This window comes from Salarias fasciatus, chromosome 16, assembly GCF_902148845.1.
Source record: "Salarias fasciatus chromosome 16, fSalaFa1.1, whole genome shotgun sequence".
Lineage (NCBI taxonomy): Eukaryota > Metazoa > Chordata > Actinopteri > Blenniiformes > Blenniidae > Salarias > Salarias fasciatus.
In genome coordinates, this window is record NC_043760.1 from 13,135,023 (window position 1) to 13,207,111 (window position 72,089).

Sequence of the window (72,089 nt, forward strand, 5' to 3'; positions counted from 1 at the left end):
GTGAACGTTATGGTAGAGATGTGTATATTAGATTAGATTTTCATTTGTTACAAACACATATGGCTGTAAAATGCGACTGTTCTCCAGGCTACTCACACGAAAATGTCAAAATAGGTACAAAAACCCCCAAAACTATTGAAAAAATAAAAATAGGTAAAACTACAGTATACAATCAGGCAGAATTGACACACACATGCACGCATGCACACTCTGGAACTCATCAAGCTTCACAAGAGTACGTAATATTGTGGCAGTCGTTTATTTTGTCTCGTATCTTTGCCAGCAATGTCCCAATTTGTTCTTTCAAGTATTTTCTGCTCAGACTGGGGAGTGTTGCTTGAACATTTTTCCTATTTCTGTCCTGCCTCCTTCATATGTACCTGTCAGTCTCCCAGCTGCCTGACTGACACTCCCTGAAGCTCGCCCCCCCCCACTACCTTGCTGAGAAGTCAGGGATGTTTATGAGCTGCCAACGTGAGTCCGATTCAGGCTCTCCGCAATAATCCACATGTGTAACCGCGGGTGGGCTGAGCTGGGCGTTCTGTTCTCTCCTCGGCAGGGGCCGATAAGAAACGTAGCTGCTAATTAATGACTGATATAATGGCGGTGCCGAAGCTGTCCTCGCACAGCCTGCCCGCAGCTATTGTCAGTGCTGTGGAAGATGCAGATCATGCAAGCGTGTGTGCTCGGACAGCTTGATGGAAAGTTTGTGGGAGAGCACGTTTCATCACGGGAGCCTCTGTTGAGCGAGCTGCGTTTGTCTGTCGACCAAGTACATGTGGAGAGAGCTCCTGGTGATGAGGGGAAAAGCAGCGAAAAATAATGTCACCCCTACAGATACTTGCACTGTATGAGCTGTGAATAGTGTGAAAGAAGATATGGAAATTAATGTAGATTGACTGCAGTTTCACTGATGTCACTATCAACCAGCAGGAGGGACCTTCCTACTGACAGGATCTGTTAGCGCCTCTATTCATCTGCTGCCTCTGATTAACTAGTTCTTGTTGGCATCGGTGGTTGGGTTGCTATGGTTAAGGCATGCTAAAGGTGGAAAAAGCACCTGAAGTCTCTTTCAACGACTTCAGCGTCGCACGTGAAATCACAGCGTTTGACTAAGTGCTGCGGCGAGAGAGCTGACAGGAACTAGCAGGAGGGATCACATCACTCCAACATTAACTTCTCTTCACTGACTTCCTGTTACATCAAGAATAGAATTTAAAATCCTTCTTTCAACTTTTAAAGCTCTTAGCAAACAGGCTCCATCATATCTTATATGACCGTCAAACATTGTTAAATTAACCATGTAGAAAGGATATTCTCATTAGAAAATATTAATGTTTTTTTCAAGAAATAAGAAGTGCTATCTGTCTGGTTTGCCAGTATTAGCTGCTTTTATTGATTGATTTGATTCTAACTTGAGGGGAAATGATTAATTTGTGTCTTTGAAAATGTAGCAAAGCAAAAATTTTGCTTTTGCTGCAAAAATCTGTTTGACTTTGTCACTTTGAAAGTAGGGGTAGATTTTGTTCTGGGGGATTGTAAGATCAAAAACTGCTTGATCAGCATGAATTACCAGAGCTCTCAGGTTGCACACGGATCAGCGCATTGACATCTGCGACCGACATTGAGTGGTAATCCTTCGGCTGTATAAGGAAGTCTGACATTTCAAATGAGATATTTTGAATTAAAGACATTGCAACTTTTGTTACCCATCCAAGCAGAAGTGTGTGCTGATGTAAACTGCAGTGTCAGTGTGTATGTAGTGTTTTTAATGGTCCTGATACATTCATGGCTCTACACTAAAGCTGATCTTGTATTTTTCCTTGGTTGCAGTTCAATAATTTAAAGCAAAAAATGCAGCACCCTGGACAGTTCTCCACTCTGTCATGACACATGCTGGAGTTGTCAAGCCAAGAAACTACATTCTTTTATTTAAGTTTTGCATTTGTGAGATCAAACAGCTGGATGACAGACCCTTAGGAAGATGTTCTTCATTGCAAATGAGACCATCTTTCAAAAGTGTTTCTTTTTTACACATCATTTGGCAAAGTTTGACAGGGCAACAGAAAGGGTTCTCGAGCCATGGTTATAGGGCGATGAAGAAAATCTGAACACTCTTACTCTTCAATAGATTCCACACAATTTGGTCCAACCTCTTGTCTACACTTTTAGCTCTTTCACCTAGTTATTCACCACATGAAAGACAGTTGCTCCACTTTGTGACATTAACATGAATAGTCTGAAGATCTGCTCACAATAGGGTCAGACACCCTCATCTAAAATCTGCCTATTTTGTATGCTTTGGGTCTCTTGATGAATTTGTGGACTCCTCAGAATTCGCATTCCCTCTGTGTTGCACTGCTCACTCTGAATTCTATGAAAGACATCTCAACTTCATTTGTGTACCATCTTTCTTTGCATCATCCTTGAGTCCTGTGAATTCCCGCCAGAATTTCTTCAACATTGAGGAGCTGCCTTACTTCACATGTGAATTCAGCGCTATGTTCTGCTGAATGACACGGCAAACAAACGTTTCAGTGTCCCTTGACTTGGCCCTACTGGAATTATAACTGATGTGGCTTGGACATCATCAGACACTCAATCGTAGGTTGCTGAGAGGCATAAGATAATGGCCGCACGATGTTGTGATTTAGTGCGACTAACACTCCAACACATTTTTCTGCACTGCCTCTGAAACTGGACATGCGACATGCCAGATAAGGCCTGTGTGTGTGTGAAGGCAGAAGCAGGGGTGGGAGGATCGTATTGATGTCTTTATTACCTGCCCTTCACATAGCAATTTACTAGGAACTGAATAATCACAGAGGAGCTCCTGTGTGGCAACAGATTGACTTACTGGATTTCTGTCCTTCAAAGATGACTTTGAGATTATGTTTCATGAAAATCTACAGGTGACAGATCAGGAGTCAGACAAGAAGCACAAAGATGGCTTGACACTGTTATCTGACAGGCAGACAGGACATGAAATAAAACTCACCTATATTGATGCAGACAATGTCTTTGCTTCAGTTTGCATTCATGAGTAGCTGTGGAGTGGGAAATGTCCGAATACATCCAAATGCCTTTTGACTGGGAAAAGTGATCTTTCTGAGAGCTCCCAGAAGCATTAAAGGCATTTGCGCATCAAAATGGGGAATAGTATTTCCAAACATGCACGAAAATTACTACAATCTCAACATAACGCTGGTGCAAAATACAGTGAAATGTCCAGAAAACTTCCCCTATCACTGTTGCATTATGCATGTTTTTACAAAGTTACTCTGACAGCATGGTTTTGAAGCTAATGCCAGTTTGTTTTCTCTTGACTTCTCAGTTTGTTTCTCGGTGTTGTGTTCTATCCGTTACTCTGTTTGCCCCCGCTGCTGTAGACCCTCTGTATTTGCTCTCCTCATTACGATGGATGTAATTAAGACACTAGCATAATTTCAAACAATATGTCCGGTAAGATAAAACAAACCTTTCCAAAAGCTTTCCACTTTTCTTTGACCTCAAAAACACTTTTCCGCCCCCTGTAAACCCCTTCTTGCCCTTCTGTGGACTTTGCTCTCGAAACTGGTTATTTATCGTGTATTAAAAGTTAGACACCAGTGAGCACATTCAGAATTCTGCAGCATCTTTCACAGGTCCTGACCTCCAATCAAGCCTGCTCCTGAATCCTGTCCAGCAGTTGACACATTAGGACTGACCTCTGGTGGAGCGCCCTCGCAGCCGGAGAGAGAACAAGGCAGTGGGAGTCTTTCAAAGGTACGGCTGTACATGTAAATCAAGCTCACGCTCAGGGTATAGAAACCTTCAACGTGAAAGCCGACAAAACATAATCCGACTTGTTCTGGTGTTATAGGCTCATGAGAGAGTTTGAAAATACAGCTGAAGCTCATGAATACTGAACATTATCAAGACTTTTTACAGTTTCCAAAGCAACCGAGACGAGGTAAGAAAAACTACTCACTTTGTGTAATTATCAGGATTTTCAGTGTGGAATTGCAGAGTTTGGTGTGCCATAAGTAAATCTGTTTTTGTGTGATGGGAGTTCAGGCAGAAAATATCTTAAAATATACCACGAGAATGAGTATAATGAGGTTAATTTGTCTCTGTATATACGTGTCCAGATTTATTAGTTATGTTGACTATAGCCCCCCCCCCCCCCCCCCCCCCCCCCCCCTTTCCCCATTTGATGATTTTTGATGATTTATTTATAGATGTATAGATGTTTATTATTGGAATTAAAAGGTCTTATGTCACTACTCACCTGCTTTCACTGCTTTCAGCAATTCTAGGGCGATACTCATCTCCGCCAGTAGGAGTCAGTATTGGCGTTATCTATGAAAACTGGTGTCAATCTCTAACAAATGAAGAAGTTAGCCCAGAGACGGACTCCAGAATATTCAGCATTTCTTTTGTTTGTTTTGTATTTGCAGGTGAGTCAACTACAGAAGTGCCATATATTTGCTTTGGTGACATCTATCCTTGTTTCTCAGTGCCGTGTTTTGTGTTTGCAATGTGTTGAGACGCCAGAATGAAGCTAACGCTATCGCTAACATCGAATGCAGCTGCCTGATGTCCTAGTAGTGATTTTCGTTTATGCTGTGTGTTTGTAAGTATATCTAAGTACATATAAGTCACATGTGAGGTGTTACAGTTTATACTTTGGGTTCAATGACTCGTTTGGGAGTGCAAATTTCCATGTTTTGTTATGTTATTAATGTTTAATAATAACATTTTACTGTGCCCCCACAGAGGTGTACCTTAAAGTTAAAAAAAAGTATAATTAGCAATGACTAAATCAAATCGTTGCATTAGCAAAATTAATATGATAAAATTGAAATGAATTAAAAGCCAAATTAAAACACACATTGGCTGTTTACCTGAATCATGTTTAGCTTGTGTTACATCAGATAATTGAAGGATGATGCACTTTAATGTGAATGTTCAGAATTTTTTAAAAAGAAAAATAGATTTATCAACTACGACTTGCTCGAAAAGAAGAATACAAAATACTGATGACCAAACTAAGAGCAAAATGAACTCAATTGAACAATCAACAGTAGTTTCTTATCTGGATTTAGTATGTTGACATTAGGTCTGGAATTTACCACAAGGAAGGGGTTGATGAAATATTCCATTCACCACTAACCTTTGTTACAGGTTTTCGCAATGGAAATATTGCAGCATCCGCAGAAAGTATTAGGTCCAATGATTTTGTAGCTTATTCCCCTAACAAGAGAAAGAAATGTTGGACTGATTAAAAACTGTAAAATGAGAACCTTTGCTCATACAAATCCTGATTGGTCAACAATTAGCATTAAATCATTAAGCCATTGCAAGTTCTAAGAGTTAATGAGTGATACTATTAAGTAGCTTTGCTCTAGTGTGAAGCTCTTATTTGTTTTTCACTGTGTTCACTGAGTGTGAGATCTAACATCCAACCCAGGATTTCTGTCTTTTCTCCAGCTGTGATCTGAGACGAATGCAATTAATCTTGAATCGATCAAGCCTTCATTCAGCCGAGGCTGGGTAGTTTGTAATATTTGTGCCTTTCCATGTTCTCATTTGTGCAGTCAATTCATTTTTGATCAATATGCTATTACAGGCCTCGTTCCTGAGGCAGAACCTGGGTCTTTTTCGGAGGCGGGGCAGCTCAGGATGACTGACGTGAGGCTCGAAAGAAAATGAGTTCGCATTCAGGTAAACAAGTGTGGCACAAAGCGCCACGTGTCAGGTTGAAATCATCGATTCTTGTTATGCCTGTCTACCTGGTGGTCTTTTTCTACATGGACGGTGAAAAATGAGTCACCCTGAGGTGAGAGTGGTCTCCTCACAGGTTCAGCAACTGATGAAGATTGATGCCAAGTAAAATGCCGTGAGTGAGAAACAATTTATTTGCCTAAAGAGAGAGCATTATCCCCTCAGGCTGGACACAAATTTGTATGGAATTAGAAAAATGGATCCGGCTCCACTTCCTCATTTCCTATCTGCATGCTTTATGCTAATAACCCTTTTCATCCAAAGCAGTCAGACGGGGCCGGACTCAAAATAGAAACCCCTCTCCAAATTACACACTTCTATTCAGTTTCAACTCTAATATTACAATAATAATAAATCAGTCATGGTCTCATTCATCAACCATTTACATTAGCGTTGATCAATTATTAAGATCTTGAGAATATGTTTCCTAAAAGAACGCGTAATACCAGCTGATGATTAATTTTCATTCCGAGGGTCCTGTGATTGTAGCCGGGTCAACACCGTGAAGCTCTGGGATCATTATAGAGACAACACAATGCTTAATTTATCTCTTTAGGTTAAGGGGTTCTTTGTTAGTTCAATTGAAAGCACACGTGTAAGGTTATCAGCAGCAGCAGCTACACCCTGTATAGTGTCCGACAGCATTGAGGGGAGCAAGGTTGCCAGATCGGAATGATATTTTCTCTAAAAATCTTTGTCAGAATCAAAAAATCATTACTTGTGGTGAAGACAACCAAACAGCCAAACCACATCGCAATTTCCGATCATGGCGTCCAAACAACCAACATAAAAAAACAAGATAAAATGTGTGGATTTATAAAATGAAAGGACTTGATGGGGGTTTCATTCTACCGACTAACTGTTTTTGTTCCTCTTAGCTTAGAAAAAATGATTTGTCATTAACAGACATTAACAGATTATTATCCTGACGATAAATTGCTATTAACTGCATATTTCACAATTAAACAAAAGTACCCCAATTTAAAAAAATAAAATTACAATTTTAACTAATTTAAATGTTGAACAGAACAGAGAAGGATACTGAAATTGATGAAGTAGCTTAAACTATTTCAATTAAAAGTGAATTTACTTATAATTTGTGTGGAAACTGATTCCTAATTGTGGGGTGGGTCGCAATCATGATAAAAGTTTATAATAGTAATGATAATGATGATAATGATGATGATGATGATGATGATGAAGGTAAGAAGTAAAAGGAGACAAAGCACAAATCCTCTTTTACCAAATACTATAGGAATGTGAATTGCCTGGAGATACATAAGAAAATGTCTGTCAGCTCAGATGTACCTACTGTAACACTGTTTACTGTGTATGCTGTTTTATGTTCTAAGTGTTTGTTCTTAATTAAAAAAAAAGTTTAAAATGACCACAGTTTGAAATTAGTAAAAGAAAATATGTGACAACATTGAAAAAACAAAACGAGACAAAAAGGTTGGGAAGTGGGGCAGGGTGTAATCTTAAATATTAACACTTTAATTTCAACTGATCCCAGTCTTGGTTTGATTTGTTTTCAATAACCAAAGTTCACTTACTTAAACAAGGTAAAACTTTATAAGATAAATATGGTAAACTGTGATCATCTGAAAGCTACGTCTTTGTGTAAACCTGCACATAACCAGAGCTCCTCCTGCGTGCTTTAGGGCTCTCCCAGCTGCAACACACCTGATTGTAATGAAAGCTCGTTACAGCTCGTTACTATCAGGCTTGAAGAAGAGGTCAGATCAGATCGAAGCAGGGAGAGAGATGAAGCATTGTGGACACCTGGAGGACCAGGATTGAGAAGCCCCGACAAATAACAACCCTAAACAGGTGAGTAATTATAACAAATAAAGTTGCTACAAGAACAAATATAAAGGGTCAAGTTAGTTGTATTAAGAAGAAGAAGAAGCAAAAATGAAGTATTTTTGATTTAGATACTTAAAAAACTGAAGACAAATTCTGAAAAGCAAAATTCTGTGGTAATAAAATAAAAATTAGTAGAAGTTTCTAATTTTTCACTCTGAATTTAAGATATTTCTAACCCATTTTATTTGTTCTTGAAAATATCCACTAGCTTTCCCCTTTATTTTTGATGTTTGGCTTCGTGATGCTCTCAGCTCTGCCTCGCTACTTCAGTTCTCAAAGCCAAACTTAAAGTCAAGGTTGCACTTGTATATGAATTTCTCCTCTGAGGAGGGGATGGCTTCACTTTCATCTTCTCATTTTAAAAGCGTTTCAGCAAATGGCGTCTAGAACTGTACATGTAAATCTCATTTCTATAGGATGTACACATGAAATGATGCTTTAAACTGCATCAAACAAAAAAGAAGTCCAAATCATTAAAGAAAAATATATGTGAAGTTTAACTTGCACCAAAGGTAATATGCTCACTGAAAGAATACATCTACACATTCATCTATTTTCTATACCAATTTTATCCACAGACAGCAGATTTTAAAAATAAATAGGATTATTACCTGCTACACTGTGTGACATGAATTATTTTCTGTGCAGACGACATGACGCAAGTCGACCAAATGGAGTGCATCAATCCAAGAAATTCTCACAAGACAAGGTGAGCACAGATCAGCTCTTCATGTCACATTTGACAGTGGATTGTGTTCACTTTTAAATCCAATGTTACATCATAAAAAGCAGCAGAAAAGCCATGGAAATACAACCAAATAATGTCAAAGTCAACCACTGCTCTGCTTCTGAGACACTGTGATGAAACTAAATCCTGTGTGCAGCACCAATCCAGCGCTCATAAGAAGCTTCACAAGCTCACTCCCACAGGATGGATTTTTGTATTATTATCCCAACAACGAGACAGCCTTTGGTTAAAAGTGTCATTACAGTTGACTCACGATAGACAAGTTAGAAATAGTAGTGATTTTTGGAGAAATGGAGCGGAAGTTTCTCTCTTTGTGATTCCATCCAGATTAAACTGGCATGTTGGATCTATGTTTTGCATTCTCAATCTATTTTGATTGTTAAAGTTATTAAAATTCAGGCAGACTGCAAGCCAACCACTGTATCACTGCTCCACCATCAGTCAAACTGGCACAATATACTCAATTAAATTCATTTTCTCACTGGGATGCCAAATGCAAACATGAACAACATGCTCGTCAAATAAGGTTTATCATCTGTGCACTACTGTGTTTTTACATTTTTGACTATTTCTCCATTTAAAAAAAAACATTAAAGCCTACAGTATTGATTCTTTTAACACTTTCATTCAATCTTTCACTGCAAAATTTTCTATATGGGAAAAAAAAAGACAATGAAATGATGATCTGTTTGTGCAGACTACCTAGTCTGATAGCATGTTCTTTTAGTCAGTCTCCTCCATTTGCCCTCCTACACAAAAAGGGTCTGCCTCATCATTTTAGGGGAAATGCAGGTTTTCTGGAGCGCTCCGGTGGTCAGCGGCTACATTTTCCAGGGGAGACAGTCAATGTGATTGAGGTGTCAGCAGCTGGCATCTTTGGATTACAGAGATTGTAGGAGCAGCAGGTGGTGCCGCAGTCGGTAATGGAAGTCTCATTTTCCTTGATGTAGAAAGGCGAGACCCCAGTCTGATAGCCCTCAGCTTGAAAAGACCAGCACTGCTGTTTAGGGAATCAACAAGGAACTGAAATATTCAGCCCTGACCCAGGTAACATGCTTACAAACCCTGAAAACATCTGAAAGAGCAGTAGTCACTGTAAGTTCAGATGACACCTTGATGTACACATGGAATTGTCTAACTGGTGTCTCTAAAGTCTCCCTCCACCTTAAATCATGCTTACTATAGGCCGTACAAGAGCATATATACTTTACCTTGGGTACATCTTCCAGGTAGTGTTTAGAAAGTCAGTCTTGAACAATACGCAGGGAATATGTTTGTAATGAAAGAAGAATGAGGTTCCTTTTCACAGCAGTCAAACAATAGTCATTGTTTCCAAATCATTTGGTAATAATAAAACCTTTTTCAGCAATTTAACTGAGTTTAAAGGCTAAAATATGCAGGCAGAAATAGACGAAGATTTTTATCCATCATCTGTGTTCATTACGTGTGGAATCATGACTTATTTGACTTTTTGCATATCATCAGTCCAACAGTATAACTGCCTTTGTTGTTTTTGAGAAAACTAATGGTGGGATTGTTTTGGTCTTTTATATATCTGTAAACCACATAACTTTCTCTTCGTTCTCTGGCTTCACACTTTAGCTTTTGCTCATTGTATACTTGGTCCCTCATGCCGAGTCTCTCCTTATCTGCAGCCTGATTCACTTTTTAGCATGTCAGACAGCACAGTGTAACCTCACAGTTGTCAGATATGTTCTCATGTAATTTGTTTTGTTTCTTTAAGAGAGAGGAAGGGATGTGAGGTTGGGTTTGCCCGTTCAAGATCAGACATGCATTCTGGGAAACTGGATGCAGCATGTTGTTCAAACTGAACACGGCTAAGAAGGAGAGGTGGAAAGATCCAGTTTCTTACCTCTCCATCTGGTCGAGCCCAGTGAAGCAGAGGGATGAAACACTCATTTGTCCCAGCAGTCATGGAGCTGCCGAGGGCCCAGTGAGCATTAACTGCCTGACCGCGTTTCTGTAGAGTTTGATATGCTTCCTCTTCAACTGAGCTTGAGGAGAAGTGGTTTTGGAATTAAGAGTTGTGAAGCAACACTTATATAAAGTGTCGAACTAATTAATTTAACTTTAGTGTAACAATTTGAGTCACTTACATCAAACACCACAAACATAGAGTCAGATTTTAATTATCCTAACACATTGTGTCCAGGGATGTGCTGCATTGAATCAAATAGAATTTTAATAATAACATGTTAGAGAGTAAAGCTGCACTTTAGTGCCACTGTATTTCAGCCAGTAATCCACAAGTAATTATTTCTATCGATGGTGGGTTTGACAAAGATGTGCGAGAAAAAATGGGCTGAACTATTTTGTTTTCTGGAGATTTAGAAATGTAATCCTGAAGACCAAGTTGAAGATCTTCTATCCTCTTTTCCATCGAACTAGTTCGGAGCCAGCTTAGCGAGCACCAACTCTTTGCTGGGCCACAGCGATGCACGGAACTGCCATTTTTAAAAATAGTGTCGAGCATATAGATACATTTTTTTTCCCCCCTTTCACAACATAGATGATAAAGCAGCAGTGTTTTCTGCCGTCGTGATCTGCAAGTGAGAGGCAAAATGAGTTTAAGGGAGCCTCTCAGATCAAACCTGTGTTCGAAGGTTCTCTGTAAACCTGTCTGACTCTATGTTGCTGAGACCTGGAGGATAACCAAAACCACCACAGACAGGGTCCCAGATGTTTGGTAACCAGTCCCTGTGATCAAAACTTGGGAATTTGTTAATTTGGACTGAGACTATCAACCAGGAAAGAATGGAATACCAGATACGCAGAAGAAAGTGGGGATGGATCAGGCATGTCCTCAGGAAGCCCCGGAACTGTTTGACATGACAAAATTATCTTGGATCCTGCAGGGCAATGGAAAAGGGGACCGACCCAAACGGAATATAATCAGCAGAACTGGAACTCCGTCAAATTGCATAGAATTGCCAGATTACATCATTTTAGATGATGCCCGATGCTTGTCTTGGAAGTGATGGGGTTAAAAAAGCATGAAGCTAGTTACTGATTCGTAAATGTTACATTTCTCCTAAATGACAACATTGGAAGTATGAATTTCTCTGTTACTTGCTCATGAGCTCATGGATAGCTGAATAAACAATTATTATTTCTCTAAGCTCCTGTGTACTGAAGGAGCATCTCATTAATCCCAAACCAACACAATCGATGTGACAGTAATACGTATGATAGACTTCTTAAAGTAACTAGCACAGGATTTCCTCCACCGTTTAGATGAACTACAAATTGAACCGAAGTGCTAATTTATTGCTCAACAATCATATGTTTCCTTTGCGACTGTAAAATGGTTAAATTTGTTTTTTTCCATCAAGTGTGAACCACTTTGTCAAACCTTTTCATGCTTTTTAAAGTTGTTTAAAGGAATTATTTCTGCAAAGTGTTTTTGATTATTTTTGTACCCCCCCCATAAGTTTGGTGTGTGTGTGTGTGTCTGTATGTGTGTACATGTCTGTGAGAGTGAGTACACAGGCTTGAGTTTTCACACTGGAGGTGCCAATTAGCTCTTGGAGATGACAAGAGAGCACGAGTTGGCTCAGCAGTAACGAGCAGCTCCAGCACAGAAAAAGCCCCTCTCTTCCTCCTTCTCACTTTGTCTCGCCTCTCTTCTCCTCCCTCCTCAGACTCTTCCCCCATTTTTCTCTCACCTCGCTGCTTTCCTCCCCTCCTATTCCCTGTGCTCCTCTCATTCTTTCCCACTCTTTCATTTTGTTGCCCACCTTTTCCACTCCTGCCCCCCTCTTGCCTCAGCTCTTGCTTTGTCATTTCGTGTGGGCACCCAACTGTCTTATTATAGCACTGAGCTTCCAGCAGACTTCTTATTCCCTCTACACTTTACCCTTGTGCTCTCTCTCACCCTTCTGTATTCATTCAGCTTTATTTACCACCTCTTCTCTGCTTCCCTTGTTTCTTTAAGCAAATTTCAACAATGATTAAAAATCATCTCCTTTCACTTGTAGCCAAAGATTTTTCCTCATACCCAAGAGAAACCTTCTACTGAAAAAAAGAAGAAAAAAAAATCGTTTTCATTCAGTGAATTCACCCGCATGTAGATGAATAACAGGACATCAGTGGCACAGTCTTCATCTGAGGGTGAAAGTGACCTCTGAGCATTAACTTTTGCTCCAGTCTTATTTCATGACTTTAACTGTATTAATTTTCTTGACGTTCTCTCCTCCTGTCACGTCACGAATGGCTGGGCAGCCTGCTAAGATTCCCACCTGGGCGGCTGTCCAGTAAATCAATCAGGCTCTTCTAAATCTGGCATATCTTGTCCTCTGGAAACGGTCGCTCTCAGAAAGTGGAGGTCCTTGGGAGATTTTCCCTCAACTAAAATGACATATGGAGGAGGGAGAGTTTGACATTGTCATATGGTGCTGGCTGTATGTGGGGTTCGCACATCGGCGAGGGATAGTACCACTCAGATTCTTACAAACTTGAGTAAATACCCTAAAACTGCAAAGAGAATATGGACTGTAAGTCAAGACACTCTCCAGGCAACAACTCTTGTTGTCCGTTAACTCACACATGTGCAGAAGAACTTTATGCTACGACTGTGGTGTGAGTACTGTTGTGTAGTGGCAATGTTTCTGAAAAAGCGCATTTCCTCTTCTATGGAGACGGAGCATTTTCAAAAAGTTAAATTTTACCCCATTTCCACGGGGACACAGAGCATTTTCGAGTCGTGTTCTCAGTGGTTCCGAGCACTCTTGCAATGTAAATAGAACCCAAAATATGACGAAAGATTTCCATTTTCTCTTGAAAACATTGCTGTATTGACGGAGTCTCAGATTGCACTGCGCGCCACTGTAGTCATCACTTTCTACATCTTTCCCAGGTGGGCGGCATGATGTTAGGGGAACATGTGATTTCTAGTTATGTCTTTAAGTATTATGATAACTATATAATTTGCATAGATAGAGATGACATTAATGTATTTGTGCTTAGAAAAATTGAAAAAAAAATTCAATTTCATTTTATATACACATAGAACAAACTATATGTTGCAGATTTTGTGATTATTGAATTTGACTTGTGTGACTAGCTGATTAAAAAATATTGAAATGTTGAAACAAATATTGAAAACACAAACACATTAACTTCTGCAACAGTGTTTCAGTTTACCACAAAGCATACCGTCATCGCATTACCAAACATTATATGCCCATAAAATAATAATCTATAATTTGTCAGTCCTGAAATTAAGAGAGAAAACACCTTTATTTTAAGCTGAAGCAAATCCTAATTTTCAATAGCTGCCTTTAGCAGACTCTAATACTGCTGTAGACAAGTGACATCCAATCACAAAGTTAACAAATCTGTAATATTATTGCTATTGCATTATTTTTCATCGACATTTGAAGTATGCGGTTAATGTTGTGGGTGATGCGATACGGTGCATAAGCTCCCCACTGCTAGTTTCAATAGCTTCACATGTAGGAGGTTTCACCTCATTCATCAGTGTCAGAGTCATTATGATGACACATAAAAGTAAAGCACAGGATGTTGGAAGATCTACATTTTTTCATATACTTGCTGCCCTCGGGGCTCACAGTGCGTAGGCATGTTGATGGATTTCTTAATGTATGTCTTGATAAACACGTTACAAAAAAGTATTGAAACTAAACTGCACCAAAAACGCACTGGACGAAATCAATCCAATGACTGAAGACCTCATCTAATTATTATAGCTCCCAGTTGCTTCCGCAGCACGGACGGCCTCCTTTCATAGAATGCCAGATAAGAAGAGGCTGAAAAATTAGATGTTATTTCTGATTCGTCCTTTGATGCTCAGGCCACTGAAGCTGTGCACTCGTGCTTTGATGTGCTAAAGCAGGTAAACTGAGACTTATGAAAGGTCATCCATTATGTTATCTCTCACAGACGTGGCTGTTTATCCTTCACCTTTTTCTTCTTGTATCAATAGGCGAAACTCCTAAAGATAGTGTTTGATACAAAACACAGGCTGAAAGGCTTTTCAACCCGAACAAAGTGCAGAACCCGCATCGCACTGATCTTTACTGCCCACCTGAGAGTCTCAGAAAATTATTTTAGGATTGCATAGCTTGTTTATGAAGCTTGAGATGATCTTGCTGTTTCATTTCCCATGCTTTCTGCATCTCAAATACTTTTGAGGACTTTGAAATTTGGAAGTGAAAGAATTTCCAGTATTTCTCACCATTCATGTGGACATTTTTCCAAGATCTTTTTTTGTGTTTGTGAATTGTGAGAAGGATTTGGTGAAAGTGAAAGTAATATCCTCTCCACATTTTTATCAGTGAATTTGCTGTTTGTGTGAAGGAGATTAAGCGAATATGCTCCAAAAAACATGAGTATAACAACCGTAGCAGACTATGTGTGAATACTAGATATATAAAACCCTGTTTACAATCTTGCACTTTTTGAGAAGTCCTGTGTTGAGGACAGAAAACATTTTTTGAAGAAATGCAAAGCAACATGAGACTGACCTGACTGAGTCTGACCTTTCATCACGGTGAGGTCAATGTTTTTTACATGTGAAGCTTCATTTTAGGTAGAAATGTTTTTGAGATACCTTAACAATTCCAGTTTCTACATTTACTTTCATCACCGGCATTCATGTCTAAATCTTCTGGTAGCTCATTGTGTTGCTAATTTTGATATTGTTGTGTTGCGTTGTGGTTTGAAATCTTCCACCTCAGAGTCCTTGTAGGCTGGAGCCAGGCTGGAAAACATGGCACTGTGGCATATTTTGTTACTGTGCTGAATTTCTGGCCCGTCAGAAATAGGACAGAACTTCAGAGTTTTATATAAACAGGTTTAGTCACCTTTCATGTTGTTTGGAAAAAGGTTTTAATGAGTCAGATTTTGAGATTGGGGAGGAGTCTCTCAAACTTCACGACTTTAGACTAACAGTTACTTGGCTTGATGCATTTTAAAAAGATCTGACATGTCAAGTTAAAGAAGCAGAGCAGGGTATGGGCACTATAGGAGCTGACTGACCAACAGTAGTGACTTGTTTGATTGATATGATTATTGTTTAATGGGAAAGTCGAGGGTCAAACACATCAAACCAATGAAGGAACTAAACAAACTGTGATGGTTTCACCGAGTTTGTCTGGATAGATTTAAGCTGTTTCAGCTTTGAAGAGGAAAAGTAGAGGTGAAAATAGATGGATGAACTTTCACTGTTGTTTGTTGGCCCGAGGATAAAATGCATTCAGACACTCTGGATTATTTTGTAGCATCTTTTATTGGCAAAGAGTTCACAGCATAACATTTTTTTTGTGGAGGAGACTTTTTTCTCTCTTTTTTTTTTCTTTCGCCTGAGCCAGAAAATTAGTTTTGAGAGCATGAAACCTCAGAAATTGGCGAAGTAATCACCGAGGTGTTGGTATTGATTTACAAACCCACACAGATTTATTGTGGACATTTTGAACCGTGGTCCATTAAAGCTACACTGACAGGAGTGGAGAGCATTGTGGTGAAGGCCTAGTGAGTCACACTATATCAAACTACTTCAGTAAAAGTCTTTTTTTCCGAAAGAAAAATGTGATTTATTTTGAGCTGATGAAGAGAATTTGTACATTTTATGAACATTTTGGACAGTGGTGATGAAATCCAGATACTGTAATAATAACAGGTAGTCTAACTCCATATAACAAAACCAATGAAGCTGTCATATTTGCATGCATATTTCAGAATTTTGGCATTTTGTGTTTATATTGGTTATCGTCTCGTAAACCAAACCACAAACTCAAATATTTCACATTTTCCAGGTGTTTCAGCTGCAGTCTTTAAAACCCCAAGTCTCTTTTTTTTTTAATTCCAAAATGTTCTATTGTTTTATCCTCAGTCTTGACAACCATGAGATGATTTTATATTATTTTTTTCATGGGTCTAACAACCAAACAAAATCTCGCTGGAGGTTAATTTGTTCCCTCTGGAGCTTAAGAGCAGACTCTTTCATGTCTCTATCTTTGCACTAGTATCAGTGACTTTCCTTATTTATGATTGTCTACTTTCTGAGAGATAATCTGCAGTAAACAAACATTTTCTTCGGTCTTGGCTCAGCAACACAATGGCTGGTCACTCTTTTCTTTCATGGTATCGTTTCTTTCACCTTCCTGACAGCAAATGTGTAGCATTAATCTGTCTTTTCAACAACTTAATGTGACAGAAATCCTAAGGACTCAGTTCCAGAGATGGTTGCTGAATATAAAAGTTGTGAGTCTCAACCACTTGTGGACAATACTGGTCCTTAAGAACCACATTCCTGCCTGCATTCCTGTCATTCTGCCCTTACTTCAGCACACCTGATCCTAATGATTGCCTCACTATCAGACTTTCTGCAGAGCTTTGCCGTGATAGCCATTCAGTTCAGGTGTGTTGGAGCAGGTTAGTGTTGACAAATGCGTGACTCGAAGTCTTGTATAGTTGGTGCTTTGCTGTAGATGGTGGTTACACTATGAGTTTGAACTGAAACATGGCGAGGCCTCTTTTCAATTCTAAAGCCTCCAACTTTGTATCAATTTACATAAGTTCATGGTTTTTAAACCAAACCACGCCTCCATCCATCGTCTATAAAGCTTAATCTTATTCAGTGTTGCGGGGTTGATCCAGTCTCAACTAACTGTGGGTGAGGGGCAGGAAACACCTGCACAGGCCGCCAGTTCATCACAGGGCAAACACAGACAGACAGAACACTGACACACTCACATTCACTCCTGTAGGGCAATTTAGAGTCACCAATTGACCCCATGTGCATGATGAAGAAAAGAAAGAACAACTTTATGAGGATAGAGATAATAAAATAAGTAAAATATATTGTTTATTGAGAAGTCTGAGCAGTCTTTAGTCTTGTTGGGTCATAAATCCTTTCCATTCTTTTTCAGATGATAATGACCAGATTTTTCTTGCCTTAATGTAGTTGTTGAAGAGTCAGTTGCTTTTCCCTAATGTTTTTTATTTGTCTTTGGCTCCTTGTGCATCACACATTCTGATGTGAATGGGCTCTATGCACAACTCAACCACTTCCTGAACTTCAGGAGGCTCCTTGTTTCCTGTCTTTCATGATAAGACGAGCTGATTAATGCAGGTGTGTCTGACTATTACTGTTGTGGTTACAGAGGTCAGACACACCTGGATTAATCAGCTCGTCCTATCATGAAAGACAGGAAACAAGGAGCCTCCTGAAGTTCAGGAAGTGGTTGAGTTGTGCATAGAGTCCATCGTGTAGCTGCAGGGTTTTCACTGTTGTCTCTTTACATAATGCGCTTTTCTGCAATTAGGGCTGGACGGTGTAACCTAAAATTCATATCACGGTATAAATTAAATCCCTTCACGGTAACGGTATAAATATTGCGGTGCAAAACCTATAATGGAAGTGTTTCTGAGTGGGCTTTGTAGTTGTTTAATTCACCTGCCTTTGCACTTCAAGCCACTAGGTGTGCTGTTGGCATGTTCAACCTTATTTTCACACAGACACCACAGAAGGATGGCCCTGTTGATGTTTTTAGAAAAAGAGTGTTTAGTCAGCTATTTGTGCACCGGAATAAGCTGTAACATGTTGAATGATGCAATGCACCGTTTTTCAGTAAAAGAGAAGGATTGAACCATCGTTTCAGCACATTTTATTTACGTAGTAGTGGCAGTTAAACTGTATCAGGTGAGATGACGGTATAGCGGTAGAGTGCAAATCTCTACCTTGGCCCAAATTCATATAGTTTCTACCGTCATACCGTCATACCGTGTATACCGCGCAGCCCTGTCTGCAATGCATTTTTTCATGCATCTGAAGTGCTCAAAAGTAAGAATTTATTGAATGATTAATAATCACAGCTTTACAAAGCTAAAGCTCCCCTTTAAAGTTTGAGATTTGTATGCTGTTGTTAAGCTTTCAACCCAAAAGATTTCAATAAACTCCCCATGTTGTTTTATTCATCCTGATCGCGCAACACTGGTCCAGGTCAAGGACTACAGAATCTGGTGTCTGCTTTTTACAGATGATGTTATCGTGTTTATCAGAAGTGGGGAAAGGATGGAATGTAAGATTGACAGGGAGATCAGTGCAGTGTCTGCAGTGATGCGGTCATATCAGTCCGTCGTGTTGAAGAGGGAGCTGAGCTGAAAGGTGAAGCTCTTCATTTACTGGTCAGTCTACGTTCCTACCCTCACCTATGGTCATGAACTTTGGGTCATGACCAAAAGAACAAGATCTTGAACACAAGCAGCCAAAATGAGCGTCCTCCGTAGGGAGGCTGGGCGCTCTCTTAGAGATAGGGTGAAGAGCTCAATTTAAACTGGAAGAAAACTTCAACAGAATCCAATTTAACGGTTCATGCCGTGTGCCCCAACAGGTTAGCATAAAAGCAGGACCAAATGAACAACAGACAGGAAGCTAATCATCCTAATCTATAGAGCTAATGTCATCAGGATGCTGCTCTGCATTACATCTGACATACAGATACTGCCCCCATCATTACTCATAGTCAGGTTCACAACAAATGATTTAGGAATAACATTAAAGTAACAAACATTCATCACTTTGCTCAATATGAACCGATGAAAGGGTCTGTCTGCTCTCCCTTGAAAGATGAAAATCACACAGAGCTGGTCTCCATGCTAAAAGCACATCAGCCTGATCACTGTCAAAAAAAGGGAAAGATCTTTTTACATTATTAACATAATTAGACAGTTAAAAAATAGACGGCGAAAACGGGAGCAGTAGTTTATCCAGTGAAACATAAAATGAATGGACTTGTGAAATCATTGATGTAATTATCCGAAAGGTTGTTCTAATTTCCTACATCTACATATTAATTTATTAAAATCCGAACTGTTCAGCATTAACAGCTGCTGCCAGCAGCTCATTTAAATCGTTTTTCTCTCTACATTTGGATGGGCACTCAGACTTCACATACATTGACAGTACGGCAGCTTGAAGTCGTTCTGTTTGGTCTCTCCTCACGGTAACCTTAATCCCCAATGTCATACAACCTATGAGACCAGAAGGCAAAGTCAAACCTCCAGGGACTCCGCAGGCCTGATAAAAAAGAAAAAGGCCAATCTAATAACTGTTGTCGTGGTTACTCCTGAATTTGATCTGGGCTGGTCCGAGCAGCTGCAGGCTCGTGGGAAATAATTTAATTGCAACCTGTGTTTGTGAGTCTATACAGATCTGCTGCTACATGTACTCCTGGGATGACCCCAGAAAATGTGAAAATAACAATGAAATTTCAAACTGCAATAAAGGTAACTAGGCTCCGTGATATTAAGAAAATATGCAATATGCTACAGTATAATGCTGTCTGATGTTGCAATCAGAACAGTATCCCCGGCTGACAGCCCTGTTTGAACTTTTAAAAAGGTGGCTTCAGGGGTTTGGTGAGGTTTTTTTTTTTGCTCTTTTCCCATCCAAAATACTGTGCACAGAAGAGAAATGTTCACTCACTGGGGGTCACTTTCTAATCAAAGAAACTTTTTTATGTGTGTATCAATCAAAAATCTCAACAAACAGATCCAGTTTGTTGTGTTTTGGTCCTGTCTCTCCTGCAACCTGTACCTGTTATGACAGATTGGACATTAATATATTCCATTAGTCACTTTGTGCGGAGTTCTCTCTCTTACCCAGGAAGTAGTTGTATCGTGTCCAGAGAACAGTTTGCTGGTGGGGTTAGACTGGGTGCAGCCAGGAGCCACATGTGGGTCTTCTGAAAAATATAAAACTGCCAAAATGTGTAAAAGGTTAAGGTTACCATGTGTACTGTGACTCACACTGCAATTAAAGTGATGTGTTTCATGGTCTATTTTCTCTCTGATATGAAGTAAACCTGTCGATCCCTTTAAAAAAACAGTGTGTTAATATTTGTCTACATTGCAATTTTATACTGAGTAAAAGTGATGGAAATGGGATTCAAAGCCAAGTAAAACATATCTCGGATTGATGGGTTTTTTTAGATTTCTGTGGGGTTTTATTTTCTTTCCTCACATTTTGGCCATCGATCCTGTATTTTTGTTGCTCTTTTGGTCTTTTCTTATGTTTTCATTCACTTGGTTTCAAAAAAAGTTTTGTTCTGAGTCAATAAGTCAAGCCGATGCCTAGCATGCAGAATTTTTGATTGTGACTGACATTGTTACAAATTTGACAGGTCATCAAGTTAAGTCACAAATGTTGGTAACTTGACCAACAGAAGGGAAAAGAGCAGTTTTGAAATGTCATCTGAGCCTCAAGGCAAAAAAAAAAAAAAACCCTGACATATTGCTTTAAGTGAGGGGCAGTTGCTGTGTTTGAGTGCCACATGGCAATGGAGAGAATCGGCACAATCTTATCTTTGCTATGCTCTGTGACTGATTCCCAAGTGGTATACAGAGTGTATAATGAAGCTGGACCGTGAAAACCCACAGATGTTATGGTGAGCCACATTGCCAGCGGTTGGCAGAACAGCCTGCTGCTTGAATTGTCCTACTGTGTGTGTGTGTGTGTGTGGTGTGTGTGTGTGTGTGTGTGTGTGTGTGTGTGTGTGTGTGTGTGTGTGTGTGTGTGTGTGTGTGTGTGTGTGTGTGTGTGTGTGTGTGTGTGTGTGTGTGTGTGTGTGTGTGTGTGTGTGTGTGTGTGTGTGTGTTTGTTGGGATGTGTGGGTGTGGGTATGAAAGAGTGAAAGAAACAAAGCAGCAGAGGGAACCTACTGGTTTCAATGCGCTCTGCCATGTGTTGGTGGAAGTGGGGGAGCGTTTGTTGATGAAGTGTTTTCGACAGGTTCCTCCAACTGCACGTCAGGATGCTCACAACCTGTGTGACACCTTTCTTTGTACTTTCCTCCCACTTCCTGCATGAACTCTGCTGTAGTCACTCCACCATGCAACGCCGAAAGAAAAAAAAAAAGTTTACTCTGTATATTTACCATGAAACGTTTCTACAAGTCAAAGTACAGTTTAAATGCTGGATCACTGTGTTGTTTTCTCCAGTGAGTAACTCTAAATTGGATCAACGTGGGATGGTTTAATTATACTGATATTTAGGTTGTCACTTACATTATTAGCGGTCTACCCTTGTAGTAAAAAGACCCTGGTCTTTGTTACTGTCAGGCATGATGTTTTTGTAATCCAAATTAAGTGGCGACTGTAGGTTTTCTGTTGGTGTGAATGTGCGCTGGTCCACATCTCTGTGTTTGCCTCGTGATGGACTGATGTCTGGAGCAGGCATCTCCAACATGCCGCTCGTGAGCTACCTGTAGCTCGCGGTGCCTTCACCAATAGATTGTGAAAGGATGATACATTATTTTGCCTCTGAGTAAAAATGGCGAACGGGTCAGCATTTTCAACCAGTCAAAATCACAGGCGGTAAGACGTCTGAGCAACTTTTGGCCAGCCGATTTGTTTATTAACTGTCACACATTTGTGCCATGCTGCTATTTGTCATTGGAGTGGAGGGGGCAGGCCGGGGTGGGGGCAGGTGGATGACAGCTTCCCATGTAGCCAACTGTTAGCATGCTACCATAGCAACAATGGCAGCATTAGGGAGCGGGCTGGCCAGTGAAAAACAAAAAGCATATTCTTTCCACGAGGAGTGGGAAACGGGCTTCTGTTTTACCAACATGAACGGCAAGTGTGTGTCTGATCTGTGGCACGAGCCTGGTAGTCTTTAAAAAATGCAATGTCGAGCGTCATTTCACTAAAGTTCACAGCAACTTCTCCCAGGACATTCCATCGGGAAGCAGCCTCCGTAAAGACAAGGTAGAGCAATTATAAAAGAACAACAGTCTGTTCACTAAATCAAAGAAGAAAGCCAATGGAAAAAGCCCTTCAATGATGGCGGGATTATTGAGGAGGCGACGACTTCAGTGGCAGAATCATTTGCGGACCACAAAAATAAAACGGCAATTCTTTCTGCTGTTGCCGACGTCCAGCTTGGTGCGAACACTGTGTCATGGAGGATGAGCGCGCGGATGTGATGAGACAGCTGGAGTCGGACCTGAACAGGTGCTCCTGGTTCTCGCTGCAGTGTGATGAGTCTGTGGACGCCAGTGACACAGCACAGCTGGCCGTTTTCATACGGATGGCATTCAGTGATTTCTCTACAAAAGAGGAGTTTCTGATGCTGCTTCCACTGAAAACCACCACAAAGGGAGTGGATATTTACAACGCAGTGAGACAATACTTCATTGGAAAAAAGCTCCCATTAAAAAGCAGGAGGCCGTGATGACTGATGGAGCTCCAGCCATGACAGGACATCACTCTGGATTTGTTGCTCTCTGTGAAGCAGACCTGGACTTTCCTAAATTTCTGAATTATACCAACAAGCAATTTGCACAGAAGTCCTGGGATTTGATCATGTTATCTGTCTTGTTGTTCAGATAACTTACATTCACACGAAGACCAAGCAACACCGGAATGTTCTGCAGAATCCGGTGACCTCCTCCTTCACACTGAAGTCAGATGGTTGAGCAGAGGTAAGATACTCGAGTGCTTTATTTCCTTGCTTGATGAGATCAAGGCTTTCATGGAGATGAGCGGAAAGGATGCTACCTTGTTAAATGATGCAGAGTGATTGTTAGATCTGGCTTTGTTGGCAGATGTGACTGAAAAAAATAAACTACTTGAACCAGCTGTTGCAAGGTAAAGACAAAAATGTAACTGATATGATCAGTTCTGGGCGTTCAGAGTCTTTTTACATTCAGAAAATGGAAATCAAAAGATTTGAGCACTTACCCGCTGTTGCAAAGATGCTGTAGAGCCATTCTGGAGTGGGAAATTTGTTTAAGGAACAGGGATATAGTGACCTGTTGTCCAAGCTGGGGTGTGGAGTTTTCAGACCGATTCTGTGACTTTGACAAACTGAAACCTTGGGTGACATGTATTGCCAACCCTTTCCTGGATGTACCCGTCGGTGAACTGTCAGGAGAGTTGGCTGAACCATTCTGTGTTGTTCCTGTGGAGATGGAGATGGAGGTCATGAAGTCTCCAAAGTGATGTCCGGCTAAAATCCCAGCAGCATTCACAGCATTTCTGGAGTTTGGTTGAACCAAACAATTACAAAAATTTCACCAGGCTGCACTGAAAATGGCAGCTTTGTTGGGTCAACATATTTGTGTGAATCAGCCTTTTCAGACACGAATGCAATAAAATCAAAGTTCAGAAGCAGACTGACAGATGAGCATTTCAATGACTGCCTCAGAGTCAACCTGAGCAGATACACTCCTGCTTCCAGCTCTCTAGTTGCATCAATGCAGTGCCAGTCACTCACTGACTCAAACTGTACAACAAATGGGTGTGACCATATGATGATATGATGTTTTGATTGCATATTTTAATGTGCAAAAGATGAGCATAGTCACATATTTAGCGTGCTGCTTACTTTTCTTTGATTATAATATAGAGGGATCACTTGTTTACCAACACGGCGGAAGCACGCACAACTTGACTACAAGAAGAGCTGCTTCACTGATTGCGTTGGTAGCTAGCGATGTTGTCTACATTCTCCAACAGTTTATCACCGAGTGATAAAATAAGTTATGCTGTTACATTACCATTGGTGAATAGGATACGCTCTAATTACGCATATATGTCCATCCATCCATCCATTTTCTGCCGCTGGTCCCTTTCGGGGTCGCGGGTGGCTGGAGCTGATCCCAGCTGCTGTGGGCGAAGGCGGGGTATGCCCTGGACAGGTCGCCAGTCTGTCGCAGGGCTGACATATATATACATACACAGACATACAACCATTCACTCACACATTCATACCTAGGGGCAATTTTTTTTTTTTTTTTTTTTTTTTTCGAGTGACCAATTAACCTGACGTGCATGTTTTTGGACCGTGGGAGGAAGCCGGAGTACCCGGAGGGAACCCACGCACACACGGGGAGAACATGCAAACTCCACACAGAAAGGCCCTGAGCCCCGGCCGGTATTTGAACCCCAGACCTTCTTGCTGTGAGGCACAAGCGCTAACCACTGCACAACCGTGTGGCCCGCATATATGTTAGATGCCAAAATCATTCCTACCATAGCCTCCAGGCCACTCCTTATTGTGGCCGTTCCGGAGAAATAACCCCCCCCCCCCCCCCCCCCCCCCCCCCGCCACACACACACACACCCCCAAGAAAACAATGCAAAATCCTACCAAACACCCTCAATCACTAAGTTTCAGATTTAGGCTGGACTACTATTATATACTACTGTTCATTCTACTACTAGTATATGGTGAAAGCGGTATCACATCGCTACTGTTGAGCAGTTAACTTAACAAACATCCTTACATTCTTACATTCTTGATAGATTCATGGGTGAACCTAAAACGCCCATGGGTTTGGATATGTCTTTAATGTGCTCTCGTTTACCTGCTGTTGGCAAGATTAAGATCCTGAAACTAGTTGGATAAATCAATGTAGAGGCCGGCATAGAGGCCGGGTGGATGGAGGTTTAATTGTTGTGGTTGAAAAAAGCCACCTCCATGACCAATAAGCCACCCATCCCTTTAACTAACCCTAACTGTACACCTAATCCACATCTGAGATCTGTGTCAACCAATGATAAGCAAACAGCATGGAACTCCAAAGACATGATTTCAGCCTTTAACATGACCATGAGACACAATCGTATTCAGATAAATGAGAAGTATCCTTTTACTTTGCAGAATGATTTGAGTTCTGAGGCGGGCGAGGAGCATTTGTACTGTGTGGGAACAGTGTTACAAATGTTATCGACATGTTGTCCAGGGAACAGCAGTGAACTTGCTACATGTTATTTATCAAAGAATCATGTGGTCTTCAACCGCTAATGTACTTCAGATTCTCTGAGGCCTTTACTGTTTTACCCCGTTTTCTATGCTAGAGATTTAGACCACATTTACATCACAACTCCTCACGTCGAAACACATCGTTTTTTGTTTTCAGAAATGTTTACTGTGGCTGTGTATGTACAGTAGTAACATTTGATAAAGTCCCATTTTCCTTGTTTTCACTCAGATGGACTTGGAGCATTTTTGAAGTGTTTTTCAAATATTCCGCTTTCAGTGACTTTGAGCACCATTGTCACATAAAAGGACATTCAAAACACAACTAAGGTTTCCCGTATTCACTTGATTATGTTGTCATGTAAACATACACCTGAACACGGCCTTTGTGCTTTTGCAATCAGCTGTTATCTGGTGGATGCATCACTGTTGTGGGTTCTTCTCCTGGGTTGTCTTATTATGGATTTGATCAACTCACTTATCTTTTTGTATTTACATTTATCAACTGCTCACACATTACAACACCCACCACATCATTAGGCATTTAAAGGTTATTTTAGTACTACTAGTGGGAAATGTCTTTTTTTTTTTTTTGGGGTTGTTGCCGTTATTTGAATCATCCAGACCTGTGCAGCCGTCCCTGATCCATCAGAACTTGGTCACAGTTCATTACAGGACTTTTGACATCTACCTAGAAATGTATTTGCATGATCATATTCATTCCTTCAGCCCTGTGGACTGATTTTATTTAATATTCAGTCTGTTTTAGGCATCCACATTTTTTGATTTGTCTATTTGCCTTGTTTTCAAGGATAAACTGTTAAAATTGGTTGGTCCTCTCACGTTAAGATGCTTTCAATTTTGTCACTGTTCAAAAATTAACCGGTGAGATTGAGGTGGTGGAGGTTTTGGCTCCTCTTGACCTCACAGAGCACAAGCAAAGTCAAAACTCATTAAAGACTTTGACTCTAACTACACATGAATTTCTAAAGTGTTATTGAGGATGACTTTGATTCCCCCCCGAGTCACAAAGCTGTGTGATTAAAAAAAAAAAAAAAAGCATGTTTTCTTTTCAAAATGAATCACTGAGGACATCAATATGATGGTAATTTCTTTTTCCTCAGCTTGATCTGATACCTTTTTAATAAATTTTGTAATTTCCTTCACTACATTCAAGTGTTTGGCTTACATGTCAACTTCACCATCACTCTGTGGAGGAATGACACCATGCAACACCATCCTCAGTTCATTTTGATTTAAATGTATTATTTTTTTTTCCAATAATGACTGCATACAACAACACATTATGTTAATTATTATCAGGCAGCATCTGCTGCAGACAGCATGCATCAGAATGCAGGACGGTGCAGGAGTCATCTACAGTGGGCCTGAGCCTGCAGTGGCAAGTCTGTGGCGCCTAAAGCATGAATTCTAATAATCCCAGAATTTCCTCTTATTTTGTTTTATAACCAAAGGCCATGCAAAGCTAATGACATTCCCATCTGCTTCAGCTGGACGTCGTGTTAAGCTTATTAGCAAATATCAGCAGGCTGGCACACTTTAACTAACACGACGAACACAGTCAACATTATATCTGCTAAACATCAGCGTGTTCCCAGCACTCTCATGTTGCCCAAAGCTTGGCTCAGCCCCATTTATCAGTAAACAGTTGCCTCTTTCTCCCTTTTATTTTTTTATTAAGAGAATATCTCTCGTGTGCACGCTGTGGATCATGCGTGATATTTAAGCAAATGTTTATTCATTGGCTCATAGCAAATTACAAGATTTTTTTTTCACAATACGGTAATTCAACCTACTGTGCATATCATCCATTCATGCTCTAAGTCAAAGCAACTTACAGTATTCATACAGTGAAGTTTTTTCACTTTGTCGCATTACAACCATAAATTTATTTTATTGGGATTTTATGAGATCTGCCAACTCAACGTGTTGCATAATTGTTAAGTAGAATGTAAAATATTTTTTTTTTTTTGTTTTTTTTTTTGTTTTTCTTTTTTTTAACAAATGGAGTGGAAAGAGTGTGGTGCAAAAGTCTTCATCCCCACTGAGTCAACACTTTGGAGCCACCTTTGCTGCAGTCTCCACCAGGCTTGCACATCTGGAGAGTGATGTTTTTACCCTTTTTTTCTGTAGAAAAAATAGCTCCAGCTCAGTCAGACCAGTTGGAGAGCATCTGCGAGGAACAATTTTCAAGTCATGCCAAAGATTTTCAATGGGCTGAAGGTGGTACACACTGTAAAACGTTTGACAATCACTGCTCTTTCCCTTGTAGCTCTGGCTGTATGCTTTGGGTGGTTGTCCCGCTGGAAAGTGAACCTCAGTTCTATTGCCAATGTCTTTTAAAAACGCTAACAGGTTTCCTCTAAAGACTTGAGACTGGGGCAGAGAGTCAATGGAAAGGTTTAGATCAAAGCATATGCATGTGTTAGAAAGACCATTTCAAAGTTCCAACCGCAAATCTATGACTTGACTTAAAAATTACTGTTCACAGACACTCTGCAACCAGTTTGACTGAGCTGGAGCTATTTTTCAAACAATAATGGGCAAAAAATACAGTCTCTACATGTACAAAACCTGTTGTATATACTTGGAAATACAAAACTACCAATGTCTGTCATGTGGAGTATAAGCTGATGACAGCTGTATTAAAAAAAAAAAAAAAAAACTGGTCTGGGCTGTAAAACCTAGAAGACAGTAAAATGTCAAATATATTTGAGAGGACCTGCACAAGTGATTAATCGTTTCATCTCTGTTTTGTAGTTCTTGTGACCCCGATCACAGATGCAGTAATCTAATCCCTTGTTATTATAACTATTGATTTTAGCCCCTTTAACAGCTACACTATTTTTTTTTTTTTTTTTTTTTTGTGCAATCATGTACGACCTTTTGCTGAAGGACAACAGCAGTCTGAATGAGGTGAATCACCCCGTGCACACACAATACACACTCACTGCTGGTGCCAACGTGCTTTAGATATGAATAGATAATCATACGTGGCACTCTTGTCATTGTCAGGTGGATGAATGGGAGAATCAAGCCAGTATTCTGAAAAAAGGTTCCCACTCTGAGCAATATATGATGGTAGTGACAACGAATATGTTGTTGATATTGTGATATAGTCACAGTTCTCCTAGCTTTAAGCACAAAAGTAACCGAGTCAGGTTTTGCTAGACTGCTTCTTTAAAAGGAAGTGATGTCGACTGCTTCTTCTTTAAAAATAAGTGATCTACATCACAATGCTATTTAAAGACGGCTGAGATCAATCAAAAACTACATTTCCCAGAATGCCTTGCGCCTACTGGGCATGCACAGTTTGAGCCCCGCATCCACGAGTCTTCTCAAACGTAAACAAAGCTTGACTGCTCATAAAGTGAATATGAACTCTCATCTTTGAAGCGCAACACTTGAAAGTAGATCGACACCATGCACCACGCCGCTGCCAATGTGGTAAGTCACCGAGCAATAACAACAAACAGGTTCGGGCCGCCATTAGCACCGCTAGCCGAATGCTAACGCTGCTAGCCGAACCGTTGAACGCCTACAACTCCCAGGTTTCTTACCCCACTACGTGCTGCAACGCTCAAGCAACAATCAACACTGGCCCGGCGAGGCGCACATCGAAGCACATAAATAACATTATGCATGCGGCACGCGCATGCCGCACAGGCACCCTGTCGGCAGGCTTGCCCAACTATGTGAAAGACTGCCCTATCGCTAAATGATAAAGAATCCTTTAAAAAATTCCTCGATCCAGACAGTGATCCGGATCATCACCAAAATTTAATGGATTCTAAGTTAGCCCAAGACCCACCTTTCCACAAAGTTTCAGTGCAATCCGTCCATAACTTTTTCTGTAATCTTGCTAAAGAACCAACAAACCAACAAACCGACGTGATTCCATAACCTCCTTGGCGGAGGTAATAACTTTGCTTAAATTGTCTGTATGCCTTTTTTCTCATGGCTCTGCTGCCTGGTTTGTGAAGCCTTTCAGCTTTTGCAACAGTGCGATTAGAGTACAACAACATAAAAAGTGAGGATTGTTTTAGACCTCATTTATGCCACATTTTCAAGTGAAAATGAAAAACACTTGTTGCATACTCAGAGCCACTGAAAAGACAACTTTAAGAAAATGGCTGCCAAGGTGAAACTTTTTGAAATGCACTGAATCCTTAAAACTTTCTGACTCTTGTATTTTTTGAGTTTTTGTATGTATGCATAGGGTTTTTGTGTGGACTTGTTTTTGCATCTGTGTTGCTCTTACATTCATGTTGTGGCTGTAGCATTCATGTTGTACTTTTTTTTTTTTTTTTTTGCGCTGTGGTAACCTTTCTGAGCCATTGCACATGACAAGTATGACTTTGCACAGTGGGTGGCTTCCAGAAACAAACAGACGTGACAGACACGTTAACACTTACAATGCATGTACACCCCCTCTGAGCAGAGCTCACCGATTCTCTCACACACACACACACACACGCCGTCTCGCCACTATTGTGCCTCTGTTACCATCTCTGAAGCATGCACAGGGGCGCAACAGCGGTGGAACAAACTGATTCCTCCCTTTGTGCCACTCAAACAAACCGTCGGATGGAGAAAAGGGAAAGACGGTGGAGCAGCCACCATCTGAACTGGCTGTGAGATGAGGGATTTATAGTGAAGTCACTTTTAACTAGTGTACATAAAGCCTTTGTATGAACAGATTATAACGGTATATCACCTTTCATTTCATCAATAAATACAGTACTGAAGGGCATTTTTTTCTCCTTACTGTGGTTTTTGTAGTTGCAGTAAACTATTTTCCCATTATCTTACGTGAAATGACTGTTGGCGAATAAAGTGTTAAAAAAAAAACGCATCTGTGGGACGATCTGTGGTGAAGGAGAGAAGAGGGTGGGATGGCGGGGGTGTGGATAATTTTTCCCATCTGCACTCATACAATCAAAACTTTGGAGCATCTTTTTAATTGGGTGTTTTGAGCCATTCGTGAGGCGAGACGTCGGATGAGCTCGCCCGTCTATCCCGAGATGAGCTGCAATATGTTTCAGCCAGGCGCTCACAGCTTGTTACCCAATCAGTTTCCATCTAATCTCACGGCTCACCTCTTATCCGTGTGAAATCTCTCTGTATTTAATTCTCATACTTGACCAAATTTCCAGCAAGCGATGGCACATCACTGTGCAACACACATTAATGAAGGATTTTCTTTCCGCCTTACTCTAAAAGAAAGTTGAAATTTAGCGTGACTCCTGTTAACTGAGGGCCCCAAAATTTGATTGCATTGCATCTAATTGTTGTGATATTCCATTTATAGCAGCAGCTGTCAATCACTCTGCTCACACCAAGCTCCTCTCCTGTCCTTTGATTTTTTTCGGTGGCGTGATTTACTTCCACATCTAAATTATGCCTTTTTAGATCGAACTGATTTGCTGTCTCTTTTATCTTCTTGTTTCTCCCCGATTGAAAAGCTCTTCCCTACTTGTCCTTTTCCCTTTGATGAACTTTGTGCAGTTACTTTAAATAGAGACAAATTGCTGGTTATTGTCTCACAAAACTGGAAGAGTTTTAGTGTCTAGACAGAATTTCTTATGTGCCCCGTTAAATCAGCTTCAAAGCCAGCGATCAAAGCCAAGACGGAGAGACTGGACATTACTCTGAGTCAATCATGGAGGTTCACAGAGTCCATTCACATTCCGGTTTATCACAGCGTCCGTGGTCCAAGGAGCAAATACTATTTGAAAGCACCCTGTGTCTTTGCCCATATACAGAGATGATCCATAATACATAAAAATGGACAAACTCATGAATTTGAATTACTTTGTCAAGACCATGATAAACTGCAGTCTCTCTCAGTCACCTGCAGTTTTTGTGGGATGTTTCTGCTTCCAGTGGTCAGTATCTGCCTAAAGTCACCCAAGGAAGGAAAGGAAGTAAATCGGCAATAAGATCATGAGCACTCAAGGTTCACCGATGCCCTTCAACACTTATTAAGGTCTCACCTCAACACCCAGAGGACTTATTAACGGAAGTTCCCAGGTTTGAGTCACACTGCTGACAGGTCACCAGTGCTCCTGGCAGGTATGGCTAAAGGTAACTATGAACTGGATGGGTTAAATGCAAAGAAGCTATTTCCCCAAGGGGATTAGAAAAGTTTGCTTTCTTTTCCTTTCTCTTTTTTTTTTCCCCCCCGAGGAGTCCATTCCTTGATTGGTCAGTTCTGTTTTGACTACAGATGAAGGGCTTACACAGTTTTAGGCAGATGGTCATGATGTTATTTCTGATCTGGATTTTTTTCAATGCAGAAACGGTTTCCCTGCTTTCTGAAGCCACTTTTTTGATGCTTACTTTCTAATTTCTGCTATACAATTGCTCATTTTTAGTTTAAGTTCAGCAGCATAGACCCTGCCAATCAAACGTAGTTGTCATGGAGGCCTTTGGGGTCTTTTTTTTTTTTTTTAAGGTCTTCTTGTAGTTCTGCTTTTCGCCAAGGACAACTGTGTCAAACATAAAGCCAGTGGACCATAATTGGCCAACAAGAGACTTCAATCCGGCTGGCCAAGCCAAGCAAATTAAAAAAAAATTCAAATTCATCTTTGTTGAACAACATTTTCATCATTAAAATTAGCCTTATGTTAATCATTGTTAGTAGTAATTGTTTGGTTTTATGAAAACGTAGACATTTCAATCATGTATACTCTGTGGCACAGTAAAGATAAACTTTCAATTTATAGGTTATTGAAGCAACGTTTTACTGGACTGGACCTCTGAAGATGAAATTGTGCTCTACGTTGCCCCTGAACTAAGATGTGTTTGACAAAATCTATTGAAATATATTTTTTATATTATATATATTTTTAGATATTAACATGATTATTTATATTCACTATCATGATTTTTAACTGTGATTATGATGATCATACCATTTTTTTCAATGATAACTTGATGTAACATGAAAGAAAAGCCAAATATGCTGTTTTTGGCAGCTTTTGCCTTGAATTCGGCTTTTCTTCCACAAAGCTGTTCCTATGAAAATGCTCTATGTGCAAATGAGCTTAAAACCTCGGGGCTAAAGCATCACTGTTAAGTGAGTTGAGCAGACAACCACAACTCATATGTTATTTATTCATACTTTATTTACCCACAAAATGTTCACTGTCATGTTCCCTTTTTTTTATTTGATGTGATTTCAGTTGATTATTCATGAAATTACAGCAGATAGAGGGATTAGCGCTTGGTAAGTAATAACAAATGTCAGACAGCTGAAAATGCCTCAGGTTCAGATTGCAGAACGTGTCTTTTATGTGGATTTTTTTTGGGGGGCCAAAACACTAATTACTTCTTAGGGTGATTAGCTTAATAACGACACTATATCCGGAAGAGGTTAATAACAGTCTTGATGAAATCATAACCGCGGCTTTAGCTCTCTGTCCTCGGCCTTAAAGAAGCATATGTGGGCTGATGTACAAGGAAATGCTGCAAGCCCATATTACATCTGATCCGCGCTCCGCCATCACGTTCGTTCAGTTTTTCCAAGCGTTTTGACCTTCTGTTCAAAGATTTAACAAACGGCTCAGCAGAGCTCACAGCCTGACAGCGAGCGAGTGCCCAATGAACCGTGATGCATATTTAACGGGATCCACCAGGCTGCAACATCTCCGCTATAAAACCGCACTCCACCCGAGCAGGCACTCGCTCCCAGTCTCAGGTCTGAGTGTGCAGACAGCCTCGATTATACGCACCATTGGACAATCCGCCGCACATCAGACACTGCTGCTAATGATAATGAAGGATTGTTCCTGTCTCACTTTCCTTTCAAGCACTTCTGCCAAATTCTCTTTAACAGGCAGCGTTCTGGCAACAGCGTATTTGTCCGGATCAACCCAGGAGGTTCTGAGGGTGATCATTCACTCTGGAGTCCTTCGCTCGCCCTGCGCAGGCTTTTTGATTGAGTAATTAATGAGAGTTAGTGAATTGAGCAACCAAGGGCTTTCCTCCGGAGGAATCAAGAAGACACTCGACAAAATTGACGGTTTACTTGGGGGCACCGTTACATGTTGGACCAATTAAAAATATGCTAAGCGCAGGCTTTATAGGAGTCCTACTCAGATTTCTCTCGGGGAATCAGTGGGATTTCATCATCACCTGTGGTAATCAGTGATTTGAAGCCAGCAGTGTGGGTCATTTTTCTGCCCACATCTCAGTTATAATTACAGTCACAGTCATTCTGTCCTTGTGTTTTAAAGTGGGTGTCTGGGCTTTTTCCACCAGAATGCCTGCTTTTCACAACTTCATTTTCTATAAGCTTAACAATAAGTGACTTACATATGTTAAAGGTGGTATGAATGTTTGTACTGACTCTATGCAACAATTTGTTCATACTGGGTTTCACACCTACAGTAAAGCATACGTTTATCGTTCTAATTTTGACTATAAACTCACCAACCCACACCAGTGCAAACAAGTTGAATCAAAGAAGGCCTTTTTCTGAATAAGTTGTTAAATCTGCCCATTTTTAAACCAAGGGTAAGCTGTCACCATCAGTGTGTGAATGAGCATATGGATGTGAATGATTGTGGAAACTGTTTTAAGGCTGTTAATGCAGAAAAAGTGAAGTCTGTTTACCACTTGGTACATACTCCAGTATCATTAAATGAAGACAGCGAACTGCCCACTCCCACCGCCCTGCTTTAATGTTTATCTCATCCAAATAAGGATTACATTGAGCGGCGTTAATGATTTCCCATTATGCCATGATGTGTTGTGCTGCTGTGTAATCTTGATTTAACAGTGAATCTGTCATGACTGGAAGAAGTCATGAAGGAAACTAGTGATTACGAACGTCTGGCAAAAATAACAAAAATTTGAATCAAGTTGCTGACTTTACCCATAGATTTTTTTGCATCGAGTGTCCCATTCATCAGACATCCACAGTACGTTTCCCTCTGTGCTGAAGCAAAAACAAACATTCCAAATAAAGAGTTAAGAAATATCTGAAATGTCTCAGAATAAAACTCAACACTGCAAGCAACACAACCTGTCTGACAAGCGCTGTTTGATGTAACACTTTGATGAGAGCCACATCTTTATCCCATCTTTCTGCTTACGGATTAAACAACAGATAATATCTAATGCGTAAGATTACAGTGTATCTGGGGTTTGGCAGGGATTACAGTTGTCACTCTGGAGATACGACATGCACCGACAAAGTAAAAGTCTTGGCATTTCCATATTTTTTTCCCTCCGTTGACCAGGCTTGTTTATTTTTATATTTCTGTGAAACAGTTTGTACTTTTTTTCCCCTTTTCAGCACTAAATGATCACCTTTGACGAGTTGTGGAAATCAGTTACAGTACATAGATTTGTTGCTTCAGTTATAGAAAGGTTAAAAACCGAAATAAGGAAACTGTTTCCATTACATTTGAAATAATCTAAGATCAGTGCCAAGTCCATCAGACTCATCTGTTGTCAACCTAATTGAATGGATTTTTATCAGATCAATAGACATACGCCCACTGGAGCTAAATGATCAGAGCAGAGGTGTCGAACTCGTTTCACTTCAATAACCCATAGCAACCATTGTGTTTAACTTTAAAGTTTCTATATTTCCGCAAAACCAATTATTATCAAAAATTATTACAATGTCAACATAAAGTCAATATTAAAGATACTTTCTGGTCCAAAATACAGTGAATTGTGAAGAAAACTTCTCCTATAGCTGTTACCTCTCGTTTTCATGGAAGTTTTTACCATTTTCTTGGTGATTTGGAGGACTGGAGTGGAGCCTCTTGTGGGCCGGTTTTGGTCCATGGGCCTTCTGTGATTATTTCCTAGATGACGTGTGGTCGCCATTTTTTTTTTTTAAACAATGTTAAAGCACTTTGAAGCACTTTCAGCCACCTCTATGCCATCTCACAGCAGTGACGACAGAGGCACTAGCTTGAGCATCACACCCAAGGACGCTACTACAGATGAGCAGGCACAACCGGGGCTCAAACGACCAACCTTGCAATTAAAAGACAGGCCACTCCACCATCCAAGCTATAGCTGCCTTTAGTGTCTTTTGTAACCCTGATTGAAGGATGGAGGAAGGCAGGAGAAAATTACTCAGCAGTATGGATTCAGTGACAGAGGACGGGATGAAACCGATGTTCTGTCAAGATGTATCGAGTCTGGCAGTCGTCGATTTACCACTAGGTGTGATATCTCAGTTTTTCTACTCATGTTAATATTTAGGTGTTCACATTCTGAACCTGACTCGGTAACGGTCAGTTTTCATTCGTGAGCCAACACGTCTCCACCATCTTAATATTTAACTTCATTTCTTATTCTTTACCATCACGGTTAATGTCTTGACAGTTTGCTGTGCGAGAGCATCGTAGGACTTCTCTTGTCTCCTGCTCCACACAGACACTGCCACAGTAACTCAATTCAATTTCAGTTCAATTCAAAACACACCCATCTCAATGCACATCAGTGGGGAAAAACCTGTCAATTCTGTCTGAACAAGCAGATAAGGTGGTGGAAAAGAGAAACTCATTTTTAACAGGAAGAAACCAGCAGAACCAGGTTCAGAGGAGGAGGCTTTCTGCAGAACCAGACTTAGAGGTGGAGACTGTCAGCAAAACCTGACTTGAGGGCAGAAACTTTCTGTACAGACAGGGAAAAAGTGTTGATTACATGTAACGTTGAAGTATGACTGTATGGGCAGTGAAATAGGAGAGAAGCTTAGTGTAGAGTATATTTCCCAGCAGTCTGAACCTACAGCAACCTCACTAGAAAAGGGTGAGTTTGATTAAATAGAAAAGCCCTAAGCCTAGCCTTAAATGTGTGACATGCTAGTTATTATCATAACCATGGAGAGTTAGTTTTTTTTTTTTTTTTGCTCACTCACTGGTACTCCATTTACATGACAAGATTTCAAGTGACCACAAGTTTTGCATTTAAATCCTGATTCATCCATCAGCTTGCACAACATGCACAAAAGAATTGTTGACCACGGCAGTTGTACGCAACCGCAGTAGCAGCGTTTCTGCCATCAAATGGAGATGGAGCCCAAGAGTTCTCAAAAACCTTCACCTTGGGAACCATTTTTTTTTTAAATGATGCATTTTCAGTGGCTTCAACCACACATGCCATATGCAGTACATGGCCCCCCAAAAGGAAACAAACATTTTGCGTTTCCACTTGGAAAAAACATGGCCTGAGTCATCTAAAGGGAGAGGTGATCCTGTTTATCCACTTATTAATGAGACATTTAAGAAGTGAAAATCATCCATAGTAATCAAAACAGGTGGATGAAGATGACACGAAGAAGCACTTTCTGTCTGTTCTGTCTAGTTCTGTCTTTTTAAAGTGGTACATTATGGATATCTTGCCTGAAAGAGTAATTTCTAAAATGAAGCTGTTTGTCATCCCCTCCAGATATCCAGCTTTGACAAGAAATCTTTGCTTCCTTTATCTGGTTGGGAGTTTGTATATTAATCTGAAAACATAGCAGCGGTTTGGTCATTTTTCATTTCACATTTCATTATTATACTTAATATACCGACAGATATCAGTATTGACTCCATGGTGTACTCATTAGTCAAGTTCTTTTTTGAGTATTGGGAAGAAAAACATTTTTTTTTTTTTTTTTGGGGTGAGTAATTTGTTGCACTGCGATAGTGACAAATGCAATTGTTTTGTTTTTTTTCCAAGTGTATCAAATCGTTTGTATAAACCGTCCAGGAGTGATCGATATGAATCAGCCTGCAGCTTGATGATCCACCTCAAAGCACACACTCTCAAATAACTATAGCTGCCCAGCTTTGTGAAAATAATTAGCTGGGCATGCTAGCACAATTGTCTCATCAGCTCAGAGTTCGTCCAAACACGTTTTGTATTAATTCTGTCAATCCAAAGCAATCTCACAGAGAGTTTATTCTATTGTGTTTCAGCCACTGAAGTGGAAAACTCCATGGGGGGTGGCGTGCGCATGGACAGGACATCAATTATAGAAAAGACGGATACAGTCTAGCTGGTGGCACCCGTGACAGATGTAATAACGTGTAAAAAGTTGCTCTCAGCAACCACCTGGAGGTGAAAGGACCCTGTCAGTGCAGCGTAATGGGGGACCTGCTGTTATTGCCCGTCTGTACTGGCACTGACCCTGAGCACACAAAGCCCCGTGGACTGATCCACTTCAATTAGCTAATTGCTGTTGAAGGCTAATTCACTCCGCCGTGCCACACGAGAAGCACATCATCTTGATATGGTTAAGTGACTGGGCCAAGCCAATTAAAACTTTGAATGGGACAATGTGACAATATGTGATTGCATTGTTGTGAGGCTGTAATAACCCATCTCAGCACGGTGTGGGCAGAAATTCGTAGGTTAAAGGATGGAGTGGATTATGTGGAGGCTGAGGTCTTATGGCAGCAAGTGTGAAATTTTAATCCAACCTAGAAATGCAGTGTTTTCTTCAAATGCATCCACTGTATTCCAACTGATTGTGAACACATAAGCTTGAGTGGTGAATGATTATGTGCAATCACACGTATTTTGGAAAATACCACACCGTGCAGCAGACTTGAATTCAGGGTAATTATGACATTCAGTAGGTGAAGGGAATTTTGCACATCATACTGAGTTTTGATCAAGGTTGGTACCCGATTTAGAGCTCGGAAAGCTACAGACATTCTACATTTTTTAGGTTGAACAGTTTTTACATCCCCTTATACAACTCTTTTGAAAAGTTGAATCATAAATCCTTCAAAGAAAACTAAATGAAAGCTTTGCATAGTCCGAGTGCAGTCACCTCGTAAAGTCTCTTCCAAACCATCTGAAGCTGCATGTTATTAACATTCTGTGCTCAGAATGTCACTGAGGAATCAACATGGAGAAATTGGATGCCATCTACCCTGTGTGCACTCTCACCTGAAGACCATTACCCATCATGGGATTAGCCTTCCTGATTATTTCCTGTCGTACAGATCTGTTTGCGTACATTGTTGAACTCCTGCAATCTTACCAATAGGATGTTGACCTGTTCAGATTCTACCCTGCCTTTCACCCACTGTTAGCTGTGATTGACCGCAGTACCTCTCAATCATTACTAGGGGGTGTACTTCTGTGTGGAGCTTGTGTGTTGTCTTTGAGCAAGCATGGTTTTTCTCCCACAGTACAAAAACCTATGTGGAGCATTAATTGTTGACCCTAAATTACCGATAGGTGATGGACTGGCAGCCCCTCCAGAGTGTACCCTGATTCCACTACTGTTTGCTGGGACTGGCTCCAGTGCACCACTGCATCGTATGTTACAAAGCCTTGTAGTATTTTTGACTAGTTTTATAAATTGTTAGGCACAAGCCCTGTTTCTGACACTTGTCAGTGCATGGAGGAGCTCTTAGAGAGCTGGATGATCCGACCAAGGCCCTTATGCTCAAGTGTCCATCAAAATCTACATTTTACTGAGTTTCCCTCTTGTTCCTGCAATAACACCAACTTTGCAACTTCTGCAGGCTTAAGTGGAACTTTTTAATAAGGTGCTAAACAAATCTGTTGAAGTCACCTTGTGACACGTAAACACCGAGTGGGGAAAAAGAAGGAGCCTCTTCATACACCCCTTTGCTTTCCTCTTCCTCCATGCTCTTTTATCCATGTGGTGTTGTGGCAAGCCACCTCTGCTGCATGAACTGCTTCTTTTCAACCCTCGGCAGCCTTTCATCTCTCCTGGAAAAGTGAGTGCCTCCCGTGTTTATCCCTGATTCAAGCGGCACGAGGAGTCGGGGTACGGCGGAGGGGTATAAGGGGAGGAGGATGCACAGCGGCAGACAAAGAGTTGGGTAGATCTGAAGGCAGTCTTTAACTGACAAAGGCCTCAGCTTACTGCATATCTGTGACATTAAGGATTAGCGGCTGAGAGACAGAGCTCTGCCTGCACTTGTTAATCTCTCCCCTCCCTACATCACTCACTCAACCTCATTCTCTCCGTCTCCCACTTTCCTCGCCAGACGCCGCTTCTGCCCCAACTTTAATTAGTTTTAGCGCGGATTGAAGGAAAAGTTGGCGCTTTCTTCAGGTGATAAAACAGTAACTGCCACTGAGCTTAGTCAGGGTTAACAGAGTTGAGGTCAAGTGTGGACTCCTGGGAGTTTTGATCAGACAGCAGCACTGAAGAGCAGACTGGAGGCAGAAGGAAAAGTGGATTAAAAGAGACTGAAATTGGCTGTCTCACCTTTATGTCTTTATCATTGTGTTTCAAGTCACAAAATGCACCTTTCACATTTCCATCACTCATAATTGCAGCAGAAAAGTTTTTCTTACTCCATCTAAAAATGTACATTTTCTCGTGAAACCGAGCTTGAAATTCACCTGCTAATATATTCAACTTAGTTCTTCACTTTGAAGGTCCAGCTCAACGAGATGAGTAATAGTTTTGTGATGAAATAGCCATCTGGACATGGCTGCCTACTCATTAATTATGCAAAGGGGTGCTAATCAGAAATAATGGGCTTCTTAATTATCGTCCTAACAACAAAGCTATAGAACAGGTGACCAGCGGCAGCTTAGCACCTGGACGTTCGACCACATACAGTTTGCACCAGCAAACCGCAAACTGACATAATGAGGTTGACAAACTGTCAGCGATTAATGAATGGTGCTGAAAATTGAGTTAATTGTCTCACAGGTGTCCTGGAGGTGCTGCGTTTCATCTTATCAGTGTGTCACTTTCTGAGAAAACCCAGCTTTGCTCAGCGACTCTGATTTAGGTACCTCACGCAGTGCAGGCACATCTTTCTGTATCAGATTCATTATTTTGTTATTTCATGTGCTCAGCGAAACAAGATGTGCTTACCATGAGGTTGATTTTTGTTTCTTTGAGAGTATTGCTTTAAAAGAGCTTATTAAAGTACTAAGACATACCAAGAGCACATGGTGTGCTACTGCTTCTCAAAGTCATTATTGAGAAACTACAAAGTCTATAGTGAGACCAGTAGGTACTTCATTGTTACTGAGAAAGTAAGGATTCATGTCAACAAGTGGAAGTTACAACAACTTGGACGACAGCTTTTATGTGTTTGTTAAACGCTCACAGGGTAACGTTTTCCAAATAATGTCCATTGACATAGAAACAACAGAAATGCTGAAAACGATGTAGTTAGTATGCCAGGCCAGGCTCACGTTCTTTCTTTTTTGCAATGAAACCACACACACACACACACACACACACACACACGTGCACAGAAAACCACACTCAATAACTATTAATAGCAAAAAGTTGCATCTTCATTAGCTCTGAACACCGCTGTCGTGCAAATGGTATCAAAAATGCAACAAAGCTTTTACATTTTCGTGGTCCTTCGCTCTCCTCAGCAGCACTGCTCAGCCGTGAGCCTCCATTCTCTGTGACACAGCTTGGAAAACTTTCTCATTCTGAACGACATCGTCCAGCTCTCGCTGAATCAATCGGCACCTCATCAGAAGAACATGCGTGCTGAAATAAAAAGCAATAAATAAATAATAAGATAACTGAACAACCACTGTGCAAAGTGGCACAACAACAGAGGGTTTATGATGAGCAGTTTAGACATAGCTGGGTTTGGCAAGAGTGACGATCGTCTCTAGCAGGGTTGTAGCTCCTCCTTATGAAACTCCTACCAGTGTGCTGGAAACCGCAATGGAGGAGCGACAAAAAATGGTCAACAAGCCCATACCGTACCGTAACAGCACATAATGCTCAGTGGAAATGAGAAATTTGATTCCCTGAAATGGTTTCCTTGTCAGGTAGGCAGGCGAGTAGTAAGTAGCTAAGGCGGTAGGTAGGTGTGTGAAAATGGCTCTTCAGATCTCTTTCTTGATCCAATATTAAGCTCCGTCAGAACATAAAGCTGTTTGAAGCCCCATGGGTCCAGTGCAAACTCCCAGTGTTTAGTCTTGTATTATAATTAACAATTAAATAAACAGCAATCATATTGCATTAATGTCACCAAATGTGCGTAATAGTGAATGTCATATCAAGAGAAAATGTAACCTAAAGTGACAGTGAGTGTCGGGTCTTAAGAAAGGACAGTTCACTGAGACACACTACAAACACCTGAGGTACAATTAAGTCTCATTTTTTAATTTGTAACCTTTGAACAAGCACAGAAAAATGTTTTTCTGTTGGTATTAGAGCAATTACACCAGTAGCCACACTTAGCGTTTCCCCCTCCGGAGGCCTGGGCAGCCAAGTGCTACTGTCTAATGGAGTGAGCAAATTAATCCTTCAAATACTGGCTGAAGACAAACCTAGGTGGACTTGAATTCACAGCGGACCTGAGAAAAGTTCACTCGAACAGACACGCAAACACTCTCCCCAGGGACTTCGACAAGCAGTTAAACACAGTATCAAAACATTATGTTTCCAGAAATGTCAAATTAAAGTAAATAAGACTCAGACAGAAAAAAACACGCACACACCCTTTCCTTCTTTTAATGATATGGGGTATCTTTGCACATAAATGCACTGAGTTATATTACACAAAACAGAAACGTGAATAGAACTGACATTTCTGACATCAGAATTAATGCAACTCAAGGTTCACTGGCTTCAAAGAGAATCCTTGTACATGATTGACTGAGCCAAAAACATGTGAAATTGCTGGCCTGAATGTGTGTGGTGGGGTTTTGGTTAGGATTTCCTCGTTTGTAGCATTCACAGGACAATACCGAACAAGCAGCACATCGGCCTCCGGCACTGCTGCTTTATTGCTGCTGTCAGAGTCCAAAAAGAGACGAGCGAACTCAGTTCCCACAATTTATGTTCACACTGCATCTATACGAGTGTGCTCTTCACATTGGTGTAGTGGTCCTTAAAGAAGTGAGTATACGCTTGATTTTTTTTGTCATCTTTAAAAGCAGTCCAAAAAATGCCATGATGTGGAGGCTTTGCCAGGCTGTGGAGACAGTGGTGGGTGTGGTCCTGGACAAAAAGCTGGACTGGTGTGCAAACACAGGCACCATCGTTAAAGAGGGACAGAGTTCCCTCTTCTCTCTCTGGAGGATCTGCCTTTGTTTGCATTGACTTCTTTTACATGTTCTACCACACTGTGGTGGCTCGTTCTGTCATGGCTCCCAGTCCGTATTCCCCTGGGACTTGGTGCTTTTATTGTTGAGTTACCCACAATAGCAATCTAACTTCATCTGTCCATACGAATGTCCGTGCACTCACCATTGTTACTGTTTATAGCATATTGTTTTCTGTGTGCATGTGTGTGGTTTCATGGCCAAAACAAACACCTGCAGTTTCAAAAGGTGAATCTTTTCTGAAAGAAGAAGTGTTTTCACTTGAAATGTTATCAAATACACAGGGTCTTAGTCTGAAGTGGAACTTTATCCTCCTAAAAGTTACTCAGGACTGCACCATAATTCATTTTTAACATTGTCAACATCGATTAACTGTTTTCTGTTGGATTTGTTTTTATCTTAATACTTAAATGTTTTTATTTGACTTTCTCATAGCTTTTGTTCCAGTACTTATTTTTATTGCTAAAGTACTTTGCTGGTGAAGTATACTTTACAGTATACTTTAAAGTGAAGTTATCTCACCTTGCCCTTTTAATGTAACATTTCAAACATTGTATCTATACACTAAAAATCACTGAAGGAATTTTAAATTTTTTCGTTTGCTTTCACATTGTTTTCTCTCTTGAATGCTTTGTTGTTTCTGTAATGATTTTGCAGACAGTGTATAGCTAAATATTGAAATGTACTGAATCATTATCCTCGTATTGACATGCATTGTATCACGCACATCTGATGTGATTATATAAGGTCAAACTCAGTTGTTCACTGCTCTACAGAAGCATCCCAGATTCATATTGTAATTATTCTCTTCATTACACTGTTTTAGCTTCTGCACTAAACAACAATTTAATAATTGAAACACTTCTCAGTGCTTTTTCAAGTAAATTCACCATCATCGATTTAATATTTTATGCCTGAAGGAGACAGATATAGCATGGGATTCTCTCCCGACGATTTCAGACTGGTTATTTGTGCATTCGGGGACAAAGCCATCCTATCAATCTGCCTCCTTGTGCCACTGCACAGCTAATTGAGTGTCACTTTGAATATCACAGCTTGCTATCTGCTTATAGGAAAACTCGGAGACGAGGGGGGAGTGTAGGACGGGGTGTCGGCGCACTCCCGAGTCGTCCACATCATCAATCTTGATTTCAGAGCCTAAAGCAGGATGAAGGGAGACACTGAGAGCGCTGATGATGATTTCTTGTGTTTTGGTTCACCTGCTTGTCCTCGCTGACGAGTCCGACTTGGAGGTAAATAACTCCCATCTTTATTTCTTGTTTGTGTGATATGCAGCGAATCCCCGGTGGACCTCCAGAGGTCTGAAGTGATTAGACAAAATCCAGACTCATTCCGTGCCACATCTCTTTATCTCCATAGTTCAGTCCGACTGACTTTGTTGCTTCTCTGCAGCTACATTAACACGCTTTTGTCCCCGGGGCGATCGCATTAACATTCACACACTGCTCTCACATGGCGGTTGATTTCTCAGCAGATTAAGCATCTTTATATCCTCGCAGTGTGTCCCTGAATCGGTGACTTCTGGAGCAGTTTTAAAAGCTTTAAAACCTGCGAAGGCCGAATTTTTCTTCGGAGCCAGAATAATGGGAGGGCCATGACGGTATTTATCTTCATGTTTACTAGTTTGGAAATCTGCTACCAAGTAGAGAATACACACTTCCAAGAGTCCAATATCCTGCATAACATTTCCAAATTATTTACCCAAACAATAGTATAAACAAAATTATAGTTTTTACAGATGGTGTTTTGTTCAAGATTAGCAATTAATTCTCTTTTGTGAGCTTGGTGCGTGATTCATCAAAACAAACCACTTAGTGACGCATCCAGTGGAAGCAGTAAATGATGAATAAGAGCAAGTGGATCTTTCAGAATTTGTCTCCCAACGTAATACTTTCAGAAATAGAAACTATTTCAATTCTAGTAATTATGTATGAGTGGCAAATTTTTTTTCTGTTAATTACTTTTTCTAGTAGTGTTTTCCAAGTAGCACTGGGACACACAAACTTATTTGCTTGAAAAACACAACAAATAACACTCTAAATGAAGATAGATTAATACAACTTGAATCGTTTAATGAGCTGGCTGTCCTTGATCCTAAGTTTCAATCATTAAAATACCCTCTTTTATTCAGAGTCAACACACTTATTTGACGCTCATTTCTACATAAAAGGAATTTTTGTTTGTATTTATAATGGTGTTTAATACTGAATTATTAGACATAGAAGAAGAAAAAAATCTCTTTTCTGCTGAGGCAAGGCATTTTGTTTCTTTTTGCTTCTCAGTTCCCTGTTTGCTTGAGACAGAAACGCATAAAAATATGTATTTTACAGCATCTTCATACTTGCACATATTCATAAGTGCACACTTATAGTTGTGATTGAATATAAATACATATCTACTAGGAGTGTAACGGTATTTGTATTCGTCCCGTACCGTCACGGTACGGGGGTCACGGTTCGGCACACACAATCACACGACGAATACACCAGTGAGTAAAAAAAAACAAAAATTCCAACCTTAGATGGCGGTAATGAGCCTAAAAGCTGCCGGCAACCACCATTATCACAGAAGAAGAAGAAGTAGAACAAGCAGGTCTAAACATGAACAAATGAAGAAGAAAGTACAAGCGGAATGAGAGCTGCAGCGTGTGGCGGAGCGGATTAAACGGGAGAGTATTTGTTCCGCGTGCGTTCCCTCATACGGAGTGACGTGTGATGTGCCAGTAAACGGGAAGCAGCACAGTCAAAAAACCAGCAGAGAACGCCACGGTGGTGGAAAAACACTTTTTAATACAAAACCCCGAAATAAAAAACATTGGAGAGGCGAGATGGAACCAAATCGCGCAACAGCGAGTTGTATAAAGAGCTCAATAGCAGAATACGAGCGATCGCCGGCTGGTGTTATGGATTAACTGGTTCCCGTGTTAACGAATGACAGCGGAGGTCTGTGTAAACACATTTTGATTACAGCAGTTGTTAAAGTAAGACTCACAAAAGACTTTAAACGTATACACTCACTGTAACTGTCGATAGCCGAGGTTCGCTAGAACGACTAGATGTTTCAGTCATTATTGGTCACAAGTTAACACGGGCACCAGTTAATTCGAAACATCGGCATGCGGCGCAGAGCTCACACCGAGACGTGCTGCTCCGCACGGCGGTGCTGCGGTCAGGGGAGCAGCCGCTCCTTTAGCAGCGTATCATGGAGATTTTGGGACATTATTTGAGCAGATATCAGCAGATAAAAACTCTCTGCTTGGCGCTGAGGACTGCTGCTGCAGAGAGGAAGACCTGCAAGTTTCTCGTGAGATTTTGTGCGCATGTCACAGGGTCCTTGTAAACAAGGATTCATCATGGATGCTTTGTATGCTGTACATGAATACACTCGCGTTTAATACTATTGTTTACAATCGGATTGAAAAAACACCACGTAAACTGGGCCAATAATGTGTCGCATGGGAAAGCTTGGGAAAAATGTTCTGGTACATTTGTGAGATATTTTTACTTTTTCCCCACTGTACCGAAAAACGTACCGAACCGTGACCCTTACACCGAGGTACGTACCGTACCGTGGCTTTTGTGTACCGTTACACCCCTAATATCTACTAGGGATGAGCCGAATACTCGTTTTAAACGAGTACTCGTTACGGATAAAGCATTTTTTCCGAATCCGAGTACAGCCCGAGCGTTGTCAGTCATTATTCGTCCTCGTGCTGATGGGAGATCCTCATTGGTCCTTCATTCTGCTCCGTGCTCCACCAAGACGACAGGATCCTTGTGAGAGAAGCCAATCGGAGCTGATAAATCAAAAATGCGGTATTTTATTTCTTTGTAGCGTGCATTGTGCCTGAGGAAAACCTTATAAGGTTGAAACGTCGGGCGATTGTGCATGCTCAGGGTTTTTTTTTTTCGGGGGTTTTTAAGTTTCGTTTTCCCTCGCGTTTTTTTTTTTTTTTTTTTTTTTCCTTTTTTCTCATCTTTTTCATAGTAATTTGGGCTTGTGATCCAATGGGAGGCTGTGATCTGTGGGAGAGAGATGATAACTGGACCGAGGTCCACGTCCTGGTCATGTCCGTGGCACTGCAGCCGCTGACATGACCAGGAAGCTCAGCAGGGGCGTATGAGAGGTTTCCCTGGACGCCGGGGAGATTCCGGTGGGGATCATGGGGGGAGGCATTCATACAATTAAAATATTCATGTTCTGACTCAATAAAAAAATACTTGTTGTGTAAATAGTTCCTTTACTATTGTGACCAAAAATATTCAAATTTTATGTCTGAGGCTTTTGTGTGAATAAATAATCATTTATATATAACTTTAAAAATATTCATGTTCTGACTAAAATTAAAAAAAAAACCCAAAATCTGTACATTGTATCACTGAGACTGTTCTGTAAATAGTTTTCAAATGAAGAATCAATATAGCAACTTCTGAGCAATCCAAATCAATTTCAGACTTAAAATAGTGTACTAATTTCTGCCCCAGCCCGTTTCCAGTTAAACCACGCCCACTTCCGGTTCAGACCACGCCCCCTCCGAGTACAGATACGGATACAGATAATTTGGATGGGTAAACAGATACAGATACAGATAGTAGTGTACTCGCTCATCCCTAACATCTACCACAGGTGGAGCAGCTGATTTTGAGCAGGAATCCAGTGAACGTGGAGCAAAGTATCGTGTTTTGCCTCAGTCATCTCTCACTGCTCTGGTGAAGGAATCAGGTGTGTGTGTGAGTGTGTGCTTCTCGGCTTCTCTGAAGTCCACTTCCCATTATCACAGTGACAAATTAAGGTCTAGTTTTGACTTGTTCCTGATCCGTGGCATCTGATGGGCTTAAAAGTACTTGAGCACAAACTGAAGAACGAAACATATCGATTATCTTTTTTTTTTTTTTTTTTAATGGGAAAATTCTTTATTTCCAAAAACGAAATGAAACCAAAATGTTTCTCTACAACAAGAAATCCAACTAGTAGTGAAACATGAAGATTAACATGTAATAAGATGTAATATTTAGTCGTAAAATGTAATCTGATGTACTTCTAAGTCACTTTGAAGTCAGTCAAGCACAGAAAAACAAAGTGTTACTGCACTGTGCTTCAGTCTGTATTGAAAACACAAAGTTGTCGTGGGAAAGCAACACACAATCCTTTGAATTTAAAAAGAGATTAACGTTAACGTCATGAACAGCCGTCTTGAAGCCTCTCCACCGCGTCTCCACTGGATTCAGGTCTGGACTCACTGGCTCTCACCAAACAGCTGAATTTCTGTTTCTTGAGACATTTTGTTGGAGATTGAAGGTGATGTTTTGGGTCTGTGTCCTGCTGCAACACTAAACTGCTACTGTGCAATGATCCCAAACTGTCCAAGCCCAGAGGCAGCAATGCAGCCTCAAACAAAGATGTTCCCTCCACCGTACTTAAACCATTGGTAGGATGGTTTTATGTCAAAAAAAGTGGTTCAAGCGGTGGATGTTCTTCTCTTTCTGAGTTTCATCACTCAACACATTTCCCTGTAACACTGTTACGTGTCAAGAACGTTTAAGGAAACTAAAATCTGTAGAGATTCTCTTTTGTTTTGTTATTCCACCATTGACATTGTTTATTCAATGCTATTCATGAGGCAGAGTCCAAAATGATTGTTGTTGTCTTTTTTTTTATTGTACCAGTTTCAGTGAAAAACCTTTAGTGGTTTCTTTTTTTGGTTTTATTTGCTGGGAGGTTTTATTTGCGACCATCCGATGTTGTCAACTTCACTGGTGTCCTTTTTTCGGGAGAGTATCCGCAGCACTAAATCATCTCAAGCTGTGGGCAGATGAAAACCTTTGAAAGGCTTTGTGATGCCTTTGTTGTTGTTTTTTTCTTTTTGTTAATTACACTGTCATTAATTGTTAAATCTTTATTGGTTAACAACTTGGTCCTACCTAGTTTTAACAACCGGATTCCAAATTTATGAACTCACCAATTAGTATTCTTGCTCATTGGCATAGTTGTTCAGTTTTGATGGATATGCTCAAAGAAGGCATGAAATATTCTAATTGTTTGTGTGATTTAGAGTAAATGCTGTGTATCTGTACATAACATCAAATTGGATGTGGTTTGATCACATTTTTGCGACAGTTAATGCAGGAAACTAGGATATTTTCTTGCTTGTCTGTCTTGGAAGGAAATAAGGATCAATTGTACTGGAACTATCAGGCGGGCTTTTAATCGATAAAGGAAAACGCACAAGATCCTTCATCTCATCTTCTGCTTTCAATCTTTAATGGTAATATAATTACGATGTCATACTTCTGACTTTTCATAAATTCATATTTCATATTTCTGGCTTCATTGGGAACAACAACCCAATCATCCCCATATGAAGGACGATTGCCTTTACAACATGTACAGTTCATGCAGCCATTGTAATCGCTCCAACCTTTTTCTCTCATACATTTGAATAGTTTGACTGTAGATAATATATGGCAAGTAACATGATTTCAAGACGCAATGAATGTATTGGACTGTTCAGATGGTCGGCCTAAAAAGAAGGAGAAGAAGAAAGTGTGCCCCACACTATTTCTCATTTCAGCAAGGCTGTAATTTTCTTTCAAAAAGCCCAATTTTAGATCCGAACCAAAGTGGGGAAGTTGGAATGTACTGAATCGAAGTGCTGTGTTAGATGACAGCATGTTCCTGCACTGAACATCATTTTCAAACTGGACAATCCTTCAAGCACTGCTGGCCACCTCTGGCACAAATAACATGTGCTGATGGCGATTTGCGGCACTCACATCACAGATTTCGTGTTTATATCTTTATATCCTCCCAAAAAAAATCTTTGAAATCATATATACTTGAAGACTGCAAGGTGCCCAGGAGACGTAGCTTGATTGAACCACATTATTTTTGTGAATACGAAATGCAGCAACCAGTAGGTGGATTCATATGCGCCATTAGAAGGATTTCAAATGATTACCAACAGTTATTCAATTAGACAGCAAAGAGGGAGAGTCCTTGAGCTTAAAACACACACAATCTGTAAGCAACATGCCAGCAGTAACATTTAGTGGACATTTTGGATTATGGATTTTAGAGAAAAAGAGGTAAAAACAGACATGCGATCCAATGAATCTCTCATTGCTTCAACTAGTTGCTCTTTTAATAATATGCAGCTTGCTGCGTTGAAGTTGCATCGGTCAGTTTAAAGGTTTGTGGAGGTGCACACACTTCATTTCGGTCTGTTTTTATTTATTCACAATATTTTCACCGGCGAACACTTGACTACAATCCTCCCTTGGAGGAGAAAGGCGTTTAACACCTGAAACAACTTCAAACAACTGTATAAACTAATGTCGAAGACAAGAAGCAGCACGTAAATGAATTGCATGAAGCACCACCATTTAAAGTTAAATGGCGTTAAATACATTTCTGTAAATAGATTTATGCTACTTAAGAGCATCGCACAAACCACATGCAGTCTAATCACATCTTGAGTGGGCTGGATCAGTAAAATAGTCCCATTAGCTTTTAAATTTAAACTAATTTTTTTTTCTTTGAGGCAATGTTTTCTTTGAAAGTTGAACAATTTGTGGGCCAGTGTTGGTCCACAGTCTTTACATTTGACACCCCTTTCCAGATGATTCCTCCTGTGCTGTATTTGTGAGCGTCTAGCCTAATAGAAAAATAAACATCTCTTTTTACAAAGACGATGATCTCTCAGAGCAGCTTTCTATTTATTTTTCAGGATCGGTCGCACAAGTGATCTGAAAAATGGTGTCAGTGAAAAGTGTGAAAGAACCACTGAAGCGTTCAGGTCTCCTCCTTTAATTTGACGTCTGGCCGTCTGTTTTCATGAATATATTCATCGCAGAGAAAGATGGCACTCCAAGAAACTTCATTAACTAATAGTGAACATATGTACGTGTACTCTATAGACGTGCGACTTGTGACATAATGCAAATTAAAACTTTATCTCCGAAGTGATCACTCACATTGTCATGGCGATGAGTGACCTTCATCAGTCAAACCCACGTCAACACACATACAGACACACACACACACACACACACACAATTGATAGCATCTGATTAGCTTAAAAGTGCCTCCCACTTTGCCCGTAATTAATTCAACAGCACTTGGAGGAGAAGTAGTCCTGTTAAAGCCAAATCTTCTGCACCATTTAACCGGATAATGGCAGAGATTTTTATGATGTTTTTATTAAAGGGCGACCTTGGCTTTCAAGGTGCTGGCACGAGATGTACTTAGCTGAGAGAGGGAGTGACCAAAAAGTGGGTAGTGTCAACTTCATTCTGATGAGGCTGATGATTCAGAAAATGTGGTGTCACCTCACTTCATTAAGTCCGAGTCGGACAAAACTACACATGCGTCAGAACGGTTTCGCTCCACCTCGTGGGATGCACAGCAGAGAGGATTACCAACATTTTGAAGGAGTCCACTTTGAACAAGAGGCACGGAGGGGACACATGATGAAAGATTTTGCCCTGAGCTGAACACATGAAACAGCTTTGAAAGGGATGAATCATTGGAGTCCGGGTACTGTTGGATCATCTGTAACACTTTATTGAAGTGCTACAAGACCGTTTGGCCCTGATTCTGCTTGTCCTTTGAAGCGTCTCAGACAAAAGATGAAATCATGTAGAGGGAAAGCTTTTGATTTACCTTCACCAACATCCATCGCTGTTGGCTGAAAGGACATTGTGACTTTATCCCGTGAAAGAATCCCAGAGCTGCTTGTAGAAAAGGGGACGTCATTTCCCAGTCATACAAGGCAGGTAGCCAGTTTACATGAGAGGACGTGAAAATGTTTCATTTTAGCATTTTTCATTTCAGAAAAATATTGCATTTACAGTGAAACTGCAGAAACATTGAAAAAGACGCAGCCAGCATGAGATGGCGCTGTTAATCGTTTTTGGAATAAAACCACACACACACACGCACGCAGAGAACAATACACCATAGACATTAGCAATAGTGAGCACATGGACATTTGTGTGGAAAAAGTTGGACTGCTATTGTGAATTCAACTCTAAAACTACCAAGTCTCAGGAGAAAATGGGCTGGGAGTCATGGCAGTCTGAGGAAAACATTTGTTTATCAGAAGCAACTTCTCAGAAAAGTTGCTTCCCCCCCATTTCTACGGAAACAGTCGAATGATTTCAAAACATTTTTAAACCCTTTTCTATGAAGATGCAGTTGAAACGTTTTCAAAAAGTTGCGTTATCCAAAGAGACAGAGTTGGGGAACTGCAGAACTATTATTCATGTTATTAAAAGTTCACTTGTTCCTTTTGATTTATTGTTAAAAAGGAAGCAAGGCAGGCAGAGCACACGCTGAGTATGCACTAAAAATGTGAGCTTTAGGAAAACAGTGTAAATATCATGGTCCATGTTTACATGTGAGTTTTAAAGGTGCATTAAGGAGTTTTACAACCTTAAAAATACTTATTTTCCACCATAAATATGTTACACGTTTTTAATGGTGTGTACAATGTGCCCTGACATATTCATTACAAGTACCTCTAACAGCGCTAAATTGTCACTTGAAAGTCACAGTGCCTGTCCGGCACCAGAATTTTTTGGGGGAGAATTTGAAAGTAATGACGTAATGCGCGCTCCGGCTTGTTCAGTTTCGCTTTGTCCGCCATTACTCCGCCAGATGCTTAGTGAGCAACAACTGAGCAGGAGCTTCCAGAAATTAAGAACAGACTGGCTTCTAGCACTGCCACAGCTCCAGCACAGACTCCACCAGGTAAAAGAAACTTAAATCTTACTTGAGCGCTTCTAAACGAGCGAAGATGGAGTCCCCCTCTTCCGTGCACGCGAGCCACAGGGACGAGTTTTTCACTAAGCTGCATTACGCCCAAGGCCTGCAGGGGGCGCTGTTTCGCATAAAACGTGCAAACTCCTTAAGGCACCTTTAATTCCCATTTAATTCCAAATAAAAGTTAATTCTGCTTTAAAATGACCATGGAAACAACTAAGCCTGAATGAAAATGGTTATTCCACTTTAATTCCGGTCGTTCTGTGCATGCTCCTTCCAGACGACTTGCTTGAACAGAGATGATTCATTTATTTATTTATTTTGAGCCTTATAACAGTGGTTCTCAAATGGGGGTACACGTACTCCTGGGGGTACTTAAAAGTATGTTGGGGGTAGGTGATTTTTCTTTTCTTTTTTTAATTCGACAATTCTAAAATTGTTTATAAATATATTTATTGATTAATACTTAAATAAAATATGAACGTGAGTTCATATCAAGTAAGCGCTTTCATCTATTACCTTAAACCCAGAGTTCCCCCATTTCAAGATGCTTTGACCCAATCTGGAATGTTCCACCTGTTCATAATTCGGTTCTCGAAACCAGAAGGTTCTCTATTGTAATCCCAAAAGATTTTAAGTTGATGAGTGTAGAAATCGTTATTTCCAACTGAGTCGTGTGTTTTAGTCATTTTTATATATTCAGTCATATATATCATAATGATAGCTGGGCCGTTAACGGCGATAATGTGCTGCGTTATCGGCAGACTCTTACCGCACGAGAAAAAAAAATGTCACCGTTAATCTATGCTTTTCAAAGTTGGGTCTGGGAGCTGGGTCTACAAATACAAGCTATGCAATTCACTTTGATATATTTTGTGTGTATGCCTGACCCAGCCTGGCTGAATAACACTGTGGGGGGCGTGAACAAGCTGAACCTGTCCTGCGCCCCGAGAGTCACACCGCGCTCCAGCTGAGTGTCAAAAAAAGCATACATGCACTTTTAGCGGTGAAACACGGTCCGTTCCTCATTATTTGCCATATTGAACTTGGCCGAATTATCAGAAAAATCACGAGGAAAAGGCTGGTATAAGGCACAAACTGAAATAACGAGCGCAAATATGAAAAAAAATGAAAGTGAAACTTAAATTGCGTGTTTTGCCGGCTTGACGTTTCTGCCCGCTGGGCCTTCTTCTGACTCTGGCGCTGAAAACACGCGAAATAAAGTACATTTCCCTTCAACACACAATCTGGCTTAATAAAGTTAAGTATGAGGCACGATTCGGCGTGATTGAATTTGTCCTGTCTTCTCTGGCCGAGGGTCGGAGATAGAATGAAGTTTGAGGAAGTGTGTGCTCATAGGAAACTTCCATTCTTTCATCTGCTCTGCTCTTAGCAGGGAGAGGGACCAGTCGCTGAGCTCCCATAATCCCTAGCATTACCTTCACCTGACCTTCATATGCCCAAGGAAAGAGCAAGGATGTATGAAAAGATGTGCCAGTCGTAAAGAGCTAGTAGATGTTGAAACGCCATGCAATGAAAGACAGACATGAACTTTGTGCGTGTGTGTTGGGGGGGCAATCTTGGTAAAGACTTGGTATTTTAAGCTATTATAAATCATATTTGATGAATTGCAAAATTATTATGGAACACACACACATTTTTAATGGCCTCGGCAGACTTCAGACGAGCCATTTTGATCGCGATTAATCACGATTAACTCCAGGATTGGGGTGCGATTAATCGCGATTCAGAAATTTAGTCGTTGCCCAGCTCTAATGATAATAATAAAAATAAAAATCATATATAGCCAATCATAAAAATGTGGACCTTTTGAAAGCTGTAGCATCAAAATTAATCGAGAAAGAAAGAAAGAAAACCAAAGGTTATTTTATTCTAATAGATGTAAATACATCACTTCCACCCACTGTCCAATAGAACACGGGTGATTGGTTAAATTGGTAATAAATTGGTTTTTATTGCTCTCAGATCTAATTTCTATCATCAGAAAATTCACTGTAATGGATAACTTTCTTTAGATTCGCACTGGTGTAGTTTTAGTGAAAACATCTTTCTACCATACTAGCGAGTGTCCTGTAGGAAACGGTCAAGTCATCTGTGCAACTAATTTTAGAGCTGCCAAGCAGACGTGTGGCTCTGGCTTCAGAGATCACAGTGACAGTTTCTGCTCCTTTGAGAGTTTGAGACGAGCGAGCGAGCAGCGTATCTGTGGGCGGGGGGAGGAGGACTGGACCCAACGCTGTCTGTGGGAGTCAGGCGGGATGAATTAATCTTCTTCATGACTATTATTTGGTTTTTTAAGTGAATAATGAGCAAACTTGTGTCTTTTCATGACTGAGCAGCAGCTGCAATTATTGCTGCAATTACCACCCTTTTCAGACGCTCTTCAGAAGTGTCTTTTGAAGAATTCATCGCAAGGTCTTTCGATGGCGCTCCGCAGCTTTCTCACACTCAGACACACAAACAATGCAGTCCCACACTTCAGAATATAAAGTATGACTTACTCCGACTTGCCGGCTCGGCTTGTTAGCAAGCTCTCATTGACCCGGGGCTATTAATAAGATGGGCTCCCCAGCAGGCTCGGCTCAGGGTCTCTTGTGTCTGTCTACCTGCCATCTCACGCATGAGTCTCCCGACGTGATGGCTCGCTGGATACGCTCCCTGGAGTTGCTATGACAGGTCATCTTTCACAGGCAGCCGCTTGAGTGTCAGCTGGAAATCAATTGCCGATGACGCCGGCTGCCTCATGCGCGGTGACACGGGCTCAGGAGTGACTCACTATGTTCCTGAGCCTCACTTCATCAAAGTCTGTCCAGCTTGTTTTTTTTTTTTTTTTCCACGCTGGATGTAGGGTGAGGTGTTGGGACCGATCAGGCCTCCACATGTGTGTTTGTACATAAGTACGTGTTGATTTACTGCCATGAGAGAGAAAATATGGGAGCACATTAAAGAGAGATGGATATGGAGGTGGGAACGCTGAGAGGAGGCAAATTAGACATAAGCTGACACTGAGTGCAGTAAACACCTGTTTAAGGGAGGAAAACTGCATATTCAAAGTGCTAAGATAGGACGGGGTTTAGGTGTTGCTGTGGTTCAGTGGAAACCGTTTTGTTGCAGATCCCAGCCTCCAGGTGTGTTTCAGCTCGCCGCATCTCCCAACAGCACACTGAGAAATGCCCGTACAAACTTTTACTGACTCCGAAAATTTCGCAAGTACAAAATCTGTCAGTCTTGACCCGTTCGCCTCCGCCGAGACCAAACCGTGTCTGCCGTCCTTCCTCCCGGGCCGCTCCGCCTGCGAGAACATGAGGGTCACTGTGCTGTAGCAGCCACACAGATCAATGTAACTGAGCGAGGTGCCTTGGGTTATTGTCATTGAGAGGGACATCATTCAGAGGTGAACGTGGACAGTGTGTTTGGTGCTCTGTTGATTTATCCTCTCTGTACGGATTGATTCAGTCTCAGGATCCGCGGCCAGGTTGGATTCTGAATCTGCTGCTCTGGCAATACAACATTTTTCTCCATCTTGAACCAGTAATAAGAGCCAGTGTCAAACCTTTCATATATATGAACTCTGGTATTTTTATTTCCTCTTTTCAATGTGGCACTGTGGATTTAAAAATACAGAAATTTAATATTGTATATATGAAAAGGTTGGCTTGTCATCTTGGCATTTAGATCAATATAGCATTTTTTTTTTAAAGCTCCGGAGATATTTTGATCCTTTTTGAGTTTGCAGCTAATACCCATGACATCAGATCACAGAGTGTGTTCGCCTTAAAAGTTCCCCATGAGAGCTCTGATGTGAGAAACACCAACAGCACCTCAGAAGTTAGAGACTTTCAAAAAAAAACACTTCAAAGTTTTTCTCTATTTCTTGTGATATTTGTGACTGTTATGATTTCTATGGCTTTGTGTGTGTTTTTGTATGTTTCACTGGTTTTATGAGGTCCCCAAGCTGGAGCAAGTTCATTTGTGGAGCTCAAAATACTGTGAGGGGACCAACAAGGGCTCCGATTCAGAGTACAGTCGGATTAAGGGTAGATGCTTTGGGCAGTACTCTTAATCTTAGTCAAATAAAGATTTAAAGTGGGTATCTTAAAATAACTTGGATGAGTAATAAACATGACTGAGTAACATTGTTTTCCTCATTAAATTGCAATGTGCAAATTCAGATGCCATGAAAGCATATCCATTTTATCGATACTGGAAATGAATACATGTTATCAAGGTTGACTTTGATTGATTGGTCACATGGAGTCAGGCAAAGGGGCCTCAGGTAGAAGTCTCTCCATCAGAGCAGACAAATCAGATTATTTTAATGTAATCCAGTCTGCAGTAAAGGTAATGACAAAATATAGGTCACATTTTTCTCCTCTGACATCTATCCATTTTAACTCGGGGACCAGGTACTGTCTAGTTTAGTCTTGAGTAAACCAGTAAAACACTGCCATAAAAACATTTAAATTTAAACCTTAGAGTTTTTCTTTGGTAAGGAGCCCATTATACATTTTGAAGGGTTAGGGTTACTTCAGCAGAGAAGCTAAACAGAAAACAGAACAGCTCGCCTCACCTTGTACTTCCAGAATAAAAGAAAAAAAACAACAACATAACTTACACAAATGTTAAAAATAGAGCTGATGGCATCATTGCGGAGCAGCTTCCTCTTAAAACAGACAACAGGTGAAATATCAGCGGGGACTGGAGCACACACAGTGAAATGAGATGTGCAGCTCAGTTACCGGAGAGCGGGATACTGTAAATCTGCTTGTCCCTCAGCAACGCACAAAAGCAATATTGAATGTGAGCCTGCAGAGCAATTTTACCAGTCCTGTGAGTTTCTGCTGTGAGATGAAATCTGCGAGGCCGTGGTCCGCCTCAAGCAGCGGAGCTTCTTTCAAAAGTCACCGGTGCCTTTGTTACCAGAGTATGGCTTTAATTCACGTGATGCCGTTTATGGTTTCTGCGAGGTCGTCAGGTGTTTGTGTGCGTGTCGCACAAAGAGATTAAGAGTAAGAGGTCAGTCAGTGGCGGCATTGTGTGCGGGAACAATGATGTCCTGCAGATGAATCCATTAGAAGTATGAGTGAATTTATTGAGTTCACTATACTGGGGGTATTGTACTAATAGAGTAATTCGCACATGGAAATAACTAAGTATTTTGTTATTGTGTGCACTATTAGATGAAATGTTAGCATGCGGTTGTAGCTGTGGGGTTAAAAAAAAAACAGATTCTGGTTCTTTCCATCTGGAAAATATAGCTAATGGAGTTGGGATTTTTTTTTTTTTTTTTTTTTTAAGTGCCTCACATCAACTGAAAAAGTTTTCGAAGAACCACACAAAATACAGAAAATACTAGTTTACTCCAATCTCACACTGGTTTAGTGGTGACAACACACAGACTTCATGTCAAGTTTCCAATGGTTCCCTTTTCCAAGGAGCCAAAGCTTTTTCTTTTTGGCCTTGAAATTTGGAGTGAATTTAAGGATCTTTCTGTTGGGTAGAAAGTTCAAATGATAGCATGCAGATGGAGAAGCACAATTGTTGTATTCAGTTATATTTTCAGTGGTTTCTCTGTGTTCTTGTGGATATTTTTCCTCTTCCGTGTCCCACTGTTCATTGTGCTCCAGCATCTTGTCATGTTTTCCATAACACCGTTGCTTTTTATTTATTTATTTTTTTTTACTTGTGTCTGTTTCGCATCTTCCTGCCTCCCCTCCTGGCTGGGACTTGATATTTCTCTGTGCCTTTATATTCTCCACTTTGTGGTACATTAGTGCTGTTAATTTGTAGAAGAGGGATTGTTCTCTAGGGCACAGAAAAGGCAGGTCTCAGTACAAATATCTTTATAATTATGGATACACCGATACGAACATTTTCCAAATGTCATATGTTGAATGTGATTTTGCGTGGTTGCCTGTGTCTGCATTGTGATGGACTGGCGGCCTGTCCAGGTGTTTCCTCCTCTCACCTGTAGTTAACTGGGATTGGCTCCAGTGGTCTACAGCCCTGAACAGAACAGAAGATGGATGGGTGATTGTTGTCTTTGAGAAAAGGCCCAACCAAGTTTCATTTCATTCTTGGAGAGAATTTAACTTGCAAAACGGATATTCGTTCTGTAAATTCACAAATCTTTGACTGAAGCCGTTTCCATTGTTCGCTCCTAGTCCTTTGTAGACAAAAATCTGAACCAGCTGTAAAGCAGAAGGAATATCATCGAGTTTAGACTTTCAGCAAATTACTTTTTTTTTTCCCCATCCAACACAAAGAATGGATCCGCGCATGAAATGCATGGCATACAAAGAGAAGCTATTGTCAGCTCTTCCGCTTGCCAATTCGTATTCACCAGGTGCTTGCAGGTTGGCAGGTACCTCACCATTAGTATCAACATTTACAGTGATTAAAGGGTGTAATTTCTCATTAGGGTCACGCAAGTGACAGACAGTTTAATTGGCAGTCTTCTTTGAACGGGACCCTGTAAACGGCTGCTCGTATCAATTACTTCCGAATGGACAAGACTTCAAAGAGCTGCCAAGCCAACGAGGAAAACCGAGAGTCGGCATTTCTTTCAGGGCAGAACGGTGAAGTCATTAGGGACGAGTGAGTGAAGTTTAAAAACACAAAAAAAAGGCAAAATTCTGCTTAAAATCACTGAAAGTTGTTGAGTTATCAAGTTGTGCTTATTCATCTTGTTACTGTCGCTCATGCAAGGCCGTATTCCTCAATTGAAGGAATCCTGTTTGATGAAGCAGGCCTCAGGTCTACACTGTAAATAGAAAAAGCAATTAATTTAGTGAAGATTAATTATTTATTCTTAATTATGTTTTAAAAAATTGGATGTGACAGCGTCCGTAATAGAAATGTGCCTTAATATTTCAATTTCATGGGAATTCACTTCCTAAATTGCCTGAGTTCATCGCTGAACCTTGAGCTGAGGATCATCACCGTCGTCTTTCTTTCAGACTCATTTAAAGGGCGAGTCATGGACCATATTATCCTTATTTCCAACCATTTACAGTCCAGCAATAGATCAGAATCAACACTGACCTGGAATTACTCAACACTATTAAAACTCACTTTTCTTGCATCGACTGGAATATCTCCTCCTGAGTCACATTGTTATAGAACTGGTTTTTTTTATGACATTGCTAAATGCTAGCCTTGTATTGTAGATATTCACGAGGAGAGAGGTGAGGCAGAGAGGCTTTTCTCTCATTTTCCAGTCACTCCATGGGAGTGTTTTTCTCATTCCTGATTCAGTTTTATTTGTTAATGACCTCCATTTGAAAACATTTGAGAAACTTTGTCGATATTAATGACTATGAATCTACAATTACAGCTTAGGGCTATAAATATTTAACTGTTTGGTCTTTGTGACAAACTATCCTCTCTTTTTATCCTTTTTTTTATGTATAAATAACGCATCATTTGCCAGAAGAGACAGCCACAGAAGTCGTCAAATGCTCGAGCCTTGAAAAATTCAAAATAGAGCTTGAATTTCGACTTGATCACAGTTCCATCTAAAGCTATCGCCTTTGCAAAAGTTAGACTGCTTTCATTTTTATTAGGACCGCTGCTGGTGGAAGTATGAATGTCAGAACCCAAACTCTTTTTCCGTCTTTGGAACTGACAATTAAATGCAAGCAGCTTTTATGATGAAGGAAATTTTAGCCAACATTTCCTTGCCTCCACACAGATAAACGTCCGAGTAAGTAGAGGGAAGCCTTAGAAGAAATTCCTGTGTCTGTTGAGCGCACGGACAAAGTCTGACCAACAAGGGTTTCCCCCCCAGTAATTATATTTAAAAATCAAAGGCGTCAAAGCAACTTGGTTGACCTCATGAGATTGAAAAACAGGTGGCAACAGACACTATGAATAAAGGACGAATGGCTTCGGCGGATGGATGTGATGAAAATGACAGCTGGAGTTCAGGAATGAGAACCATGAGAACTGTTGTCACGCAAATATCTTCTTTGTGCTTGACAGCTTCATGTGTGAGAAGATGATGAGTACACTGTCATCTGCCACATGCCGACTGTACAATTAGATTCCTCGTAGGTGGAGAGGTGGAGAGTTCTTGAGCAACTGGAAAAAAAGTCATAGGTACAAACAGAACAAAAGGTCCAAGTAAGTACTCAGAAGAAAATAATTACAAAAGCAAGTGTCTGTTGCTCCAGTGTCATTTCTTCATATGTTTGAATTCTGACAAAATAATTGTGTCCTTTTACTTTTCATATATTCCATAGTCTCCTGAGCCCTGGTAGTTTCATAATCACCAATAATAGTGAACCAATGTGGTCGTCTGTCCATGCGAATGTGTGTGGTTTCATTTCAAAAACAGTCACCAGCAGCCACTAGTGGCCCAACATGAAAACTGCATCATTTTCATTTTCAACAAACATCGTTTTCAAAATATTGATGTGTAAACGAGGAATTTTTCAGAAAAATGACATAAATTATAGATTTTTACATGAAATGTTGTGTAAACAGACACTTTGAGTCATCGATTAACATCGGATGTTTTCAGACTGTTAGAGGAAAGTGGAGTAACCAGAGCAAACCTGTGTCCTTCTCACTGTGAGATGAGAGTGCTAACCAATACGCCACTATGTAGTATCTGATACCAAAACCATAAGTGTAACCGTTATGAATATTGCAGCCTCTATATATATATATATATATATATATATATATATATAGCTTAGCATTCAGTTGATATAGCAGGCTCGATGTGCTGCGATGGTATGCAAATTCTTTGCTGCACAATGTGCATACAGCTTTGGTTTTATCCACGCTGCCATCCGCTGGCTTTTTAAATCTAAATTTTCTGTGCACGAGACCAAGTAGTGTGTGCGTGGGAGCAGTGTTGCCAACTCCCCAGTAAGGAAAGTCACTATTGGCTGTCCTAAAAGTTGCCAGAAGTCACTAGATGAGGTCGTTACTTAATTTGCCATTTGCATGTAATTGTAATGGACGCTGTAGGAGAGGAATAACGTCATGGGAGAAGCAAAATGTGAGTTAAAAAAACACCCTAAATATGTTTAGAACTACAAATGAATTTTCTTCTGTTGATTCTTGGTTTGTCAGCAAGTGAGCAGGGCGTATTTGCGCACACGCGATTCATTTGAAGTGTGGAGGAGTGGTGTGGGTCCTCTCTGCTCTGACTGCAGCAGGGAGCGCTGCTGAGACTGGCCACTTGTGAGTGCTTTGGGACGGGGGAGGGGCTCACGCAGCACCGCAGCTCATTGAGGACAGCAGCTGCAGAACGAGACGTCCTGTCACGTCTCCAGAGCACCAGAAAAAGTCGCTAAATTTGTTGCTAGTCGCTTTTGACAAAAAAAGTCGCCAGGAGGCTTTGGAAAGTCGCCAGATTTAACGAGAAAGTCACCAAGTCGGGAGCTGTTTCGTGTTGTGTCACAGCGAAATATGTCCGGGTGAAACTCGTCCAGTGACAAACGTTCCGCGACAATTTGCGATAATTTTTTATCGCGTTAAAATTTCTGTAATTAATTAATCGTAACTAACGCGTAAAGTCACAGCCTTAAATGTATATATGTAATATTTATATATATTATATATGTATATATGTATGTATATTATATGTATATATGTATATGATGTATTAATGTGTTATATATGTATAGTATGTATACATATGTATAATATCTATTATATATATATATATATATATATAGGAAATTTAGATGGAAATTTGGGAAGAAAGAATGTATTTCAAGACCCCATATACATGAGGTTTTACCGTATTTTACGCACTATAAGGCGCACGTAAAAGCCTGTAATTTTCTCAAAATCCAACACAGCGCCTTATAATTCGATGCGCCTTTTTTGCGGGAATTACGGTAATCACCCTGATCATATGCGCAAACAACCCCTGTTTGCTAAGCTGCTAAGCTAGCTAGTTTAAACAGAACGGAGCACGGCACGCGGCTGCACAGCCAGCCGACATGGGGAGCGGTTGGACGCCGGGCGGAAGCCTGCACGCTGCGACTCCGAGAACGGCCGGCCGCTCACCCGCCGGGACGCCGGGAGCGGCTGGCCGGCTGTGGCTGAGCTGTCGGTGGGGCACTTCACTCAAGAAGTTGAAGCTGAACCCCGGTGACCAAGTGAGTTAGACCAGTCGTGGCCGCGCTCTGAGCTGCACATCCGTGAAGAGGAGCGATCCTCAGTCAAACTCGCTCTGATATGTCACTTTACTCACACATTTCAACCGAGAATGTAACCACCTAGACTGCCAATATGTATTTCTCTCATACTATTCTATACATCCTATGCGCCTTAAAATGTGGTGTGCCCCATGTATGAATTTTTTTTTTTAATAAAAACCATTCATTGACTGTGCGCCTATTAATCCAGTGAGCCTTATAGTGCCGAAAATACGGTAAGTCTTTTTTTTTCTTCTTTTTTTTCCTGCGTTTTCATGTTATGAAAGTTTCCTGTTTGTTTTTGTAATAGACCAAACACAGAAACACACACACACACGTACGTTCTTGTATTTCTATCCTTGTTGGGGCCAAATGTCCCCACAAGGATAGCAAAACGTGGAACGACGTGCCTTGTGGGGACCTTTTTCCGGTCCTAAGTAGGAGAAACAGTGTTTTCTTGACCATGTTGTTGTTACTGAAAAAAGTAAAAGTGCAAAAACATTTCTTTAGGGTTAGGCTTTGTTGTGGTGTGGGTTAGGGTCAGGGTAAGGGTCAGGGTTAGGGGCTAGACATGAATGGGAGTCAATGGAAGGTCCCCACAAGGATAGAAATACAAGACTGCGCGTGTGTGTGTGTGTGTGTGTGTGTGTGTGTGTGTGTGGGGAAAGGGGAGTAACGGAACATTTCAAAAGGAAGAGCTAGCTCTTGCTCCTCACTCCTGTTCTTCCTGCGTCTCTCCTACCTTCTCTTCCTCTTCGGCTCCATGAGGGAGGGGCTTTGTCCCGGTCCAGGGTGCTCATTAATTGCTCATGGGTGCTCATTTATTTAATTCATCATTCTGAATTCTCTAAATTTCTCACAGCTCATTGTCTGTAATTTATCCATTTGTCTGTAAATTGTTTGACATTGTTGATTGATCCATAACATCTTATTAGTCAATGACTTTATGGCTAAGTTACTTAGTGATTTACTCATTTCCAAGTAACCAATTGTCATTATTAATTGATAAAAATTTTTTTCAATTAATAATTGATAAAAGCCTTTTGTGTTTTACTTTAAACAGTCTATTGTCTTATTTTTGATTGTATTAGTGACTCATAGTTAATGACCTGTAATTATTAATTAGTAAATGACAGTTTACTTGTATTAATAGTTTGTTAGAATTACTCAAAGAAATGAATTACTTTTGGTAATCCATACTTTAGCAATTTGATACTATTTGATACTGAAAACCCAGCAGTAGTTATTGTCCATTTTCTCACGCATGTGCAGGCGAGCAGTTTACCACGACAGTAGTGCACATGCACAGTGGCAGTGTTTCAGACACACTGATGATGCTGAACACTTCAAGCATTATTTTACATCTTTTCGCAATTATCTTGGTTACCCATCTCACAGGAAACATGATGTTTCATCTCTTCATTTGTCTGTGCCTCTCAGCCAGTTCTTCCAGGTGTCCTGGATGTTTTCGCTGCACGGCTTTCTGGTCATCGCGCCGATCTCATGCTGGCTCTGTCAACATCAGCCCTTGACTTGTGTCGGTCATGGTCGGAGGGAAACCTCCGGAGACTGCACTGTCACGGGGTTGTAGATGTGGCTGGATGTCAACTCACAGCAGAGTATGAAAGTGGTCTTGACTTTGGTCTCTATACCTTGATGAATAAATTACAAGGCGTGACGGCAGTGGAAACAATACGGCCGACCTGTGCGTGCTCAGAGGTCATTCATGGAGAAATGTGAGGCTAGTCCACCTTCATGTTCAGCATCTGTCAGCTGCAGGGGCCGAATTTATTCACACATCGTCCCAGATATTATTTTCTCTTCCCTCTTAACAGATTAGGTCATTCAAATCCAAGAAGTAAGCATAAATTACTTACCCTGAAAAGGACTAAGGAGATGTCTTTTTCTGCCTCAACCCGAGATTTTCATCATTTTTAATATTACAGTGCTGACCTCCAAAACCAGAATCTTATGTAAAGCGGCTACTTATAAATATATTAAAAATTCCGACTCGATTCATTTAGACCTGAGTGCTGCATTAATACTGTCTGTCATTTTATTCTGCTCATGAAAAATCTTGACCTCATGACACCCGAAGATAAAAACCGAGCTTCGGCAGAGTTTGTGCAAGCCTGAGCGTATGAAGATGTCTTGTTGGGTTCCCCGGGGTCTGCTTGAGACTCTTTTTAACATCTGCTATAGAGCGTGGTATTCACAGCGCTCATAAAGATGGCTTAGGGCAGTACATAGGTATTCAAATCAATCCTAAATTTGTCTATTATATAAAGAGTTTTGCTTACACTTCGCACGTTTCTCCATGGAAGCTTGAACAAAAGCTATCTTGGCTGCTTTCTTTCTCTTTAAGATGTGTTTGGATCCACATCACTGAATATGTGGAGAAGCTGAGACCAGCCAGCTCTGCTTTATTGGTTTTTGCTATATTTCACGACTTTTTCTCCTGTGAAATGGACAGATTTAGTAAGCTCGGTAAAAGACAGATATCACCAACAAACTTCATGTCAATTGTGTCACGGTTATGTTATACTACAGCTCTGGGACTGTGACGTTATATTATTGACTTCTGAATTTTTTAAATTAACAGTAATTAGGTATACTTTTAGATTCATCATCCACCTGAAAATAAGTTATTTGAATATACAGGGGAAAGAAAATGTGTGCTTTTTTAATTTAAAGTTCACTTAACTCTTTTAAGCCTTTGTCAGGTCCTCATTAAGAGTAGGAGCATTTTCTACCTTAGAAAAAGTTTTCAAAAACTTGCATGTTCAGTGGCTCCCACTGTCATTGTCCGGTAATTTGATGCCTGCAAGTGCAACTGATTTTTTTTTTTTCGTTTTCGCTTAAAAAAGTCCTGTAAACAGGACCTTATTTTTTATATCTTTTACAAACATCATTCATGTATAACTTTTCAATACTTAAAAAAAAAAAAAAAGCACGCACACACACACACACATTGAAACAGTGAAAACGTTTCCAGCATAAAATTTTTTTACATTCATAATACTCGTGCAAGATGAAGGGGATTTTAAGAGAGCAATATTTGCAGTTATCAAAACTCAACAGAAGCTAAGCTTTGCACTAATTTACTTTGGTCGAAGTGATAACTTTTGTGTTATTGGCATTTCTGTGACAGATAAACCAGAAAATAATCCAGCTTCTCACTTCTGTGGAGGATATAGTGAAATATTATTGATTCACTCAAAAAAAAGAAAAAAAAAAAAAGAAAAAGCTTCAGCAGTGAGATAAATCTGGCAGTTCATCCCTTTCTTCCTGGCAGATCCTTTCAAGCTCCGTCAGATTAGATGGGAAGCATCTGTGAACTGCCATCTTCAGGCATCTCTACAGATTTTGTTGGGGGGTTTAAGTCCGAGCTCTGGCTGAGCCACTCAGAGGACAGTCGGACTCATCGTGAAGCCCCTCTAGCACCGTCTTGGCTTTATGAAGGACGAACAATCGTCTCAGTCCGGGGTCAATGAACTCTACAGAGTTCCTCATTACCACCCTATATTCAGCCACTTTCATCCTCTCTTTCTGTTTCTAAAGTACCTTGATAGGGCCGCTAAAACCAAGAATCTGCAAGATACCATAGCTTTCTTCAGTTAAACCTAAATACACACTGCAGCAGCACAGCAGCTCGTGAACTAACCTTTAGGAACAAGGGTACGTGTGTCATTGTGAGAATAAGTCTGAATGGTCTGATTACAATGACTCAATGAATTTTAACACATACTCTAACTTGATCATCCTAGACATCGGGATTGAATGTATAAAAAGGGTGCAAACTCAACATTGCGCATACACACACATGCATGTGGGAGTTGATCTCCTCACAGAATACAGTGAGTGTTGCATCTGACAGATGTGCGAGATAACACACGCATACTGTTGAATTAGTTTGCCTTCATGAATATGTAAAATCGAGCAGGTATACAAGATCACACAAAATACCATGGGGATGTGATGTTATTGGAAACATCTGGAACCATTTCCAATGTTATTGGCTGTGTCTGTTTTTTTGAAAAAAGAAGTACAGGCAGAGATTGGGTGTAATTATTGTTTTTTCTGCGCTGTCCTCATTTTGAAGTCTTTTCTTCTCTGAATCGGATGGATGGATGGATGGATAACCTTATGTAACTGTTCCCTGTATGCACTACTCATTGGGACATACGATGATGGACGGGTGCTCATTACTGCATTTTGACTTGTGGAAAAAGCACCAGAATATTCTCCTGAATCACACCAAAATACGATGCTTCCAGAATTTCCATAAAACGTTGTGCTAATATGTCTGAGTGGAACCTAATGGACGAACGTAGAAGTTACAGAAACAAAGCGTGCTCAAAGAGAAGTAAACAGTCTTTGAATCCACTGTAAGTGGCAGGGTTTTTGAAGCCTGTGCAGCTTTTACAGACGATCTCTTGCAGCTGCCTCGCTGCCTTGTGCTGTCACCTGCCTGTCATCCTTGAGGGAGCCAGCGGCTGGCACTTCCACCAGTGTGGGCATGATGGGTTACAGTTGCTGTGACACTGATATAATATCTGTGTGCGTGCGTGCGCATTTGCAAGTCTGCAAGTTTTCCTGCATATGTATCTCCTCCCTCGCACTCCCTTTTGGCAAACTCCTTTGTGCCCACAAACATTCAAGCACTTTAAATTTTAAATTCGGGTAAAATCTGGAGTGAATATCAATGACTTTCATGCCCCGCATGCTGCAAATTTACAATATCTGACAAGACAGAATGCTACATTAAATCTATTGTTTCTGCACCTGTCTTCTCCGTGCACGCTCTGTCGTTTCATATCCACCACGAGCAGCAGCGCAGCACCTGCGGATGACACTTTGTCGAGCACATTTCTGTGAGAGTGGGTGTCGGATGCCAGCGGCACTTCTCTCCACTGACCTCCCACATTACCGCAAAATCCAAAACCTTCTGGCCGCATTACTATGCAAGGCGACTGATTGGAGGCGAGCCAAAGTACACTGGAAAAATGTGTTGGTCTGAGCAAATTGTCTGGAGCGAGTCTGCGTGGCAATAACCGTTTAATCAAGACGTGGCCTCCAATCCTTCTTCCACCATGTGCTCACTCCCATCTCTTAATTCTAGTCTGCTCCTGCTCTGCTGCAGCAAACTTCTGATTGGCATGTGGGCGGTTTTGGTTTCAACAAACTGTGGGTGTGAGTAGAAGTGGGTAAAACTGTCCAATAGGTCTGGAATGAATAATGTGAGCCATGTGTTTGCTGGTGGCAGCTCTCAAGAGTGATCTGCACTCAGCTCTGGCTTTAAGACATTGATGACTACTGGGAAGTTACTGAAAATTTGTTGTATTTAACTATTTAATCTTAAATCAGTGGTTATTTTCAAGGGTACTGACAATAAAAATGATATATCATCAGCAGCCTGGCATGCTAACTTGATCATTTTCAGGATTCCTAATAATTCCATGAAAATGAACATCATTCAGAGCTATGGTGATTGAACTGAGGTAAAGAAACTATTCAACGTCAATTTACAACATTTTGGACTGCCTTAGTTTGGTTATTTCATGCCTTTGAGACATTTAAATGGGGTTATCATGAATAGTGGACAACACTATATATATTCAGGTCTTAATTTACTTTGCTAGCTTCAAGAAGGAAAACAATCCACATCCACAATCTCCATTCAGTGATCACTGTGATTTCTTTTCCCTCTTTATTCATGCTATTTGTCGTAAGCAGGTAAAAAGTGAAATCAGAGCTTTGATCTCATTTAAATGAAGTAATCCTCCCCGGCTTCTGCTTGTCAGAGCAGTGTAAGACCAAATAGCTGTGCTAAAAATAGCAACATGCCGATATCGTGAGGTGTGAGACGCACTGTGTCAAAGTGTCTCCTCTCATTTCCTTTCTCTGTCATTCTGACTGATAAGATAATTGGCCTTAGCTATTCTCCTTTATCTCCTGCTCTCATCTAAAACGCAGGACCACATCAAAACAGGTGGGGGGAAGGTCTTTCAGAGCTCAGAGTGCCACTTTGACCTGTCTGGACAGTTTCTTTTTTTTTTTTTCTAAGCTTTGAAATACCTCAAGGAGCAGTGAGGTGCTTTAAGCCTTCACAAGGAGGACCAGCAGGGCTCGGTGTGGCTTTTACCAGCTGTTTGAAGTGTGGTCTTTGGCCAAAGGTGACCACAGGTTACCTCCAAGTGTTGTGAATCCACAGTGAGTCCTGCAAGGTTTCAACCATAGCTGCTCCTGATGGATGTGATGGCTGTTTTATATGGCCCATTGCAATGGAGGGATGTGTGTCTTTTTGTGACATGAGCACAAATTACATTGTAACACTACTTGACTGAAGTTGACAGACAAAAAAGTTCACAGGAGTTGTTTTTCCACCATTTCTGTGCTATGAGAGATTTGTTGAACTTAAAAAAAGGACCCCTGGTAGTCACACTCTCTACATTTATAACTGACAGCACAACACAAAAAGCTTGAGGCATAGCATTTGAAAAAAGATGGGTATAACTAGAGTTGTTTCAGATAATGCTATTCTTGTTTTTCTTTCAAGGAACGGTCTTTTTTTTTTTTTTTACAGTTGAAGTAACTACAATTCTTTAAAACACATTTTGATTATCGTTAAACAATTAAATTTGATTTTGAAAGTGCCAAAGGCAACACAGTCTTTTTAATGCATTTCTATACAGAGAAAATCCCAACAATTCTACATGAGCAAGCAGAGGAGACAGTGGAAGAAGAAAAACTCTTTACAAACCTGCAAGACTCAGAGCAGGAGATTTTCTGCTGTTTCAGCTGAGGGTTAGGGGATAGATGGAGAGAAAAGAAGAGGACAGAAAGAGCAACAAGCTAACAGACATGAAACCACTTGCTAAAGATGGATGGGGCCAGGAGGCTCAGACCACCAACTTCCAGTTCATGGCAGTTTCTCTCAAGCACACTCCACTAAAATATGTCTCTCAAATTCAGCTGCTGTGCCTCTGACTTCTGTCCTGAAAGGGTGATCCTGTCGAACCCAAAAGCAGACTCATACACAAAGCTATCGTTCAAGAGTCTCTTCATAGTCAGAGGCGAAGGCGTCCAAACGAGATCTAAACAGAATGATCCAAAAGTCAGGCAACAGGTGAAAAAAGACCAAGAAACAAGAACACATGAGGGAAAACGCTGGATGTCTGCACTTGAAGGTACTGAGACGATCTGGCGCCAGCACTCAGGGGAGACGGGAATGAATTCACAGGAAAGGGAGAAGACTCAGGTGAAACACATCAACATAATCAGATGCACAGAGGAAGGCCAGACAAGAAGGGCAAGAGAGCGGAGACACAGACACAACAGGTGAACCAAAATAAAAGAGGAAGTGACACAGGCAGGAATAAGGGCACTTTCATGCCAGCACTGTTTGATCTGCACCAGAGTTAACTTCAGGGGCTTCCTGGGAAAGTCTGCTTCATTTGGGCATGTGTGAACATGATCTGAACTCTGATCTGGATCAAACGTGTGATCTCTGGTCCCCTTGAAAATGTGGGTCTCGGTTGACTTGCAAGCAGACTTTTGAGTGAATGTCACGAGAGGACGTGACATAGAGCACAGTGCATTTTGGGTAGTAAATAAAACCAACAAAATGAATTTCAAGAAGCGGACACACAAAGAAAGAGTTGGAAAATGTCTTGTGGGCAGACGTTGAATGGTGACAAAGTGCAGACATTGATTGCTGTCTGGTCAGACGACTACAGATTGCAGTTGCTTGTGGCTACCTGTGGCGGGATTTTCACTTTCAGTCCGGACCACTCAGCCAAGTTTCTTCTTCATCGCTGGTCAGTAATCGTTTTGGGCAAGAACACCCCCAAACGAGAAGTAGTTGTAGTTGCTTGACGTTGTCCAGGTAGTTTGGTCCGTTTTCAGAAATGCAGCATGAATGCATGCTAAACCAAATGAATCCAATATTGGTACAAATCAATAAATCAGCCAAACTGCTAGATAAATATAGACTGATGAAGGTGGCATTAATTCACGTGAGGTTCATTGTTTATCCATGAAATGTGAAACTGTGATAATGTAGTTCATAAGAGTGAAAGATGAAAAAGAAAGATGGAAATAGTTCAAAGTGAAAAACAGGCTGCCTTGTAACATCAGCAGTAGCATTTTGAAAAGGTGGAAGCCTCAGAATTTTATTTAATATAACCAATTTGATGTGACATACGAAAAAAGAAAACATACAGCAGGTTCTGTGGTCTACATGAAGATTGTGGGAGAACTAAACTTGAACAACCACTCCGAGAGCGGCCTGAGGAAGTGGTTTTGGTTCGGCTGCAGTCCAGCAGTGTGGCCTGAATGTGGCATGAAAGCAGGTACAGCAGACTGTGGAACAAATGCCATTAAAGCTGAGAAGGTTCCCACCTGAGTCTGATTAGCAATGCAGATGATTGTAGGATTACACATCTATGCAACATATAAGAATTGTAATGTGTATGCCGTGTTTGGTAAATGCGTCATGGAGATGGGCTTTAATCACTCTGTGTAACGGTCTGCTTAAAGGTAAAACAAACAAACAAAAAACCAAAACCAATGTCCGGTTTGATCTGCAGTGGGTCCTGCTGTCTCAACGTTATATTTCGGATCCCACCTTGACTGTGCGGTACAACAAATACATGACAGCATTCAAGATCACTTAAAGCAAGTGGTTGATATTTGTTTTACTGCAGACGTCTGGGGCTTTCCATTTATTTATAATTTTCCCTAAACTATTTTCAGTGAAAACTTTAACACCGTGCCATGAATTTGGGTTTATTCCAAAAAGTGCTGTGCAGCAGCTAAGCCAGCCTGTAATGTTGATCCGAGCCTCCCTCTGGTCCCTCAGTCCTCCGTCTGGCTGTGTCAGGGTGGCAGCCAGTGTTGGACCAGATGCTGTGTGACAGCATCATTTCCAGTATCAGCCTGTGTCTTGCTGTATGTGTTTGTATTGTATGTTCATTATAATTAAGTGACCTCCTTCAGGTCACTCGAGCTCAAGCGAATAACCCTTGTTTCGTTATCGTCTCACTCTTGCACTTAACTGCCTCACTTGTCATAGCAAGACTACTTCCTGTTGTTTGTGATGGGATACCTGATGTGAAACTGTTGTGGAGAATGTGTAGTTGTGCAGCATCAAAAGTGGCTGTGTCTGTATTTTTTAAGCCCTATTTTCAGATGCCTGCAATTCCAAATTCTTTTCACCTTTTATGCGACTGACACCACTCATTTTTGTTACTGGATCTTATTGCTGCATTAGACCTCTGATGGCTGGAAACTTCTGGAACTGCATTAAATTGTTTTCAGTCTTACTTGCTAGAGAGGAAATATAATAATTACATATTCCTCTGTAAATATGGAATTATACAATTGAGCGTATCAAAATCACTTGTGGGGTTCCACAAGGCTCTATCCTTGGACCCTTTTTATTTATTATCTACATGTTTCCTATTACTGAAATCAAGGAACATCACAACTTGGCTACAATAAACAATTTTAAATCCTTTCAGAAACTTGCCTTCCCTAATTCCGACAAATCGCTGATAAGTACTACAACTCTGAACACAGTTTTGAAAAAAACAATCAGCAAACATTGCGGTTAAATAAAGGTTTGTGGTACAGAACCAACACTTGTCATGATAACCACATTTCACATTGTTCTGGCTGCCCGTCTTGGTCTCCTGCTCTGTATCTCTTCACGGCCTGTTATTGACTGCACAATGTCAAGTCAAAGTCAAAGTCTCCCTTGCAAGTGCGTTAGGCGGCGCCTATCTCCGTTTCGTAACCCCAGGCCACACAGCTACTGTGAGTAGTGAAAGCTACAGTGGCGGGGTTAGACCTCTGGTAGCTCTGTGCACAATGTCCCTCTTCTTGTCTTTGTACTCTCTGCAAAGAGTCATCAGCTACATGCTGCAAT

At 40.7% G+C, this 72,089-nt stretch overlaps 1 long non-coding RNA gene across 1 annotated transcript; it reads right to left on the minus strand.

Moving 5' to 3' along the window:
• Positions 1–15,149: 15,149 nt before the first annotated feature.
• LOC115403518 (uncharacterized) lies at positions 15,150–40,585 on the minus strand. The gene is made up of 3 exons (XR_003933217.1): positions 40,509–40,585; positions 24,320–24,326; positions 15,150–15,160 (listed from the first exon to the last, which is right to left on the minus strand). It is a non-coding gene; the product is annotated as an uncharacterized LOC115403518 (long non-coding RNA).
• Between the last annotated feature and the right edge of the window lie 31,504 nt (positions 40,586–72,089).